Source organism: Pistacia vera, unplaced genomic scaffold (genome assembly GCF_008641045.1).
Source record: "Pistacia vera cultivar Batoury unplaced genomic scaffold, PisVer_v2 Contig1426, whole genome shotgun sequence".
Taxonomy (NCBI): Eukaryota; Viridiplantae; Streptophyta; class Magnoliopsida; order Sapindales; family Anacardiaceae; genus Pistacia; species Pistacia vera.
The window spans coordinates 52,197-124,285 of record NW_022195496.1 but is presented as its reverse complement, the minus strand read 5'-3'; the positions used below and the strand labels follow the sequence as shown (position 1 = coordinate 124,285).

Below are 72,089 nucleotides of genomic sequence, written 5' to 3'. Positions count from 1 at the left end.
CCCAACTGTAAGTCTATCTAACCCTTTCAATTAATGCATTTACATCAAGCAAAAGGCTTGGTATATAAATATTAACAATATCTTAGTTGCAGATTTAGCACGTTGTATCTGAACCGTCACCTGTGATCTACGTATCCGCTATCAGAATTTATCACATGCACCTAGCATCCTCATCCATGTGACTATGCACCAAATTCCATCAGACCATTTAAGACAACGACACTGAACACCTCTCCCACAAATTTAGAAAATTCTTAAAATTATTCTTTTATATTTGAACTTTCGTCACTTTTGTCCCCTAATAGGCGTTTAGTTCAAAAAAAAAAAAAAAAAAACATGTGCCAAAAAATACGATGTTAAATGTTTGCCCTTTTATGTCATAATAAGTCAAACACTCAACACCATGGCTAACAAGCTCCCCTGCATCTTGCTTTTCTTCCTCTCACTCTCGTTTCTCTCCATCACCACCGTCCTTTCCCGATCCCTTTCTAAATCTATGCCGTTTGGTATACTCTCCGACGGGGTCAGACATCACCGCAACCCCCAGCACATTGTTCTTAATCCTTTATCACTAGTAGTTGATGCAGAGCTTCCTCCGTGTAAACAGACGTACGGTTTCATGCCCTGCTCCACTACTGCGTTGGGGAACTTGTTTTTGATCGTTGTTTATGGGTACCTCTTTTTCATGGCCGCCAAGTATTTGACAAATGGGAGTGAGCTGTTGGAGCTTCTTGGCCCCGGTATTCTTGGAAATATTGTTCTTCCGAAGCTGGGCGGGCTTCCCAGCGCAATGCTTATTCTTGGTAAGAACTTTTGTTTGGTTATCGAGAAAGTTTGGGAAAAGGGTGCTTGGATTTTGAGATTGGGAGTCAGATTTGTGAAACGGTATCCTCTGTTCTAGTGAGTTTTATGGTGCCGGGAAAGCCGTGGTCAGCCTCCGGAGGGAGACTTTGACCGGGTTTTTTTTCTAAAAATGTTTTTGTTTAAATTAATAAATAATTAACATCATTATATATAACTTAACAGAAATAATATTATAAATATATATTTTCATTGTAACATTAGCTTAACTTTCATACTTATTTGTCATTAGGAAAAATATCACAACATGCACGTGTTTTAAGTTTAATTGACTTAAGTTTAATTGACTTACATTAAATCGAATATGGTCAAATTCTGAAAATATGTTTGATAAAATATCAAAAAATTATATTAGAGTTGGATAAAATACTAGAATAGTTGTTTGGTATAATTTTTTTTTTTTAGTTTTTAAGACAGAATAATTGTTTGATGCATTTTCTAAAAATATTTATTATGATTTTTTTTTAATCTCCTACATTTGTTAATTTAGCTAAACACTTCCACAATAAAAGTTTAAAAATTAACTAAAGCATTTGAGCCACCCAAGAAAAAACAACCGGTCGCTGGCCGCTGGCACTAGACGACAGTCGGTAGTTGTCAGAACGACATATAACCAATCGGATCTGGCTGGTTTTGCATCGATATGTCCGTTTTCGACCAGATCTGTAACTAGAGATCTAGTCGTTGACGGCCAGATAGCCAGATAGATCTGATCATTTTGACTAGATCAGCACATGATTGGTCAGATCCGATCGGTCTTGCACCGTTCTGACCACGTTAGTCGGCGGTGGTTGCTAGCAGGCAGTGGTGGTCTTGGGTGGATTAATTTTCAAATTGGAATGAGAGAAAAAATGTGAAGAAGAGAAAGAAAAAAAAAAATGTTTTGAGTTTAATAGAGCTGGATAGAAAAATGTTTTGAGTTGAATAGAGTTAGATAATCTAAAAGCAAGTCCTCCCTCTTTTCATTTTTAGACAAAAAAATATTATTTGATTTGGATTAATTTTCAGAATAATGATAATAATAAGTAAACAAATAAATATTATATTTTTTAATCCAAATAGGATAATAGAATAATGTAACCAGTAGCGGATTCAGAAATTTCTGTTAGGGTGAGCCAAAGTAAAAATTAATTATACATTAATACTTTTGTTCATTAATATTTTTGTTAGGGTATGCCAAAATATATAAATTATACATATTAATATTTTTAAAAAAGAAAAATTGAGGGTGGACCATGCCAAAAAGTGGCTGGATCCGCCCTGAGTGTAACAAACAAGGATAATAATCTTTGATTTGCTTCTATTAACATTTTTATTTTTTTTGGAAATATTCTACATTACTATAGATAAGGTTCACGTTATTTAACTTCAACAACGATACATTACAACTTATGAAATAAAAAAATTAATTTTAATAATAATAATGAAATTTTAATCTAAAGATTTCATAAGATAATTTAAAGCCAAAGATATTTTTTTTCTGAATATTCTATAGTAATTCCATTACATTAATAATTTCGTGTTATTTCAAATATCCTATAGTAATCATCATTTTATTTCAAATATTGCGATTCGTGATCATCATTCTGCTCCCTTATTTTTTATTCTATTTGAATTTCATATTTCCACTTTTCCAGCCCGTTCCAAACAAAACGGCTATATGGTTTTAATATTTCTTTATGCTTTTTTTTTTTTCTTTATTGAATTATAATATATATATATATATATACAGCGTCAGGACTTTCTGAAAGAAAGGAAATTGCTCAAGGTCAGATCTCAATAGGAATGGGATTACTTGCTGGCTCGAGTATCTTGCTTACTACTCTAGTATGGGGATCCTGTGTTGTCATCGGCAAGTGTGACATTGATAAGGGTTCAAAAACTAGAAATGGTTGTCAAAACAAGAAAGGATTTAGTTTAACCGGTATGTAATTTTGACATTCTTAAAATTCTTTGAATATATATTCCATGGATGGATGAATTTTCTAATCCAAAAGGTTCTTTTAAATCGCAGAAATTGGTGTTACTACTCATATCTGGACTTGCTATACTGCAAGGGTTATGGTTATATCAGTCATCCCATTTATTGTTGTTCAAACAACGCAAATTTTCACTTCAACTTCAGGAAAACATTTGACAGTCTTGATTGCACTAATTGTATCTGTCTTGATATTCATTGCTTATTCCATTTATCAGGTAAATCATACACTGTTCAATAATAATAGACGTATTTCATTACGTTATCTAAATTAACCACTATTGAATATGTGACGACTCTTTTGTTGAAATAAAATGTTTTTATAATATTTTATTTGGTTGTCGTAGTAATAGACCATTGGAAAAGGTTAAACTAAACCTGTGATTTGAATCTTAGAAGTCCAAATAAAATAAACCAGCTGTGATTTATATAAATTGGTGCTAGTATATTGTGATTGTGCATATGTCACTGTCATAATATAATTTGCTTTGAATAAATCAATAAAGTAGCTAATATATAGTCACCTCTGACTCTTGATCAAGGACGAACGAATTCCAAGGACAAACGAATTCCAAGGACAAACCAGTCATTTGGGCTAATTTGTGGGGGCTGCTTAGAATGGGTGGTCTTGAGAAGGGGCAAGGAGATCTCAGTGGATGGGGTGGGGCGGCCACGGTGTGCTAGGTGGTGGGGATTTTGTCTTTGAATTAATTAGTAATTAAAAAGGTAAAGACAAAGAAGTTAAGTGACAGGTTAATAGGGAATATTACTAAAAAAAAAAAAACCTGTGGGTTAATAACGTAAAATTTCTTCGAGGTTAAGTTTTTTTTAGTTTTTTTTTTTTTTTATTAATAAGTTTAGCGCTAATTTTACTTTTATGCCCTTGAATTGTTTAGTTTAACAGAGATTATGCAATTGCAGTCTGACAATAGGGCAAAAATGTTATTTCCGAAACGTCAGGGACATTTACTATTGACTCAAATATCAGGGTTTTTTTGGTAATATTCCCTTCTTTTGAAAGGAAAAAGAAAAAATAAAAAGGTTGAACATAACTAGTGCCCCGATGAGCCACCCACAGGTTCCGCCATTGCTTTAATTTTATTCTTTTTTCTGTTTTACTAGTTACAGTTTTAGGAAATCTGTTATGTATATGGCGATACTTGACTTCAATTCCCTTTCATCATGTCGTGTAGGTCTTTCACCCTTGGATTAAGGAGAAGCGGCTTGCTCTATGCCAAGCACAGGATGTGATATCAGGATTTTTGAAACATCTGAGAAACCATGCTTTGGGAAAGCTCCTGAATGATAGAGGAGAACCTGACAAAGATGTTATAAAAAAGTCAGTTTTTATTATTCAGTACTGTGCCCCTCACCCATTCCCCCTTCTCCCCCTAAATTAGAATAAGATCATGTTTTTCAATTAATAAATTCCTGCCACTCATAGATATACTTATAGCACTGACTTCTATGACAGATTGTTTGACTGGATGATGAGATAAAGATGGAGAACTTTCACGCGGTGAATTAAAAGCAAGATCGTAGGAATTAAGTTTGATGAGATAAACTTGGATAAGGATGAGCTGCAGACAAATTACTGAAAGATTTTGATTCTTTCGTGTAATCAAATTAATTCTGATGAGTTCTAAGGTATATCGAAATGGGTCAATGAAGTAAATCGAGGAAAGAGATCTGGTGATCCTGGTTCTCAGGCAGAAAAACTTCTGGGTGACTTTCATGAGGTAAGTTGCACAATGATGACTCGCATCTTTATCTAGGATTGCTTATTGCTATGAGGTTGTGACATCTTGCAAATAATGAGCAGCAAACAAAGAGGGAGCATGATTCGTGGGAGCTGACGAACAAATTGACGAGGTTGTTGAAAACCCCAAGTGGACCTCCTTAAAAGCATATTCGATGCTGGTGATTGGAACAATTATTTCTACTGCAGTTGCTAATCCTCTTAAAGATACTGTTATTAACTTGTCAAATGCAACAACTATTCCTTGTTCTTCATCTCATTTGTTGCACTGCCTTTGGCACTAAGTTAAGTGATGTGATACCAATAATCATTTATGCCAGCCGTAAAAGTATGAAAAGCGCTTCATTAACATTTATCGAGGTTTGTTTAATTATAAAATCTGTCTTTTATTTCCATATGCAATTTTCCTTTAAGCTAGCGCTAGTGCTTAGTGCATGTTGTATAAGGCAGTTATATTGATACTCAATTCTGATGTTTCTCTGCTTCAGTTATACAGCACTGTATCGGTGAATAATGTCATTCATCTATCAGTTTTTAGCTGTCGTCTACATCAGAGGATTAAGATGGGAGTTCTCGTCGGAAATGTTGGTTATCTTATTGTTTGCATTGTGATGGGTGGCTTTGCCAGTTTCCGTACCACCTTCCCCCTCTGGACATCCTAGTTGCTTACATCCTTTATCCCTTCTCCTTGGCACTGATTTATGTTCTTGATTATGACTTTGGTTGGCCATAGATCATGTATTGTTGAGCCAGGATTTTGTTTATGTAGAGACAACTTGTATTTGTATAATATGGGGTGCTTTTTGTAATAATTAGAAGCGGGTGTGTCTTTTGATATCAATATGGGGTGTCTTTTGTAAAGTTTGAAAACTAGAACACCAAAACCTGCGTTTTGTTTAACGGCTTAGTATAAATTAGTCATTTCTTTGTAACTGTTTCAGTTAAGAATACAACTACTTTTTAGCTTTTCTCTGTTTTTCTCTTTCACTCTTAAATCGTTCATGGTATCAAAGCCTAGACCAACGTCTATGGTAATTTTGATCCTTGACTTACTGTTTCAGCTCTTAGAACAATGGAAATGGATACTGGTTTAACTAATTCAAGCAATTCGAACATTCCTCTACCTTACCATCAATTTCTGTAAAATTGCTGGAGGAATTATACCTTCTGATGATCACAAATTTTACCAGCCCTACCTTCACATGGATTTGATGGCTTCATGACTAGAGAGAAGAGGTGCCCTCACAGTTTTGATCCAAAAGGCAGAAGTTCAGATAAATTAGTGAAGAAATCAAACCCTAGCTACTTCACTTGGAAAAAGGTTAACCAATTTCGGTAAGCTGGCTTTACTACTATTTCAGAATCCATGTTTCGGCATGTAGCTAAGTACAATACGTTTATGAAATATGGAATCTATTAGAGTACATTTTCAGTCTCTATCAAAAGCTAGAACCTTACATTTGAGGAACATGTTACAAAGTTCTAAGAAAGACTCTACTAGTATAAGTGAATATGTGCTAAAGATGAAGGAGCTAGGAGATGAGTTGACTTCGAGTGGTGTACATATATAAGTGATGAAGACTTTGTTGTACATATTGGTGGATTGAGGTCTGAATACGTGCAATTGTGGCCATCTTGTTGCAAACAATAGTCAAGCGACACTGCAAAAAGCACAATTTCTGCTACAGCATGAAATAAGATTGGAAAGACAAAATAATTCCTTCACAAATTTTCATGATCGATCAGTTGGCTTCAACTCTAATGGCTGCCAAACAGAATTCAAATGAGTCTTCTTTAGCTCACAAGACAAGCCAATAGTCATACCAGACACAAATTTAAACTGATTCCTCTAAGAATTTCAACCCTCAATCTATGGCTAATTTTCACTCACAACATCAGAATTTTTCTGCTCATACACCAGATCTTAATCCAGCAAAGGCCTATTATTCCTCATACTTTGGCAATAATGTGAATTGGACTGATTTTCATTCTCAATATCAGTCTCATTTCCAACAAATACTAATAACTCTCAGTTTCTTAGCTCTGCTAATTCTGTATAATCCTCAAGGAATGAGAGGTCAAGGCAGGGGAAGAGGTTATTTCGACCAAGACTATTTGTCAAGTTTGTGGCAAATGAAGGCATTCTGTTCTTCAATGCTATCATAGGTTTGATCATGGCTTTCAAGGTTTATCAATTTTGAGACACCTAATCAACTAACACCATAAGGTTCTTTTCGGAATCAAACTAATGATGCAGCTCAAGCTTGTTGACTAGAATCATGACAGGTCAATCAATACAAAGTCTTGCCCCTATGTCTCCTAATCCTGCCTATTCTAGCTATGTTGGAACAAGTCAATCTCAACAAAAAATAGGCTTATCATCATAGATTTCATGTCAACTCTACCTTTGCCCCAACTCAACTCAAGTTCATGGAGGGGGATACTCATCTTCAGCAGTAAACTTCAAAACATACCGATTGTCACTCCTCAAGTCCTTACTAATCAGACCTGGTATGTGGACTCAAGGGCCACCAATCATATGACTGTGATGCAACCATTGAGTGCTTAAGGACAACTATCAAGGAGGTTCTACAGTGCGAGTTAGGAATGGTCAGAGTGTGTCTGTCGCTCACACAGTGAGTCTTTACTGCTTTCTACCACATGTCCTATGTTATTGCATCTTAAGAAATAATGGGTGTTCCATATGCAAAAAAAAAAAAAAAAAAAAAAAAAAAAAAAAAAAAAAAAAAAATTTACTAAGATTTTTCTCAGATAACTAGGGATAATGATGTAATTGTGGAATTTCATTGTACATTGTCTTATAAAGGATAAGTCACTAAGAATTTGTTACTCCGAGAATCTCCAAAAGATGGATTAATTAGTTACAAGCATCATTTCCTACTGTTGGTTCTACCTTTATCTCACCTCTAATCAGTAAGTTGTCTTTGCACCGCTGTTTCTACTGCCTCCTTTGACTCTACATCATCTCTTCACAGTACAATAAGCCTAATATTCTACTATGTTTCTTCTAGCATCAATAAAGTTTCTACAATAATGGTGATAATCCTGCAGCACTAGTTAGTACAGCTACATGTATAGCTCCTAATGATTCTAATGTAAAATTAGGCTTACTAGCTTGTGGCATGCCAGATTGGGTCATCCACATGAAAAGAATTTGAAATATGTAATGAACAAAGTACATGTAGCCGTTCTTTTTGAAATAAATGTCTTTTCATGAAGCCTATCAATTTGGCAAAATGCAACAAGCCCTTTTTCCTTGTCATGATCTAACACTAAAGGTCCTCTTGAATGGTGTATTATGATTTGTGGGGTCCTACACCAATTTGTTCGTCCGAAGGTTTTAAATATTATATGTTTTTTGTAGATATCAGTCGATGACATGTGGATTTATCCTAAAGCTGAAATCTGAGGCTTCTATATTTTTGTTTTCATAATTTGGTTAAGAGACAGTTTGATTTAAATTGAAGAGTCTACAAACTGATTAGGGTTTACCGGTTATTTGCAAGATCATGGGATTGTTTTAGACATCCTTGTCCTTATCTCCATCAACAAAATGGAAAGGTAGAGAGAAAACATAGAAAGTTACTAAATTGGATTACCTCTCCTAGCTCATGTTGCCATGCCTCTTTGTTTTGTGGCAAGCTTTTTGTACAGCAGCTATATTATTAACAGATTACCTTCTGCTTCTATTGAAGATTCTTCCTAAAGGAGCCCATTTATAGTGATTTTAAGGTTTGGATGTTGTTGTTACCCTACATTGACCCTATCAAAGACATAAATTTTCCTATCACACTAAAGCATGTGTGTTTCTAAGTTATAACTCCTCTCATAAAGGTACAGTGCTTATCTTCTTCAAGAAAGTTATACATTGTCAAACAAAACAATTCAATGAGTTTGAATTTCTTTTAGGAATGGTTTTAACTGCCATTTGTTTAAGGAAGTGATCTTGCAGGGCTGTCTTCAACACTTAAACCAAGAGAAACTTCTTCATCTTCGACTCTGCTATCTCTTGATCATGAGTTACCACTGGTGATGTTCTTTTAGACTCAGATGTTTTTCCTATCTCAAACCTTCATTATTTCTCCTGCCTCAATCCTTCTGTAGCAAATCTGACCAAGAGTTTACAGATCTACTTGTAGTCCGCACCTCTAGTTTGCAGATTGTTTAATAGCACTTCTAGCAGCTCTGCTAGTCCATTTACACATCACAAAAGCCTAGTTCAGAACCTCAATTTTTTCTAATGTGGATTCTTCAGGCACTCTTTACCTGATGATTTTCCTGAAATATTCATTTAGAATTTGTCTTGCCTCTCACCAAACCTCAGCATTCCTCTTATACAGTAATAGTCCACCTATGATCATGCTCCTAAGAGTCCGTATTAGCACACTACATGCTAGGCTCTACTTCTACCTGCCAAATTTTATCTAAACCAAAGAATCCCTCTGAAGCATTGAAAGTTCCAGAGTGAGGGTAGCTATGAATAATGAATTTCAACGCCTTTTGAGAAATAGAACCTAGGATTTAGTCCTCTTCATCCGAAATGAACATAGTAGGCTGCAAAGGGTTTTTAAAACCAAACTCAAGTTTGATGGGACCCTACAGAAGTACAAAGCAAGGCTAGTTGCCAAGGGTTTTCAACAACCCCAAGCCTAGATTATCTTGACATTTTTTCTCCTATCACTAGCCTTACACCATTAAATAATATTATCTTTGGTTGTTCACATTAGTGGGATATACAACAAAATGACATTAATAATGCTTTCCTAAATGGTGATCTCAAAAAAACAATCTTCATGATCAGCCCGAAGGTTTTTCTGATGTTGCTTATCTTAAACATGTTGGCAAGTTCAACAAACCGTATAGGCCAAACAAGCTCTAGAGCTTGGTTTGAAAAATTCAAAATAGCTTTAGTTGCCAGGGATTCATCAATTAAGTTTTAGACACTAGTCTTTTCTTCTTCAAACAATCAGGTCATCTATCTATGGTGTATATGGATGATATACTCCCACAGTATTGATTTACACTCATGGCTCAAATAATTAAAGACTAAACAGCAATTGCTCTTAGCATCTCATATCTACAATATTTTTTGGCTTGAGGTTCAGAGAATGTTTCAGCTTGTACTTACTCGCCTAAGTTGCTTGGATTTTCTAATCAGAGCTAGTATGTTTGATTGTAAACCTTGTAATACAACGACCACAAGTGAAAATTAGGCAAAGAAGATGTGCCTTTTTTTAAGACCCTTCTCTCTACAGAAGTGTTGTAGGAGGCTAGCAAAATCGCAATCCTTCCAGACATTTAGCCTTCTCTATCAATCGGTTGAGTCAATTTCTTCAAGCTCCTATCACTGCCCACTGGACTGCCTACAAAAAGTTCTTCGGTATATCAAGGGCACTTTGCAACATGGGTTGCTATTTAAAAGGAACTCAAATTTTATACTTGAAGGGTATGTTGATGCTGATTGGGCCAGTGATGTGAGTGATAGACGATGTACAAGTGGTTATGGCATCTTTCTCAAGGGCAACTTAGTGCAGTGGAGTTCTAGAAAGCAAAAGATGGTTTCCTTGTCTTCCACAAAAGTTGAATACAGAGCTCTTAGTCAAACAACTACTAAATTAGGTTAGATTAAATATTTATTTCAAGAACTTAGTGTAGCCATAAACAAAACCCCTATCTTGTGGTGTAATAATATGAGTGTTAGAGCTCTTTCATCCAACCCTCTGTTCCATACAAGAACAAAGCACATTGAGATAAATATGCATTATGTGAGAGAGTTAGCTATTGAGAAGAGGTTGGTAGTCCAGTATGTTCGCACAAAATATCAAATTGCAGATATTCTAACCAAGGCACTACTTGGGAATAGATTTCAGTTTCTGAAAGATAAACTAAATGTTACTTCTGAGGTGGACTGTAATTTCAGCTTGATCAATAAGGGAGCAGAAGATTTTGTTCATATCAAATCTAGCACTGAAGCAGTCCATAAGCATTTACAAATTAATGAAGTTGCTACTGCTTGCTGATTGGTATGCTAATGCTTGCTTATTAAAGTTGCTAAGTTCTTACAAATTGATGAAGTTGCTAAGTTTTTACAAATTGATGAAGTTGCTAATGCTTGCTAATTGGTATGCTAATGCTTGCTAATTGGTATGCTAATGCTTGCTGATTGGTATGCTAATGCTTGTTGTTTAGTATGCTCACTGGTGATTGGTATGCTCAGTTTCTTTGACAATGTTGAGTGAAATCTTGAGCAGTACTAGACATTGTTGGTCATCTCATATTGCTGCTATAGTGAGCTGTTATGAGGTCCAATTTGCGGGCAAATGTTAGTTTAAAGATCTAGTACATGGTCCAGTTTAAGGGAGCATATTAGTATAGTGAGGTGTTTCTGTGATAATGGTCTACTATACAGTCCAGTTTAAGGGGGAATATTCATATAATGGGGTGTTTTTTGTAATAATTAGAAGTGTGTTGTGTCCTTTGTAATATGAATATGGGTGTCTTTTGTAAATTTTAAAAACTAGAACACCAAAACTTTGCGTTTTTGTATAACGGCATAGTATAAATTAGTCGTTCTCTTTATAACTGTATCAGTTAAGAATACAACTGCTTTTTCAGCTTTTCTCTGTTTTCTCTCTTCCACTCTTAAATCGTTCAACTTGAAACAATAAAAAATAATTATAGGTTCAAAACATCAACCTTATATGATGATTCCTATTTGATATCTCATGGATGACTGAGGGATGACTGAGACCTTTACATAATTGAAAGAGGCCAACTACTTTGTATTATTCTCAAAAGCCTTGAAAATTACCTCCTCAAAATCATTTCAACTTTGAACAAGGGAATTACGACAACTAATTTTATTGTTTACATCCTTTATCCGCTCTCCTTGCCACTGGTTATTAAGAATACTATTTCTACCAAAACAAGATTCACACACAAATCAGAATGATAAAGAAACAAGACAAGCACCTTTACCATGGTTCGGGTGTAACAAACCATAGGCTCCACTCGAAACCAGTGTTTAAATAACCAACCTGGGCTAAAACCCAACAAAGTGGCCGAGTCCCAAGTTGACCGGTTTAACCGATTTGATCGGTGAGTCACACCGGTGTCCAAAAGTTTAAAATCCAACAAAAACACCCTTAAAACTTTATAAGTCCTTACAAGTTGGAAACCTTGCAAAAAAACCCCAAACACCACCGCAAGCATTGACAAACTAGGGAAAATAGGGTCTGTTTCTAGCGACGGAAACACTCTCCATCACCACGAAAACACTCCCCTCAGCCTCTTGACCAAAACTCATCTTACCTTTCCCTCAATTGCCTCACCAATCGCCAGCAAATAGCCCACTATTGCCACTGATTTAGTTTTGCGATTTCCGATCATTCCTCTTAACCTCTAATAATAATAATTTGATGAGTTGAACACCTTGATTAAAAGCTTCCATATGAGATATTTATCTATATCAATTTTATCAAACTTTAATAGCTTTAATAATCTTGATGTCATGATACAAACAATTAACCTATAAAGTTTAGTGTTTTCAAGATACCTAACGTACGAAACTTGAGTTTCCAAACAATCCAAAGATTAAAAATATTCTAGTATTAGTTTACTAGAAATTTGTAGACAATGTGGAAAAGACAGTTTTCAAAACTTCAACTCAAAATAATATAGACAAATTATTTCTAGCCATCAATATTTCACATACTCTTACAAGTGCGACTTTGTCTCTCAGCCATCTTATTCTGATTAAGTTTACAAGGCATATCAAAACTTTTCTTGAACAAACACTAAGGAAGCCAAGGAAGAAATATTAAACTATATGTAGTGCATCAAGGAATGAGATAAACAAATTAAGCACTACAAAATAATAAAAGGTGAAAATAATTTTCTTGTAACCTTCCTTCAAACAAAAATGTACACATTTTTATCAAGGGATTTCAATTTCAACATATTACCCTTATTCTCATTACAAGCAGATTAAGTATTTAAAAAACTAAATAAGACAAGACTAATAAGGATATTTGCACTTTTATCTTTAACAAATTCTCTCCCCCTTGAAGACAAATACAAAGATTAATCTATTGAATCTCATTTGTCTATTTAAGTGTTAAAGGTAATCTTTAACAAATCAACTGTATGGGGAAAGTTGTATGGTAAGATGAACAAGAAATAATTCAAAAGGAATATCAATTCTTTATTTCCATCTCATACAAACATACATAGTTAGATCATATCAATGTTCAAGATTAACTTTATATTGTGAAATATATACAAAACCATATATATAAACAACATCACAATATATAATACTTTATTTAATATATCTGAGCATAAATAAAACAAGAATAACTCATAAAATATCCTCATCACATTATTCTCATGAGATCTCCAGTTGTAATATTGCGAACTCACATTTGGGTGGAGAATGCAACAAGCAACTAAATCTCATAACAAACCAATCAAAAATAACACCCAACTTTCGGATAATTAATCTCCTTTGGTATGAAAAACTACTTAGGCAGTACGTTATTGTTGAATTATCCATGGTTCCACTATAAAAATATATAAGAACCTCTTTTGGGTAAGATACAGATAAGAAATAAATTTTCCAAATAATAAATGAACTACTTTGGCAATTACCATTTATCTCACCCATAAATCCTTCAAACATGAAATTCATATATATAACAACATGCCTATAAATTTACTTTAATCATATTCACACATATGTACAAGTATTCATGTATATATAAAATAATTATATAATAAATTATAAATTATTTGAATGATTGAAACATGAAATTTTCTTATCAATAACATAATTTGTTGTACATTCTCAGGCCAAACTCAATATCATGTTTCCATCTCTTAAAATTGCTCCCAGTCAGAATCTCAATCATGGCATTATTGTTGTTCACAGCAAAGGAGACATTCAAAATATAATGCAACAAAGTAATGTTATAGGCAAGAGTCAAAACAGCTTTAAAACCTCATGTGCTATTGCTTATAGGGATTCCTGGTGCATCATCATTAGCTCCCCTTTGGGTAGAGAAAATGACATGCTATTAGAGTTCAAACACAAAGTTATAGGTAATAAATAATCAAAGTAGCTTTAAAACCTCATAAGCTACTCGTTATAGGGATTCTTGGTGCATCACTATTAACTCCCCTTTGGGCAAAGAAAATGGCATGCAATTAGGATCCCACACATAAGGTTATGAAAATTACTAATGGGAACATATGATATTCAAAAGACTATCCCCTTTGAGCAGATAGACTTTCTAGGCCATTGTCAGGACTAGTGTTTTTCCACTTAATAGGAAAACACATGTCAAACGAAAAATCAAACACTTTTGAGTGTATTGGATTTTTCAGGACTAGTGTTTTTCCAAAAATTAACCTTATGCCATCATCAATTTTTATACGAATAATAAGCACCTTTGGGCAGGAAATTATATGCATCAAAATGGAAGAATGTATCATTTACCAAATGAATAATTTTGCAAGCTTCAATGAATGCACCACTTTGACGATTAAACATTCTGACAACTTACAAAATTGTTTTAATGATACTAAATAATATTATCATAATTAGCATTTCATGAGATACTTAATGAACTTAGACAACCTTAGTTTAACAACAGTTGCATTTTAATTTTCATAATTAAGATTTCATCAGATATAATACTCAATTATCTCGGACAATCTTAATTTAATCATGTTGCATTTTAATTTCCATGATTAAAATTTCATGAGATATAACGCACAATTATTTCGGACAATCTTAATTTAATCGCGTTGCAATTTAATAGTCATAATTAAGATTTAATTAGACATAATACCCAATTATCTCGAACAATGTTAATTTAATCTTATTGCATTTTTAATTGTCATAATTAAGATTTCATGAGATATAATACCCAAGTATCTCGGACAATCTTAATTTAATTGTTTTGCATTTTAATCTAGTGAACAATAATTTTTTCCCGCGGTTTACACTCCAACTATGTACATAATTAACCACATATGACAAAGTTGAGAGTATAAGATATAAAACATGGTATAGGGAGAGTACAACATGCCACAATATTCAACCAATAGTGAAATAATTTTCACAAAAATTTCCCAAAATTTTCCAAGCAATATTCCTCATAAAAAAATATTAAATATACCAACCATTACAAATAAACAATTTATTTAATATTTTTCCACAATCCAAAAAAATAATTAAATTGCTCCAATAATTCTAAATTAATATTAGAAAAATTCTTAAAAATTTATCGCTCAAAAAACAGCCCTGCAGGCACATCAAGCTCCCACAAGTGCCACCATGCGCATGTGGGGTTCGGCTGGAACGTCCAGCCGGGTCTACAGGTTAGTGGACTCGGGTCTAGGCCTGTTTGACTTGGTTTTGACCTGGTTTGACCATATTTGACTCGGTTCAATCATGTTTGACTTGCTTTGACCAGGTCGGGTTGACCATGTTGAGCGGATTGACTTGGCCCACTTTTACAAGGTCGGGTTTGCCCATTTTATGCCATTTGGCACAATTTCAACCTTTTTTGGTAATGATATCCCGTAACCCCCTCATTTTTGGTAATTTTTAGCACCTAAAAATTAAAATATGACAATTACACCCCTATGATCTAGAAAATCCAGATCGCGATTCTGCGAACCCAACAGCCAAAATTCAGTCGCTCCTCTTCTCAAACGGCTGGAAAAGTATCCTTAATGGCAGGAAAAGCCTATTATGGGTTCAATTGCGTGAGCCATGTGCTCACACGACGGCGGCCGAAGCCATGCCGCAGCATGGAATGGTGTCGTGAGCGCAGCATGAAGAGAATCACCGCCACCAACAGCGAAACAGGTCTGATAAGGTCGAAAAACAACAAAATTGAACACTAGAACTTTCAATTTTGCAATAATGGTTTTCAATTCAAAAACCCCAAAATAATGGTTTTCAATTCAAAAACCCCAAATTGGAATTTATGGATTTTAAAACAAAATCCCCAATTTTAACAAGATCCCTAATTTCCAATGTGAACCCTAATATTTGAAATTGAAAAAACATGATCTTATTCTTATTTGAGGGGAGAACATCAGGGCATAATCTTCCTTATCAGGTTGCCTCTGAAGAATAGTTAGCCGCCATTCCTGCTAAACGCAACATAGTCTTTCATAGACCTAGCAAACGGGCGGGTGTACCCGCGGGTCAACGGGTATCCGTATCCAACGGGCGGATACGGGTAACACATACTTCGACTTGTGAGAATCTGACCCGTATCCGGCCCGCCCGTGACTTTTGTGGATGGATCAGGTACTACCCGCATACCCGCAAATTTGAAATTTAAAATAAAAAAAAAAAAAAAAGTCTTACTCTCAAACGTCAAACTCTAATCTAAACCAAAACTTATCAGTGAAAAAAACAAAAAAGTTAAAAAACGCAGCAGCTCATTCTCTTCTCTCACAGGCCACAGCAGCTTCACGACCACTCCTCAATCCTCTCACAGCAGCTCCACTCTCTCACTCTCTCACTCTCACAGCAGCTCCACTCTCCCTCATTCTCTGACTTTTGTCACGACAGCACCAGCACGGCAGCAGCAGATCTCCTCTCATGGCAGCACGACAGCAGCAGGGCAGCAGTCAGCATTAGGAAAAATATAAATAAGCCAAATTGATATTTTCTTAGTAATTCAATAAAAAAAATTATAAAGAATGGTTTAGTTTAATATTTCATAAAAATATGGTCAACCTTTAAAAAACAAATTGGTTAGATAAAGAAGTTGATCAACATGGATAACGTTTAATACTTTATAAAAATTATAATTTTTATTTTTTACTATCATAATATTTAATTTATTATGTTGAAATTTTAAGTTTTACACACTAAATTGTTTTATGTTACAAATTTAAAGTTAAGTGCAACATTATATTACAATGTTTGGAATCCTGAAAAAAAATATATATATTTTCACATTGATATAAATTATTTATTTATTTTTCAATCAGATAATAGCTGTTACTGTAATTTAAATATAATATTAACCGTTATAAACCATAATATTGTACATATTATGTTTATATATTTCGATTTGCATCACATATAATATTGCTTTAAAATAAATAGCATGGGTTAAACAATTCTAATATAAAAAAGGGGTAGAAATAATTGTTTTTAATTTTAGTAAAATAACTTTTAAGTCAATAAATTATATCATTTCATAAATTACATTTTCTATTATAAATTTATATAAAATAGAATTCTAGTTTGGAGAAGGTGGTGGATTTGACAGGTTTCACTTTCAACTATTTTCGTAGGCCAAACGCAAGGGCAAGGCAGGTGGCAGTCAACAGCGTGTCAACTTGGACAGAGATGTTGCCACGTCAGAATATGGTAAATTATTGTGATATTTTATGACGTGGCAAGATCTGGATGGAGTATGTTTTGCTCTAACTGTGTTGGTAATGGTGAGCATTAATTAAAGCGTAGGTGAAAACATTGAATTGTTTCATAGTTCATGCAAGTTGTGTGGCTGTAAAGCTGAAAGTTGCAGGCGTAGGTGAAAATATGAAAAATGTAAAAGGCTGCTTCCATTTTCACGGGTGATCTGTAGGTGACCCGTATCCGTATGAGATGGGTACGGATCATAAAAATATCGATCTGTGAGAATTTTTCACCCGTTTCACCCGTGACCCATTATTATCAGGACCATACCTGTCTAACCCGCCCGTTTGCCAAGCCTAGTACTCTTTCATCATCTTAATTATGGTAAATATCATTAAGATCCATAAGAATTAAGAATCCTAAAAGTAGAAGGTTTATGGTATTAAATAAAATATTGAGGGCTTACAAAAATTAACCAAAATGTACAACATGTCTCATATGAAGATGACACATCGTTCAATAATGGAATGACGTCATTATAAGGTAAACGTTTAATCTAACGACATGTCAATGGAAACGGAATTTACAATGGAAAACAATCAATCATTGTAGAGTATCACTACCAATGACATATCATTCATATACTTTAAAAACATCTCTGGCAATAAATAATTTAGGTCCATAAGAATCATAAAAGGAGAGGGTTATATGATATACAAATAAATATAGAGCTGTTAAATAATATTAGCTAAATTGGTGTCACCACATCGTTTCATCTAAAGCAAAACATTGTCATTCCAGTAAAAGGATATCATTTAAGCCTTCAGTTAAACGACATTGTTTTCTAAACCTAAACAATATCATCAATGTCCAAGACGGCATCATTACTTTTTAGCGAAAATAATGTCGTTATTTGATTTAAGACACAATCGGTTACGGGTGAAACGACAAGTCAAATGTTGAATGACATATAACCCCCTATACCTTTACAAATATCATAAAAGACCCTATATTTAGGATTGTTAATTTCTTATGGATCGAATTGATATTTACCATAAAGAATTTACATGGTGCAATAGGCTCCGCCCACGCCGAAAATTTGTTATGTGGAGAAGCAGAGTGAGTTAATGAAGTATATCATCTCAATTTCTACCTGCTCTTCTTTACCAACACGAGAACTGAACTGTTATCCACATTAATGCCACCAATTACGTCATTCACATCGTTGTCTATGAGCATTTCCTTTAATATGATAATGGTTGTCCCCTTTTTACCGGAAATATTAATGACAACAACACCAAGAAAGAGACATATTGATATATGTCAGATCTAGACACATGATAGATAGGTTCCTAAAAGTATTGTTTACATTGGATTCTAAGAATTGCACGGTTTATTTGAAATAGACACCTCTAGGTGTTGAGAGTATCATTATGTTATATAAGCGATCAAGACCCTCATCTCCTAATCAATGTGAGACTTTGACACTAACACTGTGAGGGTGTCTTTGTGCTATATAACAACCAGGGCTCTTGTCCCCTAACCGATATGGGAATTTAGTACCAACATAGCCCCTCAGGGGGTGAAGGACTCAGAGTGGCCTAGGCCCTCATTCTAGCACCTAATGTTGATGTATGCCAAATCCAGAAAAATGGTAGGTAGATTCTCAGAGGTATTGTCCGTTTTGGACTCTGAGGCCTGAACAATTTTGTCTTAAAAAAATGCCTCTAGGCGGTGAGGGTGTTCGTGTACTATATACCAAGGTCTTCGTCTCCTAACCGACGTAGAACTTTGGCACCAATAAGAAGATACGGAGAATATTCATTATTTGCACAAACACCAGAGAAACTCATCTTTTATCTTGTTTTTACTTTTACAGGTAAATGAATGTTGTATCTTTTCGGTCCAACATGCATGGTTTTGCCTTGCTTTAATTCATATTTCGTCATAGTCAAGCTTATTATTTTAGACAAAACAAAAATTTTAGTTAATAAAATCTTAAACTTTATTTAATATACGTTAACTACAGTTTGATTATGAAAGAAAAGTGCTATAGCTAGATAAAACAAGGTTTTCATGGAAAGCTATGTGCTGTTGAGCTATTAGGGTATAATTAACGATCAAACTCTATTTAATTAGTTGATTAAATACCTAAATTTTCTTGCTTTCTTCCTCTCCTTCTCTTCTCTCCAACAGCACCCTCCATTCTCAAAAGAAGGAATTGCATTTCAAACCAAGAAGCTTCTGCGATTTTGCCCAACAGCTTCAGGTTGAGTGCAATTAAGAATTAACAAAGACATATTATTACATTCATTATCATCTTCAATAATTTTGTCGTATAAAATTATTTTCTCTATTTTAATTACAACATTTATACTTAATCATCTAAGCTCATGGAACATTAGAAGGACTTTCAATATCACTAATTTTTCTGCAGAACCACTTCTTCTGCTGTCCCCAAGGTGCAATTACAGCCGACATAAGTCTCCAAATGATTTGGTTTCCGAAAATTGGTTCCTCAAGTTTCGAATACAAATGAGCAACATAAACTGCAAGAGCAACTGTTGATGTGAATCCTGTTAACGTGAAGAGTACCCAATAACTAGTCACACTAATACTGGAAAAATCTTCTTCTGATTCCATCTCCTCACAATTCTGAGTTGCAAGCATCTTCTTCTCCAATTCTCGTGCCTTCCCACTTTCGGATACTTTCAGAAGCGCTTTGTTCATCTCAGGAACCAATGGAGAACCCTTAGGAAAAGCCTGTGAAACCATGTAGAAGTTTCATTAATCATATATAATAAACTAATTTGATTACCATTTATCAGAAATTGAAAGAGGAATTAACTTACGAATCCGAATCCTCCAGTTTTGTAGGTCGGTCCAGCTGCAATAAACTCCTTGGAGTACTTTGCAGTAAATATTTTGGCTATGGGAACATCAAGAAAGATGGCTTCTATTTCTTTGCTTCTAAGTGCCTGAACATAGTCTTCCGAGAAAGAATAATACTTTTTTAAGTTATTGGGGTTGAATTTTAGAACTTGGACCAGATATGTTTCAAGGCAAGATACCCTGCAATATCCGATCATTGCATTACTTCTCTGCAGTGACTCAATATCTGTAGCAGTGGGTTCAAGCCTCTGCACTGTGAGTATGCTGGTGAGATTAGCTGTGTAAGTTTGCGTGATGACTAGTGCCACAAACAACCAAACCACCATCGCCATCCTGGATAGACTGCTGTGTAATTTTTCAGCTTCAAAACAAGACAGGAATTACAAGTAATTAGAAACAATCTTGAAATTCTTTTTATTGGAATTCAAATTGAGGGAAGATCGATTGTGTTACCATGTAAAGAGAAGAGTGTTGAGAAGGACAACCAAATCAAGGTGGTGATTTGATTGAGAACTGAACCTTTTAGTTCGGAGCAATGATTCCGCTCAATTAACCACACCACAAACCCATTGTAAAGAGTTATAGCTACTGTGAAACCCCACATCGCTTTTGTAAAAGGCTTCATGAATAGCCATGCTTTACTGCTGGCTCGTGATCGCACCGGAACCACCATCACCAATCCTGGCACCGTGTAGGGATGTGTGAATTCTGCATACTGGAGTCGGCTGGACAGAATTGTTACATCACCAACTACAGCATCCAATGTCTACACACAGAAAATTGGATTTTAATTTTCTCCTTCTATCCGGAAACATAAAACTGAAAAACAAGATTTTAAATTTGTAAAGACCTCACCTGATCATGAATTTGCTGCACTAAAGCATCATAGTTGCCGTCAATGGGGATAAATTTGTAAGCAAGGTGATATCGTAAATTGCTAACTGTTTCTTCGAAGAGATCAATAGCATATCCTCCAAATGTGTAATTGTTCTCTTCAGGATTCCGGACCACGGTCAAAAATTCCTTGAAAGTTGTTCCATTGGGCACACCGATTCTCAGAGACTTTGCGTTGGTTGGAATAGCCCATCCTCTTGGAGTTGACCTAGGTTCGCCTGGCCAAATCACACGTTTCAAACTCTTCATTGAATGATTAAATGTAGCTCTTTCATCTAATGTCCGAGAGAATCCGTTGTCTGACTCTGACCAGAAACCAAGTGTTCTGTAACTCTTTCCAAGCACATTGATGATCCGAAATATTTTCCCTGGAGCTAATTTTTTCTCTTCGAATTGAATCAGTCCACTTAATCCATTGAATTTACTATACAGAATTGTATCCAACAATTTTTGTCCCCCGGCCTTGCTGTTCTTAAACATTGCTTGACACACTGTCCATACAGCATCATATGCCTGTACTGCATAAATACCAGCTTCGCGTCTGTCCTCTTCTGGATACTCCGAGCTAAACCTTGTGCGGAATCTCATATGAAACTCCTTATGGAGATCATTATTACTGGGGAAGTAGCTCTGGACTCCTATAATTCCTTGCATTGAGGAAATGCTTGTGGCATTAATAGAATCGACAAGGCTTGTAAAGGCGTCTGTAGCGATCCATACGTAATCCTTTTCCATCATCTCCATCTCCTTGGCCTTTTCGAATAGACGTGTGGCTGATGGAAATGATAAATCAACTACAATGACTCTACATTGCCCTCTTTTGATCATCTCAAGCTGTTCAGACAATGAAGAAGAATCAAGAGGTGGGAAAGCTACAAGATTTGTGATTTCAACATCTGCTTCTCGGAAGGCGTCATAGAGATGAGGCACCACTACTGCAGCGGTTGAAGATAATCCAGTTTCTTCATATATAACAGTGACCTGATGCCATTCCCATGACTGAACAATGGCTGCTATGGCTTTCGTTTGTTTGCACTGGCTAGGCGCGGCTTGAACAAGAAAGGGCCATCGCTCTGATGCCCACCGTGGACTTGATTCAGCTAAAGAAAGAATCGGAATATGAGCTTGGCTACCAATATTTGCAACCATTACTGTTTCTTCCCAAGTGTGTGGTCCTAGTATGGCCTGAACTTCTTGTGTATCAATTAGATTTTTGGCTGCAATTAAAGTAATTATATCTAAGTTAGTAACAATCTAAATGATAAGTTATTAGTAGAGGACAGGAGTTTAATCATATCACAAGCACCTGCAAAAGCGGCTTGAACGGGATCGTTTTGAGAATTTACTATGTGGACATGAAAACGTTGATTCGTCTTCTCATAGAAATCCTTGATAGCCATCTCCATGGCTATTTTTGCTTCTTTACCAATGCGAGAATCCTGATCGACAATTGCACCTACAACGCCAGCAACTGGGCCCTTCTCCGTTGCGCTTCCATTAGCTGTTGCTTCTACTGAAAGCAACAAAAGTAAGGGAAATAAAAACAAGAGAAGAGAACAAGTGACCATTGTAAATGCATAGAAGTTTATTAAAGCAATCAATTCTTCCTCGCTTTATAGTTGTAGTTGGGTGTTTGTCAAAGCTCATCAGAGACCTGGACTAAAGAGGGTTGGATTTAGACTAATCAGAGTCATGCAGCAAATAATGCCGTTTCTTTCTTTCGTATCCATGCAATTTCCGAAGGGTGGACTTTGAAAGATTTGCTGAAATTATATTCCAACAAAGAACTAATTAATAATTAATATTCTGTCAATCCTTAGCTAGCGAAACTGATGATTGTTCCTTTCAATTTCATCCATAGGCAAGTATCCAAAATATAGAGATCAGAAAAATTCAAAATTAATTTACACAAGATTCAGCCATTCAGCGGATTTATTCAAACTAGGAGAAACGACAAATTTTATACACGACAATTGACCTTCTATTGTGCCCGTATTTTTGGTTCAGAAATTGAATTTTCTTCTTGTTTTAATTGGTCTCAGAATCTAGAAAGACTTGGTCTCAGAATCTAGAAAGACTTGGTCATTGCTTCAATGAAGAGAATTTTATACTTAAAATAAATGTATAATTTATATTAAATAGCAAATTTTTAGATTATAATCATCATAATCAAGACAGTGACGAACCAGAAAAATTGATGAGTGGAAGCAACTCTAAATAAATCTTCGAAATATGAGTAAGAATATAATATTATTCAATGATTCGGTTTTTAAGATTGTTGAATTTGAAGAAAATATATGCTGATCAATTAATTCGAAAGAGCAAACGTAGACTTGTTCAAGCAAACAGACCTACATATCCACATGTTCTCATGCATGAAATAGAAATAGAAAGCCTAGACTTGTTCAGAGTAGTCTGTAGACGAAGAATATGCCTTAATTAAGGTGGTGAAAATTATTGAGGAGCAAGAAGTGACGGACCAATCTTTTACTCTAGACAATTATTGAAAATAAGTAAATATCAAATTAAGTTCTTCCTCTTTCCTAGTCCTTAAACACTTTGATCAATGAACAATAGTACTGAAATATTATAAAAGAAAAATTACAGGAAATAGAGACGTTAACTGTAACATAATTAATAGTACCACAAGGAGGGACATGAAGTGTTGAAAAGTTTTTAGTATAACTATCTTTGGGTGATCGAGTGATTCAATAAAAACTCTTGTGTGTATTACTCAAAAAAACATAAATTTAAATATTTCATCAGATGCTAATAAGGGCAACTAATGTAGTTTTTATTGGACCGATTAAAGTTTTTAGTAATTAGCTAAAGTACGCGTAAAACCACTAAAATTCTTATACGACCGATAAGATCTCAGTCATAAAAAATAAAAAAAAAATTGTGCTGAAAAGTTTTCTAATTAAGAAAAATTAAAATGAATGAATGTCGAAAAACGAAAACGAATAAAATAAAAGTGCGCACCCACTCCTTGTGCCAGCTGAGCTAAGCCATAATACGTCAATTCTTTTCAATAATCCCACATGGCCACATAATTTAAAATAATTTTGACAGCCCTTTCTGATATTTATTTTGATACATAAACATTAACCAAATGCACCGAATCTCATTTTATCAAATATAAAAAATCAACTAAAAATTACCAAACCCCACTTATCTTAGTCAAACAAGTAAGCATGACTTAAATAATCCTATATAATTGGCCCAAAACCTCAAATAATACTCAGAGACCATAATCATGAATATTTTCAAACCTGTGTATCTCATTTTTCTTCTTCTTTTTCTGACAGTTGTTGAGGTTGCAGGCCGACCGACGCCATACAGCTCTGCAGAACCGGTTTCAGATGGGATCAATGGTGCTGATGATCATGAAGTCACACACCAAGCTTCTTATTTACTTAATGTTAAAGGATTGGATTCTGATGAGAATCAGGAATGTGAGCAAATGTATGGTTTCTTGCCGTGTTCGAATAATATTTTCGGGCATCTTTTTCTGATATTGGTGTATGAATATCTACTGTTTCATGGAGAATCATATTTGGCTGCCGGAGGGGAGCAAATTTTTAAGATTCTTGGCCCTGGTGTGTTTGGTGCAAGCGCATTTCATGTCATCGGTGCCCTTCCCGAGGCCTTGTTACTTCTTGGTATGACATTTACAATTACTTAATTTCCTTCTTTCCATCAATATATATAAGCAACTATGACTCATATAGGACAATACTATTGGATAAACGCTCTACAAATTATATTCACCTCATTTATGATCTTGATCGTATGTACTTGGAGAATCTTGAATCGTTTATAAATGTTACTGAATATCAATTTAAGAGAGCATTGATGATAATTTAATTAAAATATTTGAGTGAAATTAGTCAGACAGACTATTGGCTTGTTGCAAAGTTAATATAATAATATCTAAATTTTGCTTGCACGTATCAATTACTTGCAACTAATTAATTAAGTATGATATTTAATGTTGCTAATTTCCTGCTAATCGGAAGAGTTTAAAAAAAAAAAAAAAAAACTAGAATTCTGATCCCCTAAAGTTTGAAAATCTGGTGACACATATATGCATTTTAACTCTGTATTATTAATATCTCTTTGATCTTTTCATTGAAGTTTGTTAAGGGGAAAGTATAAGTATAGACATAAAAAATATATGTATTCAAATTCAATCAATATGCTTAGTTTCAGTATAAAAATTCTAAGGTTAAACCTATCTTGTGATAAGCACAAGAAAATTAGTAATACAAGAAACATTGTTAAATGTAAGTCAATGTTGCAGAGGTTCTACAAATTTGTCAAAACTGAGGATGCAAGCAACTTAATATCAGTGGACCATATAAATTATAATCTATTCAAAAGAATTTTAGAAATTTATCTTCTGAATTTTTTAACTGACTGATTATGACCTTTGATTAAATTTCAATCTAATTTGTTCTCATAAGCTTCTCTCTTTAAGATATGTATTTAATTATGTGGATCAACATTGTGTATATATCTAAGTTTTTCATTTTATTTTGCAATTGTGGAAATAATCTGTAGTTTTGTGTAGCTCTTACAATAATTTATCTTTTAATAAGCTCTTAAATAATCAAGCTAGACAAATAATATTAATACTATTTATGAGGTTGTAACTTTAGCATAATTTTATGAATTTTTTTTTACAGCGTCTGAACTCTTCAACAGTAAAGAGGTAGCTGAAGAATATGTTTACACTGGAGTTGGGCTGTTGGCTGGATCTTCAATTTTGCAGCTCACTGTAATTTGGGGAACTTGTGTATTACTTGGCAGTCAAGTCCTTCACAGTGGTAATTCAGAGACTAATTATACCCCTCTCTCTAATGGAACAACTTCTGAAAATTTTTCTTTTGACAGACTCTCGTCAAAATTCACTGGTAATTAATCTTCTCTCTTTTCCTTCGTTCATTCAAGTTATGAACTTCCACATCCATTTTCCAGTCTAAGAAAGAAAGACTAATGTTCAACAATTATAACTATGATATTATCGAACCTCTTGAAAGATAGTTTAATTTTAAGTGCAGCCACGATTTTTTTAAATATATTACATGACCCGCAATTTTTTTTTTTTTTTTTTTTTAATTTTGTCATTATTAAAATTGCAGGTTCTGGTATAACTACTGATATGGAGACCAGCTACATTGCGAGGATTATGTTTTCCTCGGTGACACCATTTCTGATCATTCAACTCCTGAAAGTCGTCTCATCATCTTCTGGGCAACAAGCAGTGATGTTGATTGCTCTTTCTGTTACTATTGTGTTCTTATTCTTGTACTTCTTCTATCAGGTACTAAACTCTTTACTCTCTTTTCGTTTTCAAAATTTTCTTAGGTTAAATTCTCTTCTCATGGTGTAATGTATTGGTCTCATAAAACTTTTGTAGTGACAAATCATCTGCAGATTTTCCAGCCCTGGATTCAACAAAGAAGATTGGAGTATGTGAAACATGAGCATTTAGTTTTAAGAATTTTAAGACATGTGCAAAAGCAGGCATTAGGACAAATCCTCACCGATGATGGCGCTCCGAACGTAGCTGCTATACGAAGGTAATTAAACCAGGATCCTCCCACAAATTTTTTTTTTTTTTTTTTTTTTTCTGAAGTTAATTCCTTGTGTAGCAAGTAACTAGAAGTTGCTGAAATGCAGGCTGTTTGAAGAAATAGATCATGATGGAGATGATATCATATCACCTTCAGAGCTAAGGGAGGTTCTTCTTGAAGTCAAGTTTAAAGGAATGCATATCGACAAGGAGAAAGCAGTGGCACAAGTAATCAAAGAATTTGACGTTGATGGAAATCAAAAAATAACCAAAGATGAGTTTGTAAATGGATTTACAAGATGGCTTGATGAGGCAAAGAATGCAATGGATAAGAATTATTATTCCCAGAAATCCTTAAGAGACATATACAAAGTAATAACATTAATCAGCTTATGATATAAATGGATATTTACTTCCATTAATTATCTTGAAGTACTTAATTTGTTCTTGAATGTTTGACAGGTTTTCCAGCCCTGGATTCAAAACAAAAGGAAAGAACGGGAAATGAAGAAAAATCTGATATCAGAATTGTTACAACATGTTGAAAACAATGCAATAGAAAGTCTACTTACAGAAGATGGCACGCCTGATGAATCTACAATTACAAGGTTAATTAGACTTATATTCAGCTTCAATTTTCTTATTCTTTTAATTAGACATAACAATTGTATATGCAAAATGAATGACAGGTTGTTTGAAAAAATTGATCATGACGGAAAAAACTTCATTTCTCAACACGAATTGAAAGAACTAATAGTCAATATCAAGTTTGGTGAAGCTCCTTTAAATGTGGATGAAGCTGTAGCCAAAGTTATTGAAGAACTTGACACAAGTAGGGACGGCGTGATACATGAGGAGGAATTCGTCTCAGGAATCGCAAAATTGTTCAAAGCTACCACCTCTCTTAATGAAGCTCCTTCAAAACCTGAGACTGAAGATGATATCTACCAAGTAAGTATCCATTCTTTGTCGCTCTCGAACCTCCACTAACTTGGAAGATCAATTACCAGAAAGATGATTAAAATGTTCGTGCAGAAAACTTGGGAAGAAACAGACAAGCTGGTGGATAATGAAAAGAAAAATGGAGAAGTTGAAGAGAAGTCAATATGGGCATGGTTTAAAGCTATAATGTACATGGTGATTGGAATTGTTATGTTATCAGTTCTGGCAGAGCCTCTAATTTACAGTGTTGAAAATTTCTCCAATTCTGCAAACATTCCATCCTTCTTCATCTCCTTCATTTTAGTCCCAATAGCCACCAATTGTAGAGCAGCAACTTCTGCAATCTCCGCCGCATATCGCAAGAAACCAAGGACTACTTCCTTGGCATTCTCCGAGGTTTGTGTTATGCCCTTCTAACCATTTTACTTTGCACTTCAATTAAATCCTGAAACACTGCATAATCATTGGTGTGGTAATGCAGATTTATGGCGGGGTGTTCATGAACAATGTGCTCGGATTCACCGTTCTGTTATCGCTAATTTATTTCCGAGGAATCACCTGGGAATTTTCTGCTGAATTACTGGTTGTAGTAATCGTTTGTACTGTGATGGGTGTCATTGCGAGCTTTCGCTCCACCTTCCCTTTGTGGATATCAGTCATGGCGATTCTGCTATACCCTTTATCTCTGTTCCTTGTTTATCTTTTCAATGATGTTCTGAATTATGATTAACAGAAAATGAGCAAGCTTGGAGAATGCAGTTCGAGAATTTTGTTGCAGGTTTTTTTGCTTTGCTTATTGTATTTATTTGGCCAACTTGTACAGGATGGGCGGAGTCATGTTAAGGCCTGAGGTGGCCATGGCCACCCAAGCTTTTGAAAAAATTTTAAGTTTTTTGTAGATGATCTGCATGATATATGTAAAATGGATTAAATTATGGGTTATGGCCACCCAAAATTTTTGCAACAGTATAAATATATAGGGGTGCGTTTGGTTTATTATTTTAGATAAGATTTTAGGGATAGTATTAGGTTGTTGGATAGGGGAGTATTATAATGTAAACTTTAAAAATTTATGAAAAAGCCCTTATGTTTACTAATTTAATTAAATACCCTAATATCTAAAATGACAAAAACACCCCCACCACCTGTAGTGCCAGATTCTGGCCACCATCGCCGGAATCTAGCAGGAAAATTTCGTTACGACACAGACCGGTCGGATCTGTGCCGTAGCGTGTCGTTATGGCCTTTTCTGGCCAGATCTACGAATTGTTGTGACTGCGACGGCCAGAAATGGCTGAAACGACGGCCAAAGATATGGCCGTCGTTAACGGCAGATCTGGCCTTTTCCGGCCAGATCCATTGTGGATGTGATCGGAAAAGGCTAGATCTGGCTATTACTAGCAATTTTCGGTGGCTGTGTGACTATTGTGATAGATTTCAGCTACCATCGGTGGTTGTTGTCGGAATCTGGTAGGTATTGGTGGATGGAGGTGTTTTTGTTAGTTTTTAAACTTTTTTTTAGGGGGTATTTAATGAAATTAATAAACTTATAAAGTCTCAACATAATTAAAAAATAGACTAATATTTTGAGAATAACATGCCAAATTGTCTTTTAGATGAAGTGGCCCATTTTATCTTCATTTTTTATTTCTTATAACAATCAAGTCTTATTTAATAGGGGAGAGATTGAGAGAAGACAAAACTCTCCCACTTATTTTGAATTATAATATTAACTATTTTATATTATTTTAATTTCTCTAACTTTTTTTCATCGTTTCTCTAATTCTATTATCTGTGCTCTGCTGACTTGGAGTTGAAGAACAGGACTTAGAGGTGGGCAAGGCGCCCAGCCGGTCCCAGGTCGAGGCACTCAGGGGTCGGTCCCAAATTGGTTAGGACCGGCCTTGAGCCCATGACTTTTGTTAGAGCTGGGGACCGGTTCTTAGGTTTGGAAAATTTTAATGTAGTCCCCTAATTTTTTATATATTTCTAAATAAATATTTATGTGAGGTTTATGTAATTTATCAAAGGTAATTTGAAAATTATTAATTAATTAGTAAATAAATATAAATGAATGGTTATAAATTATAATAGTTTTAATTTAAAGAGATAATTTAATTTTAGTTTTGTAATGTGAAAAATTAATTTAAAATAGATAAAATAATAAATAATTAAAATGGATGAAATTGAATAATAAATAAATAAAAATAATAAATTGTACAATAGATAAAATTGAATAATGAATAAATATAAATAATAAATTGAATAATAGATGAAATTGAAGAGAGTTTGAGAATTAAAGTAGAGAGAATGAGAGTTGCAAGGAAAATTGGTGACCAATTAGGCATTATTATAGGTTAGGCTGACCGTTGAGCAATGGTCAATTTTTTTTTTTTTTTTTTTTTTTTTTGTTTTTTGTAAAAGTATAATTTAACTCTTAAATTTATTATGTATTTCTATATTATAAGGGGGTTTAGATGAGGATTTGGGTAAGGGGTGTTTGAAATTAACGGGGCCCGAGCAGGGACCAGCTGGGCCGGACCCTCTCCCTTGGGCTTGGTCGGTCCCGGACCAGTCCTATACGGATCGATCCTGAGACTGTTTTCGGGCCCAGGCCCACTTTTTGCGCAGCTCTAGAACAGGCAGTTTTGTCTTCTTCAATTCCTGTGCTGTGTCCTTTTTTTTTTTTTATGATTTTTTTGCAGTGTTTCTGTGTTTATTATGTGCTTAGCACCGGCTTTTTTTTTTTTAGTAGGCTGTTATAAAGGATTTACTCCTTGCCTCTTTTGTTTTTTTGCGGCTCTATCCCTGGTTCTTCCTAGGGTAAGGTGGGGAGTTTTTCCTTTTTAGTTGTTTCTTTATTTTTCATATAATACCAATTACCAAACAAAAAAAAAATATATTGTAATTATAATTTCTTTCTTTGCTCTTATATAGGTTAAGTTATAACACAAATTTTTGACATAATTTTACACAAAAATTTATATCCGTTGATTTAAGCCAATCCAATGGACTTAAAATGAAAGGTAACTCATAACTTTCTTTTACAATATCTAACTCTTAACTTTTTAGCCACTCAATTATAACAAATCGAAAGTTAATAATTTGTGTTAAATATTATGTTAAAATTTATGTGACAACAATAACCCATTATAATTTTTTTCCTTTTCCTATAATATTAAATTCTCACATTATTTTCTTAACTTATTTACCTCAGGGCTCACAGCACTTTTTTCAATTTCGATTAGTTGCATATGCAAACACTAATTTAAAGCTTCTTTCCTAACTTTTCAACTCTGATATCTACAAAGACAAGAACAAAATTAAATTTGGTATAATTTATTTTATATATTTAATTCTTTTTTGAATTCAAAATTATATTGTTATTTAATCCGGCCACCCAATGTTAAAATCCTGCTCCGTCCCTGAATTGTTACATATCTGCTGGCTGTTATGAAAAGCAAAGAAGAGAACATGTCGTATTGAATATTCTAAATTATTCCAAATAGTTTTCATAATGTTTTTGTTTTTTTAATGAATTACACATAGTGAAATTAAATAAGAGAATTCCTTCCAAGTATAATATAAGAGACTAATTATTGGAGAGAAATATATATATATATATATTATCTTTGTTGTTCTGTCTATTATGGTTTTGGTCTTACAGTTTCAAATACTAAAAATTACTTGGTGATTTTAACAGATGTCAATCAAAATTGTGAACTAAAATTGAAATGATAAAAATACCTCTAAATAGTATTTAAATATATAACTATTTAATTAAATCATTAAATAAATAATTTACTTAAATACAATTAATGAAATAAATGATTTCATAAATACAGGATTAAAAGAAAAATGAGCAATTAAATATTTGAAATTTTAATACTTCAATTATTAAATTATGTAAAAATTTAAAAAAAATAGTTTATTAGATATTTAACTAAGTAATTACAAATAATTATTTCAATATAACACGATACCATACAGTACTACTTAGGGGTGTTTTTGTCTTTTAAGTTTTAACTAACAGATTTTAAATTCTTAAATTAGTTTTAAGGGAGAGTTTCTTAATACAATAAATATTGGCTCACAAGTTATAACCCGATTTTACAAACTCTTTCTCACAATTCTGATGTGGCAGTTTGTAATCGGTCAGACAGAAAATTTATTAGAAACCAATTGTGACTATTATATTGGGGTTGTAAGAAAAAATTTATGAGATTGGACTGTAAATCTAGTATTGTCCTTCTTAATATTTGAAATAGCATAATTTAAACTCTGGCGGAAATAGATTTAATTCCTAATTATTGGGGATAATGAATAGCCACGTGTGGGTTAATTTGGGGTTTCTCTTCAGACCAAGGCCTAATGAACAACAGCAGTTAAAAAAGGGCCAGCCCACTGAAATCTCTCGTTATCTTAAAAGAAGTTACATGAAGAATCAAGAGAAAGGAGAGTGGCAATTATCTTAATAATAATCATGTTGAAGAGACATTTCACCATTCAGAAAATTACTTGGTACTTACTCCACCAACTGACGGGACATGCATAATTTTTTTAAAAAATATGCAATAAGATGACGATTTAATAAATATTTATATACTCATAATAGTGTATATTCTAACGGTTCACTTATAGTCTACTAATAATAGAGACATTTTTATTACTTCCAAAACTTCAAGAAGAGTTTTTGTTATTGCCGTAAACCTTACGGGGATGTTTGGTTCAGGAATATTAAATTATTAAGAATATTAGATTATGAGAAAGATAGATTACCTAAAAAGATTACTAGGAATCTTTAAGAAAATATATTTGATTAATTGGTAGGTATGTTTTACTAATATGTTTGGTTATGGGGAATAAATTAGTGGGCATATTATTTAAATTACTAAATTGTCCTCTTTTAAATATTAATATAATATTATTTTTATTATTAATTTTTGAATAATTTTTTTAACCCCCAATATTTCAAATTTAGCTAAAACACCCCACTTATATAAAACTTTAATTTATGACGAAATCACCCTCACCTATTGCCACCATCGCAAACCACCGTCGGAAGTCTCCAAAAGTCCATGTGAATACCTCACCGTGACCAAGAGGCTCTGATATGACCGTTTCTGGTCATATTGATGGTAAAAAATGGCCATATCAGACCAGATCTGGCCGTTAACGACCCTGGACCTAGCTGTTAACGGTCAGATCTATTCCGGCTAGATCTCGCCCAGACCTGGCCTGATATGGCCAAAAAGGGTCATATCGAAGCCTCCCGGAGTCTCCCATCAAATCTCGTTTTTTTTAGGGACTCTGGTGATTTTTCGATGGCGGCCCATGGTGGTTCGCCCGCTGTTGGCAATGGTGGCAGTGGTGGTGGTGGTTGGGTGGCAATGGTGATCTATAAATTATTTTAAATATAAAGATATTATTGTCCAAAAATTTAATTAAACAAGGATAAAATTAAAATAAAATATTAATATAAATTTGTTTTAAAGTATGAATATTATTGTCTAAAATTTTTATTAATAAGAAATAAAATTGAGTGGATTCAATTGAACCCATAAGTACGAGTGTGGTTATGTCCGTGTCTAAAGGGGTCTTATGCCGTCTAAAAGGTGGTCTTAGGCCGCATGGCGCGCATAGATTGAGAAGGCCCACAAGTCATAAACTTATTTTCTCGGGCAAAAAAAAAAAAAAAAAAAGCAATGATAGTATTTAAGGAATAAATGTCGGCTAACTTTGTGGTAATAGGTATGCTAATATAAAAGATGAAAGTGATGTCCAAAATGATTAAGCTTAAAATATTAGTAGGTAACTTTTAAATTGAATCCTCAAATTTCAAGAGTCAACTCTGAATAGGCAAATCGGAAATTGTAGAGATTTGAAATGACACCAACGAGAACATTATGCGGTTCCCGTATTGACACCGAAACTCTTTTAATTCCATTCAATCCGAGGTTTTCCACAATTTTATTTCGTTTATTTTCCTAGAAGCCAAGTGGTCCAATTTGAAGTAGATCAGATTGGACCATAAATAAATATCCTTTGAAAACTAGTCTTACCTGTACGTGGCACTGGCTTTCAACACAAGTTTATGGAGGGCTGCCACACTGCCACAACGCCACCAACTCCCAAATATTTAATCAATCTATTTAAATAATTGGGACATTAAATTAAATTAAGTTCCAAAATGGTATTAATTTTGGCCTATCTTCATCAATTCTGGCTGTTTCTAGGGGGTCAGACTTCAACTTAATGGCCTAATTTGTTGACTCAAGATCACATTAAATGTTATAAATCAGTTTATAGGCTCTCTCCCTTTCTCAACTCAATTGTCCCATTTGCAACTTGTTTACTTGGTTTTCAAATGATATTATTAAACTAAGATGGAGATTTCTATTTTTCTATGTCAAATATTTGAATTGTTTTTTTTTTTTTTATCTCAAAAACATTTTCATTTTAACTATGACTTTCCATTTTTTTTACTTCTTAAATTAATCACCGGCTTTTAGTTTCTATTTAAAATATTAAAATGTTCGTATTTGAGAATGACTTATGAAACTGATTAAATATATCAATGGGTCGTTGAAGGACAAAAGGCTTTTAGTTTCTATTTAAAATATTAAAATGTTCGTATTTGAGAATGACTTATGAAACTGATTAAATATATCAATGGGTCGTTGAAGGACAAAATTTTAATTTCATTTGATTATTTTTTGAGACATTGAAAAATACTTGTTAGTTTAAGGCGTTAAGTGTAGTTGACGATGTGATGGGACTAAATAACAAAAAGTGAAAGGTTGGTTGAAAGCTTGAAAAATAGTTTTGGTCTAGCAAGGAGAAAGGGTATTTCTTTATCTAACCAAAGTTGGCCTTTAATTACAAGCCTTTGTCCCCACGGGCGGATACAGCATTAGATGAGGTTGGCCCTCAAATTTTTTTTTTTTTAAATTCTAATAGGTATAATTTTTGAATTTTAGTCCACCATAAAAAAAATATTAATGGATAAAAATGTTAACGTATAATTAGACTTTCATCAAACAAGTTAAGGGCTTAGTTGATCGGTAAATAATATGGTGTACTCGTAAAAAATTACAGAGTTAGATGAAGATTTTAGTTTTAAACTCACGTTTGCGAAAGTTAAGAGGATTTCTTGATTATTAGGAAGAAAAAAGAGGTTAGTAGAAACATCGATCCATTGAATCTTGAATGTTAAATGTCAATATATGAGCATTTTTTACGCTAAAACATTGTCTTAAATAAATGAAATATAATGTAAGAAATAATATTTTTGGTATGAATAAGCCATTAACTTTGTTTAAAACATTTTCATTACCCTCAAGCTGAATTTGTTAAAATCAAATCTATATTTAGTAATTATAAATTTATAATGTTTACAATCCAATTTAAAAATAAAATAAGTAAAGTTTAAGGTATTTTAAATTAGAGTTTTCCTAAAATATAATACTAATGATAGATATTAAACCTAAAAAAAATTTGATTGAAAATTAGTGATATCTGATAAAAAAAAAAAAAAAAATACTGGTGGATAAGATAAGGATGGGCAATATCAATAGGATACATTAGTAATTAATTTATTAACTGGCCGCGTGAAACTGTATGGCCCACACGGTTTGTTTGGTTATCACCTGTACATGTGTCAGTATCATGGTATCCACTTTGAATATGAGGAGATGATCCCAAATCATGTCGGCATCGTTGATTTCGTTACGTGTCGTTTTGGAATAGGAAGAATCTCCAAATCCAATATCCAAATTCCAAATTCCTATAATTGACCTATCAAAATTACTAGTGCGCCCTTTCCCTTTCATGGTTACGTATACAAGAAGGATGTCCAATAATCTTTACCTTAGATTTAGCGATATCAAACAAACTATCCTTACTATTGATATTGTAAATTTGTAATCTAATATCATGAAGAATAATTTTGATAATATCTAAATGATTTAGTCATAACAGTGTAAATTAAATAACTCAAAACTTTGATTAAATAATAAAATATTCTTCTAAGGTTCTAAAAAAAAAAAAAAAATTATTATTGTTTAATTTTAGATGTTAAAACAAATTACAGTAAAACAATTAGCTGATAAATTAAGTAAACAAAGTCACGAATACATTATAAAGTGTCATAATTTATAACGTGAAAGTGAAGCCAACTTTTAATAAAATAAAATAAATCTGATTTTTTAGCATTTTGATGTAAGATGGGGTATAATAATTTAAATTGGTAATTCAAATCTTAGATTATATTTAATCAAAATTTAATTACTTTCATGTGAGTCCACATGGCATCAGGGCAGATGGAATGATGCAAGGATCAGTACTTTTGGACAGTCATGCTTTAATTATTTTAAAATGTCTTTTAAAATACCAAAAAAATAAAGAAAAGAAATTATCCTACAATACACAGTAAGTAATATGTTTTATATTCTAAAATCTAAATACCCAAATACGAAAAAAGGAAAGGACGGTATTAAATTGACATTATAGTATATGATATTTGGGCAAGGTCTAAGCTGTAATGGGAGTACTATCATATTTAATAACATAAGATCTGTGGGCAACAAAATGCTCCCAAGGTCCCATCTTACTTTTAATGTTTCTGCTGCCCAAGTTGCTGAGTATGACCGTATATGATGTATCTTTTGAAACAAATCTTTTCCTCTTATAGAAAATACTAAACAACTATATACTCATTTATAACAAGAGTAAACGACTTTTCCCCGGCCAAGATTTGCCTTAACAACACTTTCCACCCAAAAAGTTTCAAAATACTATTTTCTCACCTAAAGTTCAAATTTTGTTACTACCCAAAACCAATTCTGACGGCAAAAATTTTCTCCGTCACGACCATTTAAATTTTCAGTCTCCTCTCTACAAAACCCCTCTCACTCTAGCACCTGATTTCTCATCGATTGACGATCATCGTAAAGCTAGGGTTTCATGTTTTTAGCTGATTTTTGGTTGATTTCGATGACAAATATTCAATCAATCACCACCATTCGATCCACCAATCTGCACTCTACAAAACGCCTCTTACCCTTGTTCCTGGTAACTCACCAAACGTCGACTGAGAAAATGAAGTGTATTTTGAGTATTAACGAAATATAAACTTTGGATGAGAAAGTGGTATGTTGAAACTGTTTGGACGTAAAAGTGTGGTTAAGACAAACCTTAAGTGAGAAAAGTTGTTTACTCTTTATAATTATAATTTGAAAAAATAATTTTTTTTTTTTTTTTAAATATATAGTTGGATGTGGTCAAGTTAGTCCGACACCCGAAACAAACTGCAATCTTTGTGATCGTGTAATCAGAAATGGTCAACCTAATTTTTAATTTTCTCCTTAAAGATTAGGACCTACCCACGAAAAGAACGTCAACAAAATTACAGGATACTTAATTTTGTAAAGATGCTATCAGTATTGAATATGCCGACTTGGTAATAGTAATTTGATGTTTCATTTCATGTACTTTTTAGGCCAATTGGCATTTACCTTGTACAAGGAAAGAGCTTTCCATAGTAGCGTATTTATTACTTTACTGTTTTTAAAATGTACTATTTAAGGTATGTAATTTCAAAAGATTGATTAAGTTACCAACCCAGCGAGGCTACCAACCCTTTGGTAATGCACACTTTCTCGTTCCAAATATGATTAGTGGCCATTAATGAAGGAGTAAACGATTGTTTCCACCCTGGGTTTGGCCTACATACACTTTCTCATCCAAAAAGTTTCAAAAAGATGCTATACCACCCTGCCACGGTTAACTTTAACTGAAGAATGATATAATGATAAATTCAAAGAACAGTTAAAAAGTAATTACGTCATTTTACCCCTTATATATAAACTTAAGAAAAATTAAATCCTAAATCAAACCCTATATATAATCGGATTGGCTGAATCGCACTAGGCCGATTGCAATTCCAGCCAATTATTGAGCCTAGGGCCAAAATGGGTTGAAGAAAGTGTAATAACTCATGATGGTGGTGGGAAGATGGCCAATGGGTGCATGGTGGAGGTGGGGTGCAGTTTGGTTGAGGTGATGGGGATACGATGAGGTAGGGTGATATGGAGGTGATGTGCAGTGGTGGTTGTGGGATAGGGTTGGGTATAGGCAGCGAGTGGATTGCTGTGAAGTGGGCTATGGGTGTTGGAAGCTATTTGCTTTGTGTGGTTGATGTGATGATGGTTTAAGGGTGGGTTGTGGTGTGAGTGCGATGGAGATGGGTTGGGATCGGGTGTGGCCAATGGATGCATGGTGGAGGTAGGGTGTAGGTTGGGTAACAACAGTGTTGCGGAAGAGGTAGAGATCGTTGAGATAGTCAGAGATTTTGTGTGTTGATTTGTGTGAGAAGATTGATGGTGGGATGATAATGGAGGCATAGTTGGGATTGGTTGGGATCAAAGTGTGGTGGTAGTGGGATGGTGGCTGATGGGTGCATGGTAGAGGTGGGATGCGGTTTGGTTAAGGTGATGAGGTTTGGGTTTGGGTTTCGGTATAGATTTGGATTCAAATAGTAAAATGTATTTTCATATTTACACTGATTATACCATGTTAGTTAACAGGTTTTACTAACGGATCTTAGCTGTGGATGGAAAAGTGTCGTTTTGAAACTTTTCGAATAAGAAAGTGTCTTTAGGCCAAACATTGGGTGGGAAAATTTGTTTACTCTTAATCAAGACAACTAATTACCGTAATATCATTAGCTCTAAGAAGACGGTGGTTGTTAAATGTTAATAATAGTTTAACGGTTTTAATCCTACGGTTCACCTGCCATATGCTTCAAAATATTAAAAGACTTCATCACTAACCTCATCCATCTACTCATGCACCTACTTATCCATTACACTATTTTTGATTATCTCTACCCTCCCCTAAACTTTCAGGCTTGGTACGAAACACCCTTTACGAACTAAAATATTGGAGGAAAAAATGTGACGTTACATGTTGATCCTTCTATGCATGTTCAAAATATTAAATTCATGCCATTTGTCCCTCATAAATTTCCATGTGACAACGAAGAAAACGTAATGTATTTGGTGACGATTTTTGGTTAGTAGTACTATTGGGGGATCATCCACATTTGATGTGCCGACAATAAATGAATAGGGATAAAAAAGACAAAAAATTATAAACAATATCTTCTTTTCTTTTATCCTGAACTCATCCAGTTACTGGGCTTTAAACAGTTAAGTGTTAACTAATTCTGCGCGCGGGGCCTGGGGGTGTTAGAGATAAATCTGAAACCTCATGGACCGCTTAATCATTGTGAATTATCAAAGCTAAATAATAATAGCCAGTTAGCCACCACCTTTTAATTTTTGTAACAGTCGGTTGTTTTTAGCATTTCAAATCATCTCCTTCTTCACGCTTCCTCCCTCTCTCTCTCTCTCTGTGAATCACCGCGGCCACCACACGGCCTGGACGCTTCATCTCCCCGTCCTCCTTTAACGCTCACTGACTCAAAATTACATATAAGTTAATGTCATAACAATTTCTCTCTCACTCACTGACTCAAACAATCCACCATGGATCACAAGCTTAAACTATTGCTTTTCTTCGTCTCACTATCTCTTCTCTCCATCACCGCCGTTCATTCACGATCCGTTCCCAATTCTACGACCTCTGATCTACTCTCAGATGGGTTTAACCCTCACAGCGACCCCCAGTACCTCTTTCTTAATCCTCTGTCTTCGTCACTCAAGGCAGAGTCCACGTGTGAGCAGACATACGGCTTCATGCCTTGCACCACGACTATATGGGGGAACTTGTTTTTGATCCTCGCTTATGGGTACCTCATGTTCATTGCCGCCACGTATTTGTCTAATGGGAGTGAGATGTTGTTGGAGATTCTTGGCCCCGGTGTTATTGGAGGCCTCTTTCTTCCTATCCTCGGCGCGCTTCCCGACGCAATGCTTATTCTTGGTAAGGACTTTGTTTTGTTACTGAGAAAGTATGGGGAAAATGGTGTTTTTGATTTGGGATTGCGATTTGGGTATTAGATTCATGAAATGGTGTGCTTTGTTTTTGTTTTAGCTTATAGTGGACGAAATGAAACTTGATTGTGATCGGTGTTTATGATTGAGCGGAGGAGGATAGATTTTGAAGTTTAGAGATTTGTCTTTGTTTTCTTTCTGATAAAAATGGAGATCCGTGACTATTATTATATGTTTAATTTTTGTTCCTTTATTTTGTTTCTAAGAAAGATGAGGAAAAAGAACTAAAGGAAATATTGAATTTGACGTTGTAATGGTCTGTTTGATTTTTGAGAAACGTAAAAACTATCACAAGTCATAGCAATCGCACATTGATTCTACTCTTTTTTTTTTTTTTTTTTTTCCCTGTTTTTTGTAAATAATGAAAATGATTTTTACTCCTTTGAACTTTAGGTTGAGATATGGCTTTGCATCTTTGAGCTTTATTTTTTTAATTCCTTCAATATTAATCTTTGCATCTTTTTGTCTCCAACTTTTGTCTCAGATGTATTATGGGTACCCTTTTAAAGTATTTGCCATTGATTGGTCTTGATAGATGCTTTCTCTAAATTGAATAATCATGGGTTATCTTGTAATAAAAAAATTTATAATGTTTATACTGAAAATTTTAGTAGTTGAATTATTTTATGCTATTGATGTGGATAGATGTGTATAGTACATACTTTACTTCATTGTGAAGCAACTCTTTTAAGGCAATCTTAAAATGAATCTTATCAAAAATTACATTTCTTACCTTTTGGTTAATGTTGTGATTGCATCTCTGATTAATGATCTTCTTTTTTACAGTGTCTGGACTTTCTGGAACTAAGGAAACTGCTCAAAGTCAGGTCTCAGTGGGAATGGGATTGCTAGCTGGATCAACTGTCATGCTTATTACTGTAATATGGGGATCCTGTGTTCTCGTTGGCAAGTGTGACATTCAGGGTTCAGTTGCTAAAGATGGTCAAAATACGAAAGGATTTAGCTTAACTGGTATGTAACTCTACTCAGTATCATTATTTACTAGTCTTCTCACATGGATTGAAGAACTTTTAGTTTGCCAAGGCAGTAGAATCTTTGAATTTTTTTTCCTCATTTGTGAAAATTTTATCTCAAAATTTGGACAACTCTAAATGGATATATTAAAGTCTTAGAAACCCTTTATGTTATGGAAGCTATGAGCCAGCAGTAGCTGCAGAGTGGAAGAGAAGGATGGAGGGGAAATAGAGTTGAAATTTAAGACTTAAACCAGTGTGTTATAGTTGTTTATGAGAGCTTGGGAAGCTGCTGATGGACTTGTACCTAGAAAACATAAATGATTTTGGAATTTGAATGGTATCTATATAGGAAAAGCCATATCTATTTTTAACAGAGAGGTGGGTAAATGTGAATTTGAATTTAATAATAATTTCTTAAACTTAATCCAATCTTCATGAGGGAGAGGGATCCTAGATACATGCATCTTGGACTAATACATTACACTTATTATATATTCTTGTAAATTTGATTGTAAGCAATAAGAAAGTGATAGTTATTTTTACTAGGAAAGAGACAAGGTCCAGATAAATGTAGAAACCTCTTACTGTATATAGCTTCAGAGAGTTGGGGCTGGAGAAGTTGAGGGCTGGTAATGGTGGTCATGGTGCTTCTGGTAGGTTAGTTTCAATTTTCATGGGAAATCATACTTGATGTAACTAACTAACTATGCCTGCTGCTTTATTTTGAGTGTGGAAATCTTTTATTAAATTCCATTGACAATTTTCTAATAAAAAATAAAAATTCTCTATGATTGCAGAAACTGGTGTTAGTACTGATATTTGGACTTGCTATGCTGCAAGGATAATGGCTATATCTATCATCCCATTTCTTGTTGTTCAAATACCACAGCTTCTCAATTCAACTTCAGGAAGACACTTAGCAGTCTTGATTGCGCTAATTGTATCTGTATTGATGTTGATTGCTTACTGCCTTTATCAGGTAACCATTTCTTTTAAGCAACAATTGTAGCATCCTGCAACTCTGTGATACTTGCAGCAATTCCATGACTCCATCTTAACTAAGCAGTGATGAAATTGAGGCACACCAATCTTTTTGTCTACATACTGAAAATTCTGTGATGAAAATATATTTAGTTTTTGTAATAAACTGTTAGAAAGATAAAATTCAACAAGTGAATAATATCTTAGAAGGCCATATAAGTAAAACTTTTTTCCATGGTATAAAGAAAAATCTTGGGAACTGAACGGTTGCTTGCTTGATTTGGTGGAAGGTTGAATTTGGTTTGGACTTTTAATATGAGGGACATGAACTAAATGTTAATGGCCCATTATGTATACTCTTGAAAGATGCTGCAACATTGTTTAAAGATTTGGTTAGTTGCCTACTGTTTATGTAAGTTGCAGGCATTTGTAACTGCCACTATGTCATGATAAAAATATTATTAATAATATAGTCACCTATTATTCTTGATTTGGACAAATGAGTTCTGAAGGCATCAACATGTTGATATTTTTTTCTTTCATTGCCTTATCAATAGGTGTTCCTTTTTAAACCCTATTTAGCAGCATTGTTTATGAAGTTAGTGTTAAATGCTAATGTTTTGAATGCTATATTGAGAAAGAAAGATTATTGGTTTGATATCTTCTATATATTTAGCTAGTAAGATCTTTCCTCTTTCTTTAAACTTTTTTCTGTTTTACTCGTTACAGTTTTTAGGAAACTTTGTATGTATACAGCAATGTTTGACTTCCCTTTCATTCATGTCATGTAGGTCTTTCAGCCTTGGATTCAGAGGCGTCGGCTTGCTTATGCAAAGCACAAGCATGTGATATCAGGATTTTTGAAACATCTGAGAAAGCATGCTTTGGGAAGGCTCCTGAATGATAGAGGAGAACCTGACAAAGATGTTATAAAAAAGTCGGTTATTATTTATTCAAACTGTGCCCCTCACCCATTCCCCCTTCTCCCCTCAAATTAGAATAAGATCATGGTTTTTCAATTAATAAATTCCTCCCACTCATAAGATATTCTTATTAGCACTGACTTCTTATGACAGATTGTTTGACTGGATTGATGAGAATAAAGATGGAGAACTTTCACGCGGTGAATTAAAAGCACTGATCATAGGAATTAAGTTTGATGAGATAAACTTGGATAAGGATGATGCTGCAGACAAATTACTGGAAGATTTTGATTCTTCTCATGATAATCAAATTAATTTTGATGAGTTCTATCAAGGTATATCAAAATGGCTCAATGAAGTAAATCGAGGAAAGAGATCTGGTGATCCTGGTTCTCGGACAGAAAAACTTCTAGGTGACTTTCATGAGGTAAGTTGCACAATGATGACTCACATCTTTATCTAGGATTGCTTATTGCTATGAGATTGTGACATCTTGCAAATAATGAGCAGCAAACAAAGAGGGAGCATGATTTGTTGGGAGCTGACGAACAAAGTGACGAGGTTGTTGAGGCTGTTGAAAACCCCAAGTGGACCTCCATTAAAGCAGCGCTGATGCTTTTGGTTGGAACCATTATTGCTGCTGCATTTGCTGACCCTCTAGTAGATGCCGTTGATAACTTTTCAGATGCAACAAGTATACCTACATTCTTCATCTCGTTTATTGCATTGCCTTTGGCAACCAACTCAAGTGAATCAGTGTCAGCAATCATTTTTGCCAGTCGTAAGAAGACCAGAACTGCCTCATTAACATTTTCCGAGGTTTGTTTCTCGTTTCTCTCAATTTCCACATGCCATTTCTGTACATACTTGTTAATTAGACATAAAGCAATACCCCTTCAGCAATTGCAAGAGCTTCAGCCCTTAGATGATTTAACTTGTTCATGTAGAAATTAGCTTTGTATTTTTCTCATTTCTGAGTTTTTACTGTGCAGTTATATGGAGCAGTGACAATGAATAACGTCCTTTGCCTATCAGTTTTCTTAGCTCTTGTCTATGTCAGAGGATTGACATGGGATTTCTCAGCCGAAGTGCTGGTTATTCTTATTGTTTGCGTTGTGATGGGCGCTTTTGGTAGTTTCCGCACAACCTTCCCTCTCTGGACTTGCTCAATTGCATACCTCCTTTACCCCTTCTCCTTGGCACTGGTTTATGTCCTAGATTATGTTTTGGGCTGGTCATAGTTCATGACGTTCATAAACTGTAGTTCTCCCCTTTTGTACTTCTTCAGATTGGGGTTTGTTTGATGTCTAATGAGACCTCAGGATTATTATTAGTCGGATTATTGGGGTTTTGATATTCCTTTTTGAGCTACTTTATGATCATGAACTTCCTCTGGAAATCGTGTTTCGAAACACAAAGTAGATTTCAGAAGTCATGTTAAAATAATGGTTAATTATATCACTCATCTTTATATATGATAATTGATAGAACAAAGGATTGAGTGTCTTAACCTAAAATGACTTGAAATTTACTTGAGAACTTTATCTCTAACTTAATTTGTTCATCTATACCACAAATATGAACTAAATGATAAACCCTTTCGAAATTTATATTAAAATCTCAAATTGAGTTCTAAGAGAGATGAGATTTGCAGTTTTGCACTCTCAAGTTGCGTTTTGTTGAAGACCTCTTGTTATGATATTGCATTGATAACTAGGGATTTGGTTTAAAGGTGAAAATAACACAAAAATTGCATGATTTCATAGTCATTCAACAGGAGTTCTGTGACCCAAACAAACATTTTTTTTTTTTTTTTTTTTTAATGAGAAACTCTCTCTTATCTTCTCTTATTCAATGTGGGGCATAACCATAGTGAAGGGTCAGATTTAGAGACCCCACCAAAACAAAGAGAAGACAAAAGCATAATTAAACATCTTTACAAGTTTGTTACCAATCAAGTGCCTGCCTCACTGACTCATTCACCAACCAAAACCAACACCAAAAATAATAACATACCTACTTTGCATAACCAACCAAACTTTGCTTTCATCAAATTTCAACATCAAAACAAACCAATCTAATCTCACTATCTTTCTCTTCTCTCTGCCCTCACATGGCCAAGATTTGGTTTTTCCCTTTCACACTCAAGCTTGCATAAGCAAATTTATAAAATTCCCCACTTGTTAAATCGTTTTAGAGAAAAAGGAAAATAAGTCTTGCTTTGTATGGTCTCATACAGATAAACAAGTGGCCTACCAAAGAAAATGGGTACAAGTTATAAACATTTATAACTTCAAATTTAGATCAACACTTTCACCTACTTCACCATTGTTACAATTATTCACTCTGCCTGTGGCTTGGTCTGTTTGTGCCACTGCTTGTGGAAAGAAGCTATAGTAAGGTTGCTGGTGACTTGGACCGCCGGGTTCCGGCCGAGGAATTGGTTCTTCAACATTTACCTTTTCACAAATGATATAAAGAAATAAGAAAAGATGTGACATTAATAAAATGTAAATGGGTTATCGGTTTTAAATTAGACTCACTTGATAAGGTAGAGATTCAAAATCCGGGAATTTGGTGCCATGGAAGACTAGATAAGGTTGAGGGTGCCTTAATTTTGAACCTTGAGACATTGCATTTACTGTGGGAGGAGCTAATGTGAGAAAACCTCCATTTTCTTTGATGCTTTTCTTTGAATTATTGGGCTCCAACATGAAAGTTGAGCATGAAGAGCCTTCTCTGGCAAGTTTGGAAACAACAACTACATAAGTAATCAACATTTATTACCACAAAAACATAAGGGACCACTATAGAAACATAGACAAGCTAACCTGTAAAGTGTGCCAACAGGTTCGAAATTGAGTGTGTGACCACTGCCACATGCAGCTGAGTCATCCGATCTGCTGATTCTGGGATGAACAATTGGAGGAAATTTGCAGTGGAAAGATGAAATGCCAGGTGGATTGTCTAGAGGAAAGGGATATGACCTCTTCATGCCAACCATCTATACTAAAATTTAACCAAATTAAAACAATCTACAGATTAGATGTCTCAATCTAAGAAGAATAAACATAAATTTCAGGCTAAAGTTTATAGAACTCATTACAAAAATTTCAGGTTACTCAGGTACAAGAAGTAATTTATTTAGAAACAAGGTGGAAGCAAAAATCTGAACAAACCTTTTCCTCCTCTGGCCACATAGGTATATAATTGCCATAATAGCTTTGGTTTGAAGGGGGCTCCATCTGAAATTTTAGTACAGATGATGACGAAGTTGCTGATGATTCATTCACCTATACAAGTTCCATGTATCAAGAAAACAACAACACATAACAAAAATTCAGAACAAACTCAGTAAAGATCGACTTAAAAATAAAGAAAATTATGTAGATGGGATACCATTGAAGAAGGATGATGCTGGAATTGAGGTGCTCTTTGCATCAAACTAGAGAGAGGCAACATGGGGATTGATTCATGAGAGAAATGATTCAAATTCGAGCAAAAGGCCGAACGGGGATCCACCCCAGAACTCTCCTTTTCGAGGTTATACTCACAAGAACTCCACAATTTGTGAGCATTTTCACGGCCTTGAAGTGAAACAGTTGACCACCCTACAGGGTTTGTCAATGGAACAGTGTTGGGATTCAAAGTTTTAATATTTTGGAGTGATGAAGAAGAAGGCCTAAACACCAAATTTGGAGATGAAATAGCAGCTGGAGATGGAATTGCAGAAGGTGAAGAAGATAGATTTGAAGGATGAAAATTTGGAGTTGTAAGTGAGAGAGATGAGGAATTGGTTGGTGAAATTGTAGTAGATGATGAAGCAATAGCTGCATCTTTCTTTTGTTGTTCAATTCTAATTCTTTCAAGTTGAGCCACACCAAGTCCTCTTTGTGGGACTTTTTTAGGCTTTTGTTTCTTGGAAGATCTAACAAAATTGCCGCCGCCGCCGCCGCCGCCACAAGTACCACTGCTACTATTGCTACACTTTTGATCTTCCTGAGCCATTTTTATTCTCGTCCATCTAATAATTATTTACACAGTAGCTATAAAAAACCTTTGAAGTCAGTCTGAATATAAAAGATTCAATTTTGATCAAAACTCAAATCTTTTTCTCATGCATCCCACTACACCTTTGTTTCTGCTCTTCCAAAGTTTTGATCTTCACTCTACCATAGCTACACATATCATTTCTCACATTTTTGTTTCAGAAACATAATTTTTGAACAAAAAAAAAAATTTATTAAAAAGAGATATCATAATCTGAAATAAAAAAAAAAAACCTGAAGATTTGTAAGACCAAAATCTAGAGGAATATCAAGAAGGCAAGATAAAAAAAGATTACCAAAAATCTCGGCAAACCCACGAAGCTAGGCAAGTTTTCAGCAGAAAAAAGATTGAAGAGAGAGAGAATCTGAGAAATTTCAGATTTTTCTCCAAACCCAGCTGCTGTTTTGTTTGTCTGAGAGACAGATCAGATGAAAATCTAGATATGTCATGTAAATTTAAAAGGAAAAACAAAAGGGTATGAAATTTCAAAAGCATGCAAATCTATTGAAAACAATAAATCTCTCAGGTTTGTCGCCCAAATCCTCGCTCCAATCGAATTTGTAAAACTAGACCGACTCTCATGAATGATGGATGAAGAGTTGTTATGTAATATTGAGTTTACAAGTTCCAAAAGTAGGTAAGGGCCAAAGTTTTTAAGTGCCATTGTCACTTGTCAGCTTAGCTTATTTCTTCCACTTCGAGGAATCTCCCTTGCTGTCTTCCTACCTTTTCTGCCCTTTCACGAGTCGCCCTCCCCCATCCATATTTCACCACCTCATTTTTCTCTATTTTTATTTCTTTACTTTTAATTTTAATTTTTAATCATTTTAGTGGGTGGGTGTTTATTGTCTTTGAAAACAATAATAATAATACCCTTCCCAAAATTTGTCTCAAGTTTTACATCCTATCTCAGGTCACATGTAAATAAAATGAGGGAGAACGACATTTTCCCACCCAAGGTTTGGCAAAACAACCTTTCTCACCCATCAAGTTTTAAAATGACACTTTCTTATCCTTCGTTAGGTTTTATTATGTTTTCCGTTAATATTTTACTAAAAAAACGAAAATACTCTTAAATATTTTACTTTAAAAAAAATTTATTATTTTTTTATTAGCCAAAAAGTCAAATATTAAAAATTCAAAAAAGACAAAATAGTTAATCCCACCTAAAAAGTTAAGAATAATGTTATAAAATTATTTAAAATTAAATAATTTTAATATTTATTTATAATGTCATCAATATCATATCACTATTATTTATAATGTTTTTTCATTTTTACTAATGAACAAAAAAAAAATCAATATTCCTAATTAATTAAATAAACAAAGAAAAAAATGTTTCGTTATACTTGGACTAATAAATAATCGAATAAAAACTTTGAATTAACTAAATTTTAATTTATAATCAATTAATTAAGAAATAAAATATTTAAGGGTATTTTCATCTTTTCAATCAAATATTAACAGAAAACACTTACAGAACCTAACAAACGGGTGAGAAAGTATCATTTTGAAACTTGACGGGTGGAAAAGTGTCCTTTCATCAAACCTTGGGTGGAAAAATGTCATTCTCCCATAAAATGATAATATATTAAAATTATATGACAGTTTTACATATAGTGATATATCATTTGGAGTGTGAAATTTGGAAAATACTTTGGAATGAATAGTATTACTCTTTTAAAAATCTTTGTAACAAGTGAGATTTTATATTCAATGAATGTTTGCTTTCTTTATTAATTTATTGGGTTCAAACCATTTTGGGGTCATCTACCACAAACATTAGGCTTGTAAAGTGTTCAATAGACTCTGTGAATTAGTTGAAATACACGCAAGCTGGTCCAAACACCTCCGTCACTAAAAAAAAAAAAAAAAAAGAGAGAGAAAGTGAATGTATTAATCTAGACTAGAGTGTACGGAAATTAGAACTTAGAAGAAATTAAGGACATGAATTATATTTGTTTTAAGTTCATCACCACAAATTTACCACCATATATGATTATAACAATATATGAACTAAAGGGTTAATTTAATACGGTGTTTCCTCTCAAATGTTGTTAAGAATTTTATTTAAATACCAATTGTCAAGGTATATATATATATATAGGGGTTTCTTTTAAAATTTTAAAGGTTTTTAAATATTTCAAGTGAATAATTTATAATTTTAAAAAAATCAGTGAGACGCATTAATTTAGTATTTTCATTGATTGAAATTAACCTTAAACTAGAGGGTATATTGACATGAATTATATTTTTATTTTAACCTAACGTTTAATCTGATAAATATGAGAATATATGTTATTAGTACTAGTTAATAAGACATTAAATTTACCAATTAATTTTCGGGTTTTATGGCATCGCTTAATATAAGGATACCCATAACCCAATCTTTTTGAAAATTATCAAAAACCCTCCCTATAATTAATAAATACGCCCTTATCTCAAAAAAGTCTAGATGTGCTTAAGACTAAACAATTCTGCAATGGGGGTGGGGTGTAAGAAATAAACCCTATAATTAATTATCCATGGTGATTTGGGTGACACGACCATGAGTCCATGACCATAAGTTGATAACAAAAGATAAGTTATAAGATAATATTATGGGCTATTGGTCAAATATGGCAGCTAAAGAAGGCTGAAAAAAAAAAAAAAAAATTGATAATAGGATTATTATTTAATAATAACTGATAATTTATATTCACAACATGAAGTAATTAGAGTAATATTAGATGTACAAACAAATCTTATAAATATTTATATACAAAACGGTTTGACCTCTTTCTATGTGGTCGGATGACAAATTCTTCCGCCATGAGGGTTAACTATACTCAAGGGGTCTCTTGCTTAAGTTGCAGGAGAGGTACTTACCATATTTGTGGAATTATCTTGGTCCATTGGACTCATAGAGTGTTCTATAACATTAAGAATTAGACAAACTTTAATATGGACTTAGATAACTCATATACTTAAAAAAAAAAAAAAGTGATAGAAAATAAATGAAATAGTGAATATGATGAGTTTGACTTTTTGTATTCACTTTTTTATTTATTTTGTATCATATCAGTTTGTATATAAATCTTTGTAAGATTTGTTAATACGTTAACATTATTGGAGTAGTAATAAGGCAATTGGCCAATAAGGAAAATTTAGATTAAATGAAGAAAAAGGCAAAGGAAAGTAAATAAATAATAAAGAAGTTGAGATGTGAATAGAGATTGCAATCAAACAAAGAGAAATCCTATCACTACCTTTACTAAATTGGACCACCTTACCCACCACAACAAAACTATCTTTTTGACTTGTCAAACAATTTTTGTCTTCAATAAACCCACTCTCATTTGGCCCATTGTGGAGCTCTATCAGAGTTTACACCTCCACATAATATCCCAACACTTTTGTTAGATATGCAAAATATAAGGACACCCATCTTCTTCTCCTTTTCAGCAAGATTCTATTTCAATCAATGATACACACTCATAAAATATAATTATAATAAAAAAAAATATTATTTATGTTCTCCTTCCATATTTTTATTTAAAAGCTTTATATACATAGTTATAAAAAATTAAAAATATCAATCAGTATTAACAATCAAGTAATCAATTCTAAATCTCATCCTGACAGAAGAAAAATCAGGTTTTATTATTAATTCTTATTGATTTCAATTTACTTTTAATTTTGATAAGTGCAAATATAACTTTGAAACTCCAAGGGGTTGGTTGGATAGTTAAGGAGATTTGCTCATTTCTTTGAGTTTTTAGGTTCAAATCTTCAAGCTACCTATCACAATAACATTATGACTTATTTAACCATTTTGGTCTGTAGGGTGTTCAATGGACCTCGAGGATTAATTGAGGTTCTAGCAAACTGACCCAAACACCTTGGTTACTCAAAAAGAAAAAGAAAAAAATTTAGAACATTGAAATAAAAGCATAGAAGAAGAAGAATATTTTTTTGTTTAATCATATATTTCCATTAGGCCCATCAACTTTAATGTCATCTTCACAAGCTTGGGCTAGAGATAACATCAACAAAAATCTCTTACAGCTCAACAATTAAACAACACATAAAACGGGTGAGACCAAGCCGAAACAAAAAAAAAAAAAAAAACATCTTCATGTCAGTTTATAGCAATGTTTTGAAAACCGGACCGGATTATGACCCGTTCAAGGGTTCGATTTCTGGTTGGATCGGTCGGTTGGACCGTATTCTATAAAATTGTTTTAGTCCCTAAATGTTTGATATTCATCAAAACACCCCTATAATACTCCCTTAAGGTTTGAAATCTGTCCAAAACACCCTTGTCACGGGAAGAGACTGGTGACTGGTGGCGGCAGCGACGATTGACGGCCAATCGAAGTTTGGAATCATGGGGCTTTTGATGTATAGGTGCCAGCGAATCTGATGGTGGTGTTAGGGAGTTCCATCGGCGATGGAACTTGCCGGAATCAAGAAAGAGGTCCGACGGTCGCGTGAACTATAGGTGGACGGCGAGTGAAGAAGGCTGGACGACAACCACTGAAAATGGATGGGTTTTGTCATGGAGATGCCATCGAGTCTAATGGTGGTGTTTTCTCCCTTGAACGATGCTGGAATCCAGCAGGATTGGACAGCGAATCGACACTATTCTGGCGGTCCAATTGCGGCTCAATCCGGTTTGATTGAAAATACCAGTTTTCAGAGGATACCGGACCGGAGATGTCGTCGGCTCTCGGTCGAACCGGTCTGATTTTCAGAACAATGGTTTATAGCACCTAACAGTCAAGTCAACACATACACACCATTGTACCTAAATTGTAACAAAAATTTAATTTGAATTTCCTATCATAAGGAAAGAGAAACTCCACCTCTCATACAATAATGCTACATAGGAAAGGTACCCAATACTAAATGAGTGATTTAGATGTGCTACTTTTAATGAATCTTGCAAGCTAAGTTAAAACCCATAATTTAATTTAAGTCAGGTATTTTGGCCGTAATATATAATATTGAATAATTAGATGTATAAACCCTTACATATAAATTGATTTATTATAAAAGTTAAATGGAAGAATGTATATAAAAAGTTAATTTATTAAATGCTTAATATATATAAATGATAACGTGCGAATGAAAAAATAATGACACATTAGTTTGTATATAATATCAGTTATGTAACACTATATTTCTTAGACGAAGCACTTTACTTGGATAATTTACTTCTTATTATACCATCAATAACACTAGGGGTACCGAAAAAGTTGCACCGAAATTCTATACCGGCCTATATGTAACGCGCGTCTGAATTTTTTTACAATTTTTTTCTAGTGAACGGCCGTCCATCAAATTTGGACGGCCTTTCACTCACATGGACGCCTGTCCATATTATATGGACGGGCATCCATATACAAGGGATGGACGTCCCTATTTAAAGGACGGCCGTCCATAAATAAAATACAATAAAAAAATTTGTAAAACATAATAGACAGCCGTTCATAGGTTGTGGACGACCGTTCCTTAATTTTGGACGGGTGTCCGCAAATACGGGATGCCCGTCCAAACTTAATTTGTTTTAAAAAATTTGGACGCCCGTCCACAAATTGTGGAGGGGTGTCCCTTAAGTTTGGACGGGCGCCCACATAATGGACGCCCGTCCTTGACCCAAATATGAAAAAAAAAAAAACTTTGGGGACGGGCGTCCATTCGTCCATATTTCTAATAAAAAAAAAAAAATTCTAAACAAAAACCCATTCTTCTTCTTCTTCGTCTTCATTCCTCCTCTCTTTTTCTTCATCTCAAGTTGCCATGCTGATGCAAACGAGAAATCCAAGTGCCCAGACAACTAATTGACGGTCTGTGAAAATTACAAATATAAATCAGTAAATGCTTTAATTTCTATTTGCAGGATCTAGATATACATGCACCAGTAGACACCAAGTCATTTTTTTTAATCAGCTTCCAGAAAAATAAATGAAAAAAGGAAGGGAAAGAGATATATGGACAACAGTATAGATAATTACCTTTCCAGTGTTAGAATCCACCAACATACCCTCTGGGTTGTCTCCAACAATTATCAGACGTTTACCATCAGGACTCAGCGAAGTATGCTGCAAAAGCACAAAATAAAAAAAAAATAAAAAATTCAATTGAAAGCTTTAGCCTGCAAGTGCTTCATATATTGCCCAGAAAATGAAGCACAAAACCCTCCATGTCAACAAAGGCATCACATACTATACGGATAGATGGACTGTTGAATGTAACTAACTTACATTCACTCGCCAAGGAAAATGGAAATGCTTAGAGAGTTGATACTTTTCCATATCAAAATCTCTGACACCACAGTCATTATTTGAGGCAGTGAAATGGACTGCACCACTGGCAATGAAGACGAAGAAAAAGAGAGACACCACAGTCATTGTTTGAGGCAGTGAAATGGACTGCACCACTGGCAATGAAGATGAAGAAAAAGATAAGAGATGGGGAATGAAGACGAAGATGTTTTGCAACAGGAGAATGGGTTTTTGTTTAGTTTTTTTTTTTTTTTTTATTAAAAGTATGGACTGGCGTTCATTAGACCCGTTTCCTTTGTATGAGAATGGGTTTTTGTTTTTTTTTTTTTTTTTTTTTATTAAAAGTATGGCTGGCGTCCATAGGCCTGTCCCTTACATAAGGGACAGGCGTCCATCCTAATGGATGCCCATCCAACAGTTAGGGACAGCTGTCCAAAATTTATGGATGGCCGTGCCCAAGTTTTTTTTTTTTTTTTTTTTCATATTGGGTCAAGGACGGGCGTCCAAACTTAAGGGACCCCCGTCCACAATTTATGGACGGCGTCCAAATTTTTATTTTATTTTTTAAAACAAATTAAGTTTGGACGGGCATCCATAAGACGTCTCGTATTTGTGGACGCCCGTTCAAATTAAGGGACGGCGTGTCCATAATGTTTTACAAATTTTTTTATTGTATTTTATTTATGGACGGACGTCCTTTAAATGGGGACGTCTGTCCTTGTATATGGACGCCCGTCCATATAATATGGACGGGCGTCTATGTGAGTGAACGGCCGTCCAATTTGATGGACGGCCATTTACTAGAAAAAAAATGTAAAAAAAATTCAACATATGGACGGGCGACTATGTGAGTGAACGGCCGTCCAAAATTTGATGGACGGCCATTTACTAAAAAAAATTGTAAAAAAATTGTAAAAAAATTCGAACGCGCGTTACGTAGGCGGTATAAACAACTTTTTCAGTGTCCGTACTGTATTGTTTATATATAAGTTATCTTACTTGTAATCTTGGGGAATTATCATATTATATAGTTCTAAAAAACATGTAACCTTTGACCTTATCTTATCTTCAATTTTAATATATTTTCTAATGTCTTTCACCATCTTCACACAAAAAGTTTAAGAAAACTGAAGAAAAGCAATGTATGTATTATTAATAGATAAAATTTTCAAAAACTTACGTTGCGTGGTCCCGTAGCTCAGTTGGTTAGAGCGTTGGTCTTATGAGCCGAGGGCGCGGGTTCGAGCCCCGCCGGGACCATGTTCAATTTAAATTTTTCAATTTTTTTAATCTGTCTGTATTGATACACTAGCTGATTGATACACTAGGTCTGTATTAAATGTTCGTGGCAATATAGGTATCGATACGAGAGACATACATAAGTCAGAACTGGACAGAAATAATTTTTCTTTTCCATTACAACTGACCCATTTTGGAAAAAAGCCATATCCAAACTATGCTAATGAAATAATCAGCCTCAGATCCAGACCATCTGGACATGATGAGAACCTGCCATATGGACATTTGTGTGTAATCTCAGTTTTCATCGTTCTTTAAACTTGTGTTGTTGATTGTTCATCTTCCAAAAGATCAAACTCAAGCTTCACTTTAGTTCAAATGTCATTTTTTTGCATAATATAGTGAAACACAACCATGCAGGCAACTTTCTCTCTCTCTCTGGCTTTTCTTACAATCTAGTTAACTTCTTTATCTACACACCCCATCTTCCCAAAACATCCCCCAACCAACTGCATCTCCCACTTTATCTTCTGTGTGTTTCATCATTTCCTCCATTTCTTTGTTTCTTGTCAAGGTTTCTTTTGTCTAATGTGTCTTTGATCAATTGCTTCAAAAGGGTAGTGCTTACAAAATCTAATTAGAATTGAATTTTGTCAGCTCAATAAGAATGGGTTCAGGGGACTGGCTTAGGTTATTAGTTTGCGCAAAACGATTGAACCAAAACAAGGAAAGGTAATACTAATTATTTTTACTTATAATTTATGTTTTACTGATCTTTTTTTTTTATAAATCTGTGTTTGTTTAATCATCTATTTGATTTGCAGGTGCATTCAGCTTTGAAAAATCTAATGGAGATTCTCAGACTCCAAGTGAATCGAACAGTAATGCCAATGGAGGTTCACATAGCAATCCTGGATTACCCAGAAAATCAGTTGAAGATAAAGCTGCAACCCGGATTCAGAAAGCTTCCGGGCATATAGGGTAACCCAGTCACATTATTTAGTATTTCTATTATTATGTCAGAACATTTTTGATATTAGAAATATGAGATAGAAGATAGATCTTTTAATTATGTAATTCTAAAATATTTTTGAATCACAAATAAATATATTCTAACATCATTTAATTAATATCTCAAAGATGATATAAATGCATTCGAAAAAGCCGAATTCCAAAAAAAAAAAAAATTTTAAGGTTAAATTGGTTTAATTTTTGCAGGCAAGAAAGTCGATTCGCCGGATTAGGGGCACCGGGAGATTTAACATCTTGATTCAGGACCAAACTGTTCAAAAGCAAACGTCAAATGCATTAAGCTACATTCATTCATGGTGCAACATCCAGGCACAAATAAGAACCGCAGACTTTGCATGGTGGTGGAAGGTCGGCTGGCAAAAGAAGCTAGAAAATCGTTGAACTAGAGGCTAAACTTCATGAGTTAGAGGTACTACTCAACTATCATTCTTACTTCCATTTAAGTTGTAGCTTTCAGACCCTAACTATAACTGGAACTTTGAGCCCTGCCAACTTTTACAGCTTTGATAACAAGTAACGGTCACAGAGCACCATGTAATTAATGAAAAAGTAATTGTCCTATAGTGTGGTTACTGTGGTAGACCATTAGGCTGTAGCCGACTTGTGTTAGCAATCAGCTAAGCTTTTTGCATTTAAGCCATTGATTTCAAACTGATACGCTTACATATCAAAAAGATCTTCTCCTGCCTGCAATTTTAATCACTATTCTTAATTGCTCCAAAACTATTTCAAGAGTTGTTTTACTTTCTCAATAGGTTGAATGGCATAATGGCTCTGAAACAATGGAGGAAATTCTTTCCAGGATACAACAGAGAGAAGAAGCTGCGGTTAAGCGTGAGCGAGCCATGGCGTATGCATTTTCTCACCAGGTCGATCTGCCTGCTATGGAAAACATTGCCATTGACATCTCCATCTGATACTTATAGATTGTGTAAAATTTTATCTATGTTTTGCAGTGGAGAGCAAACCCTACCCAGTATCTGGGGCAGGCTTATTACAGTATTTGCAAAGAGAACTGGGGTTGGAGCTGGATGGAGCGATGGGTTGCTGCACGACCCTGGGAAGTCAGGGTTAATGCCAAACCCATCAACACGAAGAAAATCAAGACCAAGCAGGTGAGCAATGGAGATAATGTCACCAACCAGACAGAGTTGAAGCTAACAGTAGTGTCAACTAAACCTGCCTCATCAAATGGGAATAAAACTACAAAAGCAAAGAAATCACCCAACCAAATTGCTGAAAACCAAGCTGCCCAAGAGACTCAATAGTAACTTGGCAAATGAGTGACAAAAATTCATAGGCACCTTTTTGGATTTGTGTTTTCCTTTTGCTCAGCTGGATTGGTGTGAATTTCTTTTTCCATGTAGTGTGTGAAATAAGAGAAAAAATCTTATAATATCTTGGATTGTTTTGTCTACAACGTAAATATATAAAATATATAGAATGCATTGTGTAATTTATTGCCTATAAAAACTCATGCCTGTAACTTATTGAATGTTGTGCATGTCGTCTAGCCGATGATGGAAAATGCTGAATCTCCATGGTTTGGATTCTTCAATGAGGACAAGTTTTTGTTGTACTTTCAAGAAGGATCCAAACAGTAAATGAGATAAAGAGTCAAAAACAGTTGGCTACGTGTGGCAGAACCATTAGCAACAAAATTTTATATTTCATCTCACTGTTTTAATCTTATCTTAGTCTTTGTTAAAGAACATTGAACACATACTGATCCTACTCATTTGTCCATTATATTATGTTTTAATTATCATACAATATATGATTCCATTTCAATCTTCTTGGTAACATCAAGTACATCCCAACAAGAATCTCGTCTCTTTTCAACCCTAAGAAACTGCAATTTTTTTTTTCTTCATGAGATACTTCTTTAAAAAACACATATTCTTCTCATCCAGACCGGTTTCTCTGCCAAATCCCAATTTTATATTTTGCTTTCATTGAAGAAACAAGGAATACATTGTGCAACTAATGATTGGCCCTCTGGTTGATAGAGGTGTTGTACAATTTCCTCAGTATCATTCAGCAAAAAAATCTTCTGTATTGTTTATGTCAACCTATAAGGCCTTTGGAGTAATACTCTTCAACTAACTATAAAGAAGTACCTCTTCAACTAACTATAAAGAAGTACCAGCCACCATAAAGCAAATGTCAAAATCACTGTATAAGCAAGCTTGGGAATTTATTTTTCCCCCTCCCTTCATTGTTTTTTCTCCTACAAAAAATAAAAGTTTCCAGCTAGACTTGGATAGATTTTTATTAGGCACTGAGATTTACAGGGTATGGGACCATTTACAGATGGACAAATATCATATTAGTGGTGGTATCCATCTGTGTATTCTTTCCATAATTAAACTTGTTGCGTTCATCCCATTCCCCTTTCATGGTTCCTCCGGCAGATGTACTCCACTTAGCCCCACTTGGTCTTCCTTCTAAATTAATCTTTAACTTGCTCATTCATTACAAGACCATGACCTTAGATTCCTCCAGAATGTGGTTTTAAAGTTCAAAAATATAACATTTATGTATCTGTAATAGTTCTATACTCTTAATTCATGGGCAAGTATGCGAGGATTCAGATTCTACGAAATTTGGTAATTGGGACTACTACCAGGATGACTACTTTGGTTGAACTACTGATAAAAAGCATATTCACTATTCAGCTTCCACTAAAGGGTGCATTGGGTTCTATTTCCAGATTAGACTCCCACTTAACATTCGTCGTGCATACTTAAGAAGCTAAGTTGCGGCGATATAGAAAGTACATGACAGTATAAAAACAATGATATCTACTGAAGTTAAGAAAATTCAATCTTTTTCAGAGAAGAAGAAATTCTGGAAGAAGTCTAATCCACTCCTCCAGCAACTTCTACTATTCACAGAAAATGACTTCTCAATGTATGCTCCCAAAAACATGAGCATGATAGAGATGTAAAAGACCAGTGTTATTTCAATTCTTTTTGCAGGTTTAAGGAAGTTGTTGAGGCATGAAAGTGTTCCATTGGAAAAGCAGTAAAGCAACAAACCAATCACAAACAGAACTCTCTCTTTCATCTAATGAGAATTGGACCATTTCTAAACAAAGGAAAAGACCTTAATTTGATTCTCTCATTTTGTTACCAGATCAAAAATAACATATGACTGAACTGAGTAAAAACACTATTGAATTTTCTATATCAGTTGATTTGTGGCTACTATTATTTCATTAGAATTATAGAAACAGTGCCAGATTCTGCGGATCGCGTTTGTTCCAATTGGGCAACATATCAAATCAACACTATAACAAACCAAATCTGTTTCTTAATAGCAAACTACCAATAAAAGGAAAAACACAAACAACCATAACATAAAAAACTCCGGCAACATGAACACATAGCAAACCAACAGAAAACAAACACAGTTGAGCTCTAAGAGCTCACCCGAAACCAGGATACAAACGTAATCAACTAAATTATAGAAGCTAAACAATCGAGGAATGAAAAACCTGAAATCCATCCAGATTTCTTCTTCCACGGTTAAGGCCATTGAACTAAAAATGATCCCAAATCTCCCCTCTTAACTAGTCTTCAATCAATCATATCAGCTCCCACATCAATCTCTTTGCAAAGATTCAAGAAGACCTGAAAAATGATTAAAATCAAAAGCTATTGTAAAAATTGGTAATAACCAGAAAAAAGAACAAATTTTTAGAAGCAGGAATTGAAGGTAGACCTGTAAGAGGGAAAGGATTAAGGTATTTGAGGTCAATCAATGGCGTGAATCAGAGGAAGCAGAGGATGGCCTGTTGTGAATGCCACCATGTTCCTCGTCTTCGCCTTGAATTCGTGCTGGAATGTGAAATCCAGAGAATTCACCAACAGAAGAGGCGAATCCAATGCCGGATATCACAGATGGATGGATGGTTTGGTGAGGAATTTGATGATGATGTTGGTGATCATTGGTGAGAGTAATTGGATGGTCTATCCAAGCACGAACTGAAGGCGTGTTGCTGGACTGAAGGGGTCCCCTCTGAGATGAAAACAACTGGTTTTGGCCGAATAACGGCTGCAGTGGTGGCTGTGTTGATAGTGAATTAAACATAAAGCCTCCACCACCACCACCAGCACTTCCACTGGCACCAGCATCAGCACCACCACTGTTATTCCAAGCAACCATTCTCTGGAACCTGGAAATTTCTGCTGAGCGGTGATGGTGATGCTGCTCCTCAGTTTCAGACCACCCAGCAGAAGAAGAATCAAACCCCAGTGGGGTTGTTCCAGAGAACAAAACCTGGACTTGCTCATCCGGATGTTGGTGTTGAGAATGAGCTTGATGATGTGGTTGATGCTGTAAAAGAATACTATTTGGCTCCTGAAATGACTGGAGCGAAAGCCTTAGATCTTGGCTGTGACTTGCAGTCCTCGAAAGCAAATCTGGTGGGTAACTCTGAAACTGAATGGATGAAGGTGTATCAGTTGTAGCACCCATTGGAAAGAAGGACTTGATTGTATCAGCAATTGAATCCGAGTCCAAAGATGGAGGTAAAAAACTCGAACTTTGGTTCGGATTTTCAACCATAAGAAGATTTTGAACATCAGAACTACCACTACCAACGCCCATTACAGCTCCTGAACTCCGGGGAAACTGAAAGTCTCTACCTAGATTTCTTGTTTCATTTTGTTGAGCGTTTCTTGTTTTAGTAGTTGTAGTAGTGGTGGTTACAGTTTCTGGATTCCATGGAGGTAACTCATCAAGTTTATCAATGGCATCTTTTGCTTTCTTGATAAGCCAATCTACGGCTTTGCTGGGGCGGTCGTAACCAAGGCGGTCTTGAACATCGTAGAACTGAATGGCTGTGTGGGCAGAGAGCCGAACACGGCGGTCTCTTGGACCTTTTGCAGTACAAACTTTACTGTGACGGTCTTTTCTTCCTGTTGAGCGAACAATGTGACCTCCTTGGACCTCAACGATCTCGCCTCCACTACTGTTTCTTATCCCCAATCTTGACGTTGTTGCTGCAGCTTGATTCTGACTCTCTCCCATTTTTCTTGCATATTGGATTTTAGAAGAAGATGGGAAGTAAGAGCGCTTTTTCTGGGGTTGTTGTTGTTCGTATTGGTGTTGTTGGAATTGTGAATCTAAGCCTAATCTTGGAATGAAATGTTGGTTTTGTTGGTGGTGTTCTGGTTCAGTTTCTTCTTCATCTGCTTCTTCTTGTTGTTGGTCTACATGGGTTGAATTGAAAAGTTGTTGGTTTGGATGAGGAGGAGGAGGTTGCTGCTGATGATGATGACGATTCCTTTGAGGATCCAGAGTCAGGCTGTGGTGATTTTCCTGTTCCAGTTTTTGATGGAGAAGTATACTTAAGCTTAATGGATGGTGGTTGTTGATGCTTCTTTACTAGTACTACTACACCTGTTGTATTGGTTTTGCTCTTGTTGCTTGTGCAACTGCCACCACGCTGAAACCTGATAACTCTGTTCCTGCTGCTCTTGTTGTTGTTGTTGCCTCTCCCAAAGGGCCCTGCCATTCAATATTTCCACTTCCATCACCCCAACACCAACACAAACCATCTAAACATAAAAAGTCACCCTAAAAAAAAAACTGAAAATAAACCTACCCACAACCCCAGGCAAACCCAACTAGCCTAACCCATCTCTTTCCTTCTCTCTGTTAGTGCTATCAGCTTTTGGTAATTGAGCCCTGTATCTAGTAACCAAACCAAACCAACAAAAACAAAACTTGGTTCTAATGATGTTGGATAAACACTAACAAACCCACTTCACCAAGAACAGCCTAAAATTCCCCTTCGGATATTTCCTGCAAGATTTTCATATTTAATAAAAAAGTTATTGCAGAGAGATGAAGTTGGAATAATAAAAGGGTATTTAGATTTAGATAGATAGGTAGAGAGAGGGAAGAGAATTGTTGGTTTTAGTATATAAGAAGGGGTTGGGTTGATGATGAAAGTGGTAAAGTGTGGCAGTGTTTCGTCAGAAAAGAGATTAAAGTACCTGTGATCTCATCGCTGCTGTTCTTTATACCCTACACTAAAAAACATCTAACCCAAAAGAAAACAGAACAAAACACTCTCCTCACATTCGTTCGTTCACTGTTTCTCTCTCTTTTACTCCTTTTTTTTTTTTTTTTCTGGTTTTTACCATTCCATTTCCTTCCCTTTCTTAGCCTTTTCATTTTCTCTTAATTAATTACTAGACGTTTAAACCTTCATACCTACCCTTTATTATTAGACGTCAACTCTAAATGCCCCATTTTATATTATTCCTACTTCAAACTCTCACATGTTTGAATTTATGATTCCTTTTTTTTTTTTTTTTAAGTTAAATTTAATATAAAGATTTGGTTCACAATCTAATTTTATAAATTTTCCTTCGTAACTCTAACGTAACAGTTCATAATTAGTTAATAATTGGATAGACAATACTCATAGTGAACAAATGAGACCTATTTACAGCTGATGAATTGTGAGCTATCATATCGAAATTATGAAAAAAAAATTATAACTCTGACGTGATAGTTCGTAATTATTTAGTAATTGGATAGACAAGACTCATAGTGAGCAAATGAGATTTATTTACGAATTGATCAATTATGAGCTGTTATATCAGAATTGTGAAGAAAAAAAATTATAACTCTGACGTGATAGCTTATAATTAGTCAATAATTGGATAGACAAAACTCATAGTGAGCAGATAAGACCTATTTACAAGCTGATTAATTATAAGTTGTTAAGTCAGAATTATGAAATTAAGTTGTAAACGTAATATTACCTAAATTTAAGTCATTTTCACATGGAAGTTAAAAAATAGTTGAAAGGAAGGCATTCAAGGAGATTGGTGCTTAAAAGAGATGAAGAGATTGGATAGATCCTTTATACGCCACCATCAGACCTTTTGACAATGACCCAATTGCAGCTTTTCTCTTTGCCTTTCTTTATTGCTTCACTTGAAATAAACAACTTCTTCTTTTTCCCTCTGTATTCCCTTTTCCCACCTCACCTTTTTCTGCCTTTCTTCCATTACCCAAGTTGGCATCTCTTTACTCCTGTCTTCATCTTTTTTTACCCTTTTTTTTTTTCATTTAAATGTAATCCCTCCCCTTTTCAATGCATTTAAATCTATTATTTAACTCTAGTATCTACCTCCTTTTGTTTATTTTTCATATTTACTTCCTCACCCTTTTACTTTTATATTAGGAAAATTCAATCCATTTTAAATTATTATTATTTTATACTCTTTAATGTAATGGATGGTACAAAAACATTTCTCATAAATCATTCACTCCAACATTCTTTACAATCTCATCAATATATTTTCACCTTTTAGGTCATGATGATTGATAAATCCCGTTCCCCTATGGCATGGCATTAAATTTATCGTGTTATTTTTTGACTTAAACCCATGCAAAGACTTTGAATTTGTCCAAAATTCTTTGCCTATTGTAAGTGTTGGATTCGTGTTTGGAGAGGAAAAAGGGGAAAATTCTGTTTTTGTTATTCATCACACAGACACCGTGCAAATACAATAAAGTCTTTGCAGACTTTTTACAGGTAAAAGAGAAATTACACAAATGCCCTTAAGCCCTTAATACATATACTTAATATACCCTCTCAAGTTGGTACATGATACAAATTAATCATGCCCAACTTGCCAAGTAAATAGTCATGTTGTTTTCGACTAAGAAGTTTGGTCAGCAAGTCAGCAACCTGCTTAGTTGTGGTGAGATGATGAATTTGGATGAGACCTTCTAAGATCCATTCTCTTGTAATATAACAATCGATCTTGATATGTTTCGTGCGCTTATGAAACACAAGATTAGCAGAGAGATGAATAACAACAGTGTAATCACAATACATATTGACAAGAGTTAATGAATCAACACCCAAATCTCTAAATAAACCAATAATCCATGTAAGCTCACAGGATAGTATTATCATGGATCGATATTCTGCTTCAGCAGAAGACTTAGACATAATCTTCTACTTTTTAGATTTCCAGGATACCAAGGAATTATCCAAAAAAACACAAAATCCTGTTGTAGATCTTCTGATACCATGTACTATTTTGCTTTTTATTTATGTTGATTAGCATATTATAATGATCATGTTAAATTCTAAAAATATGATTATAATTTTTTTTTTATTGTTTATAAAGGACAAATAGAAATATTTAAATAAATCCAACGTGGGTGATATCTCATGCCTCTCTTTCTTTATTAAAAACTCTTTATAATTTATGAATTTTAAGATATAAATTTGATATTATTTGAGTCAATCCAATGAAGAGCTCGTTATATTACATATTATATATAAATATAAAATTAATATTATGCATTTTAAGATATAAAATTAGATATTATTCGAGTTAATCCAATGAAGAGCTCGCTAAATTACATATTATATATAAATATAAAATTAATATCATGGATTTGGTAAGATTAGAAAATAAAAAATAATGTTGAAATTTGATGTGATAATAAGATTTAGGGGACATCCGTGGCCTTTGATTAAAATGAAGGATTAAGCAATAATTTAATTGAATTGGGTGATGGATTAAAGTGTTTAATTATAATTTAATTGAATAAAAAAAAGGTTATTGGGACAGACAAAGACAGAGTAATGATAGAAACAAGAGAGGAGGGTCCAACTCTTGACTGATTTCTTTTGTTTTTATGTTAATTAACCTGTGATTATTCTACTAAACAATTCTTTAATACAAAAATCATTTGTACTTTTTTAATTTAATTAATTAATTAATTTAATTAAAGATTTCTTGGACAATGACAATGGGCATTTGTGTCTTGTATTTAGGAAGCCAGTGAGGCAATTTCATCTTGGAAGTCTCATCGGAGGATTTCTTTTATGCATGTTCCCCACTTTGAAGAACAATTATTTTATTATTAAATACTTTATTTTAATTCATTATTATATCTTGAATCGCTACAAAAGTAAGATATGTTTCTAAATCTTCTAACACCCCCCCTTTTTTTTTTCACTATTTCAAGGTTGAAATTCATTCTAATATTTTATTTACAATTAAGTCATATAATCAAATAAAATTTATATAAAATAATTATTTTATCCTTTATTTTTTAATTAATTATATAACTCAATTATATGACTCAGTTATAAACATAATATGATTTATGAATTTATATGATTTAATAAAATGAGTAATATTATACATACAAAAAAATTTACAAAGATTTATTATACAAAATAATGTGATATAAGATGAATAGAGAGTGAATATAATAAGTTTGACTTTTTGTATTTATTTTTTCATTCATCTTTTGTCATATCACTTTCTACGAGAAATCTTTGTAAATTTATCTATACGCCTAACATTATTGTAATAATAAACCCATCTTCTTTATTTTCTTCTTTTATAATATATTAAAATACTGTGATTGATTCAAATCTTTAGACGGATAATAAAAACATAGAAGGAGAGTTGGTTGGTTGTGTAGCTATATATTAAATTCATATTAAAGATTAATTAATTATAATTAAGCAAAGAATCAACCTCTTTGTTTTGAAGTGCACATGATGCACATGATTTATATTTAAAGTTTAACGATGTAAGATTAGATAGAGATTTAATGAAATGAAATTAGATTATAAAATAAATAATAATAGTATAAATAAAGCCGATACGAGGTTTATTAATTATAAGGTTGCTTTTGATCATGATTTGTTTTATAATTTTTTTTTTAGAAATTATATTAACAAATTATGTCATGATTTTGGATGTTCCTTGATACATAATTAAGAATCTTAATCATTAATCATAAAATATGCTTCTAAATTAATATAATATATAATATATTAGAGAGTTTTATTAAGGGGAGTAATTATTTACTTATTTAATTAATTATATTTCTGTCTCATTTTAGGGAATTCTTTAATGCTTCTTAAAAGACAAATAAAAGCTTTCGATATTTATATGAGTTTTTTTTTTTATTTGAGTGTTCGGGTCAGTTTACTAACGTCTCAATTAATCTTCGGAGTCCATTGAACACTCTATAAGTTTAATGTTTTACATAAACCACAAATGTGATAGATGACTCTAAATTATTTTGAATTCAAGAAGTAAATGACTATAACTTCTTAACCACCAGGTCAACCCTTATGGTTTATACTTTATACGTGTGTTTTTTATGTTTATAGGGTTTTTTTTTATGGTATTTTGGTAGATTATTCAATACTTTTGGCTTAGGGGCCAATATAATGGACTAATATGATTTACGTTGAAACTAAAAACGAAGAGACAATAAAATATTATTGTGGAGGACATTCACTCTATGTGGTGGACACTTCATCAAAGCCCCTCTCTCTCTCTCTCTCTTACATGAGACAAAAAGGTAGGAGTTTTGTGATTGTCTCTGTCTTGTCTCTTTCAAGTCAAGCATTCATTTTTTCACACGCTCAATTTATTTTTTTCTCTTATCAATATATCTTCATTTTTATTTTAATAACATTTTAAAATTTAAGCAATTGAATATTTGTTGATGATTAAGATTCATTCAAACTAAAATAATATAATTTTTTTTTTATCATCAAAGGTGTTTGAGTCAGTTTGCATCACCTCAACTAATCGCTCCAATCTTTGAAATTATCGGATTAGAGTTTCAATAACTATCCCTATTAAAATATTTGAACTCAAGAACTTATAAAATATCTTTTTATTCTGTTACTATCAAACCACTCAATGGTGGTTAACGACACACTATATTTCATGTATCAAAATACTAAAATCTTTTTCTAAGACATCTGTTAAAACTTAAGACAACCTCTTGTATGTTATTCTAAATAGTTTTACCCTAATATAAATTATGAGATACAATTTAATATTTCTTGTTGGTTATTAAAAATAATTACATCTAAGAAATAAAATTTTATTGGTCAATAACATTATTAGGGTTCATCATGGGATCTCTGTTAGGATAAATCAATTTTGAAAAGATTAATAGTTATCGTAACAATCTCTCTATTGTCAAAGATATTGTGGTATTGTCCGTTTTGGACACAAAATATTTTACGGTTTTCTAAACAGGTCATCTAACTAGTCTTCACATTTTCTTCGGAACAATTAAATAAATAATTGAAATGTAATAATATTTTTTAAATTGAAAATTGGGCGGTAAATATTAATGAATATTGATGATTGTGTTGAGGTGATGTTAACTCATTCTGAGTGGTCAAGTCAACATCCAGTGAGTTTGTTAAAAAAAGAAAAAAATAAAAAGAAAAAAAAGAAGGCATTGTTTCTACTTTATATAGAGTGGGAATAACGGTAAAAACAATCTTGCGTATGACCTGTGTACTGAAAGGACATGTGGCAGTTGATACCACGTGGTTGTTGATTACGTGGGGTCGTCAACTGAGGTGGGTCATGTGTATTAGATGCGCATCGTCTGGGTTCCTGACCATGTGACCTTGGGCCCACTAGAATTATTGGCCACCCTTCTCCTTTCCAAATTTTCGCTACTTCTATTTTACATGCTTTTTTCTTTTGCAATGTTTATGTTTACTATTAATAGGTATAAAAAAAAAAATATATACTTTTTAGTATTAAATCTATTATTTTTGAATAAAATATTATAAATCTTTAGATGCAATTCAAAATTTGAATCATATTTCAGTTTTTAAAAATTATTTTAGATTATAAATTAAAAAGACCCTAATAATTTTTTTCTTACCCTAAAATTAATCAATATATAAGATATGATATTACGTGTCAATTTTCTTTTTTTGATAACTAGCATGTTCAGGTCAGCTTGCATATATCTCAACTAATCCCTATGTCTTATTGAACACTCTACAAACCTAATGTTCCAGGTAAACTACAATGTGACAGATAGTCCCAACGTGGTTTGAACCTAGAAAATCAATAATGTGAGCAAACATTTTTAACTAGTAGACCAATTTTAGGAAAATTAAGGTTTTAGGAAAATAAAATATTTGTACACCATAATATGCATTGGTTTGGGAAAATATCATGTTTAAATCTGAACATATACATTCTAATAAGTATCTAATATTAAGACTGAAATTGATTTAGATTTCTTATCCTCTAGCCCGTAATAAGACTGAAATTCGTAACAATCTTTGTAATCCATAGAAATATCGTCTTAATGATAAGAGTAGTACTATTATTATATATTCACAAGAAGATAAACATTTTCATTGTATCATTCTATTATATTTACATAATGATAAAAAAATAAAAAAAAAAATTCACATTTAAGAAGAATATTAATCTTAATTATAATGGACTTCATGGAGTTCGTAATCCAGCTCATAAGATTTTGACATTGAGTGAATGGTACATTCGTATCCTAGAATTGATTATGCCAGAAGGAATCGTCAAATCAAATTAATATCTCGTTTTCATCTTCATATATTAATTTCATCAAAGTAGATAAGCAGTTTTTTTCTCACTTTTGTCATTTGATTCAAGTTGAAAAAGGGTTCTTCCCTTTTTCTCTTTCGAATAAAAATGGTCTAGAAACTAAGGTATGTGATGTAACTCTCAAGACTCGGTTGTGCAATGAAAGTTAAAGCTGCAAAAGCTGATGAATCGGCCTTTCTTCTTCAATCAGCAGGCACGCAGAGTGAGCAGGCCAGTTCGTGATCCAAGAAGATTTAATTAGTTAGTACGAACAAGAAGAAAAGAAAAGAAAAAATGAAAATGATCCAATCTTTTTTAACTGCTACAAATTCTTCTTACCCGTACAATTACAGCATTATTTTGAAGAGTATATACACACATACATTCTTTGTAATTTCCAAAAGATAAGACAAATTTTTTTCCGTAGAATGATGATGAGAAATATGAACGTGAAGATGATGAGGTTGACATTTCTTATTTTAAATTTTCATAACCTGAACAAGACAGTAAAATTTCATCAGTTTATTGTTGTTTCAATCTTACCAGAACATCCATAATCTCTTTCGTTTGTCCTGTATGAAAAAAGCTAGAGCTTTGCAACGTTACTGCTGTGTAAATTCTGCATGGCTACCATTAATTTTAGGTTTTACATTAATATTCTTTTTCGAAGAGAAATAAATAAAACCCTTCTAGACCATGTATCACCATTTACACAGTGTCAACGGCGCATTTTGTCTTCTTGTAACAAATATAGAATGCCACAATTTTATGGCGTAACGATGCATTCATAGGGTTTAGGGTTTAGAACGTTGATATAAATTAGTTTTCTAATAGTGATAATAAAATTAAAGTATGTGACTTTAATGGAAGAAAAAGATGTAGTAGTTAGCATTTAAATTGTGGTTTACAAGGAATTGGAAAAATCTGCGTTTGTTTTTATGCATGCAAAATAAAAAAAACATAAAAAAAACTTGTTCAACTCTTTCTTGATTGGTTGTCACAAATTGATTAGGGAAGTCATTGTCTGAGGAGACAAATTGTTGGAGCTATATAGCAAGCATTCAAAACATATCTTTGGGAATGTGTTTTTCTTTTCTTTCTTTTTTTCTCATTGAAATAATTTTCTCGAGAAAGCTAGCTGGTTGGGTTTGGCCACAACTTTGTAATTGAAAATTCACGCGTTTGAATGATTGTGATGGTGCAATGAAAGCAGTCTTTGTCGATAGGAATTGAACAGTTGGCGTAGCGTGCAAATGGAGCATAAACTTTATCTGATTTTTCAACTTGTTTCTATCCATTTATTTGTAACTTTCTGGGTTTACATTTTGCTTTCAAAATCAAAAGTATTTAACAGGTGTCCTGTTGCAATTTTATTAAAGACTACGGTACGTTCCTGTTCATACACACACTCATATTCAAGAATTTGGTAATACTTTTCGAGATTAAAGTTGATTTTTTTTTTTTCCTGAATATATGGCTATCTTGTGCTAAATCAACATCAAAACCATCATATATGTACTTTTTATTAAAGCATATATATAACCAAGATCCATTTTTCTTTAAAAACAATATTATTTGACTTTAACCATCATCGGATGACTTGATGATAAATAAGTAAAAGAAATTCTATGAGCTTTTGAGTTCGAGTCCCCTCACCTACTAATAGGGGTGGTCACTAAGACTTTTACTTGATGGATAGTACGTACCAAGACCTTTAGGGATTAATTAAGGTGCATATTTTTTACAGTTTTCAATATACGAAAAACCTTGTTAAAAATTTTGTCTTTTAATCTTTCTTTACAACAAGATTTTAAAAAAAATTAATTTTTTGTTTAGAGGACTTTAGAAAGATAACGTTTTCTTTAACCGAAAAGGGTTTAGGGTTCAGTTTAAACTTGTTTTCAAAAGCAAAAAGACACTTTGAAAAAAAAATTCTGTGAATCATTAGATAAGAAAATAATAGAAAGTGGTTAGGGCGTGTCAAAAAAGAGAATGCCATTGGAATAGTAATACTCAAACCAAAGTGGTTGGTCGATTACCTTGGTGCTATAATATTGAATGTGGGACATGAATTTGGGGGAAAAATTTTCTCAGCTCTTCACGCTCATCAGTTTTAACCTAATAATAATATTTCCTTTACTCTTCTGCCTTTTGACGTTGATATATTATACCCCACTCTCACAACCTGGAATCCACAATCGCCATGCATACATAAATTTCTCTGCTCAGAAATATTTAATATCATTCACATTTTCACAACATAATTGGTTCTTCATATAGTACATGCCCTGAATGCGTACATCATGGAAATAATGTAGAGTGACTGTTAACTGTTAAACATATCGTATCATATATATAACATGTAAAATATGAAATGTGAGATACATAAATTCTAGACATGCCGACGTTACATATTTACGTTTAATATACCATGTTACAGATCTCTTTCATAGTATCAATATTCTTACTCACATTTTATGTTCTGAATTTCTGAATTCACTTTTTTGAGTTGTTGACCACTTTAGCATTAATGGGCTACAAAGACACATTTAGGAGTCCCATCTCTCGTCCGTAGACGGTTTGGACATTTTTCATGAAGAGCCGCTGAAAGATTTTTTTAAATCATTAATTCAGTATTAAGTTTGGGTTTAGGAATATAAATCTTTATAATATTAGGTTTTAGTCTTTTAAACATAATATATAAACATATTTTTTTTTTTTTTGTAATGAGTGATAGCAAATAATAGAATAAATTAATTTCATGGTAAACAAGAAAGATGAGCTCAGCTGGACGTAGCCTGTTATTTGGGTGAATCAGGGTAAAATCATAATTTATTTTTTCTTTCTCTTTACCAGTTTGTGGTTTGTATGTTTATTGTTATTTTAGTTTTCATATCTCTCCGTTCGTTGATTAACAGCTAGGCTTCTATATAAAAAAAATGACATCTCTTTGTTTTTGTCTATGCCAGTTATGGCAATAAGTAAATAATTTTACAATGAGATTGTGACACAAGCTTATTAGTGTCGGGAACCACCCTTGCTTTTGTTGTATATACTGATTTCATAAATGTGAAATATAAAGTATTAATATCTATAAGTTGGAAATTTAATCATGTTAAGTCAAGTCTCAGTTCATGACAGTTCCTTAACATAAAGTACGCTGGTAAGAGTTTTGAATTTATTTTCAATTCGTTCGTAATTAATTAATGGTTAAGTAAATGATTCCAAAAGTTACTGTTTGAAATGATATTATTTATTTCTTAATTTATGAGTAAATGCTCCTACAACGACTGAGAGGTGATTGACAGGCAAATGTTTGAAGGTGATCTATGACTATGAATGATATTAAAAATAGAGAGCAGAAGTCACGCAACAAATTTGATTAATTAATGGTGTCTTTGGCTGTTTCTTCTGTCTGTAAATGATTGTCCATGTCACCGACCATATCGATGGTGAGACGTCTAATCTAACAAGTTTAACATCCCTAAATTGCATTTCCATAATGTCACAGTCCGCCTGCATATATTACTCTAAAGATATTGACAACTAAGAAAATTCGTATGAACTTAATTAATGGGGTCTTCTTCTTAGAACAGATATTTTCTGACATGAAATGTCACATTTATAACATGTACATCACTTCAACCTCAAAAATTAAGTCTTACTCCATAAACCCGTAAGAAAACTTAATTTCTAAGATCAGGTTTGAACTTTAAATAGTTTTTTTGTGTGTATTTGGTTGCGTATTATATAGAATCAGATAGCAACAGGAAAATTCAAGCCTGAAAATGACTAGCAAATTTGTTCCTTCTGAGTTAAGAGAGCCTTTCTGGAAAGGCCCAGACACCTGGGTTCATCTTCATCATAAGATATTTTCTAGTCAAATGTATGAACTTTAGAAGAAAAAGCATTATTTGAAGTGGTGAAACACTTCTGTTCTATCACTCAAATCTTTATGGTATCCCACTCAACCTTTATGAGATCCTTCTGTAAAGTCAGTTGCGCGCCTGCATTTTACTTCATGATAAGAAGAAACAAGTTATTTTTGTAGAATTTATTCAGTGAATGCAAATATTTCAGCAGCCTGGCTAAAAAAAGAGAGCAGTGCCCAATAAATTGACCCCAGATCAGAATTCAGATGGGGAATTAAATTCAGGTCAGAACATCATAATTGTATTGAATAAATGAAGACGTTCTCGTTCTTGATATATACAAAGTAAATTCTCAATAATTAGAACAGAATGGGAAGGCTAGCTCCATTGTGTTCTATTTTGATCAGAGAGGAGGTTTCAAAGAAGAAGAGTAAATTCCTTATTCAGCTCAAGTGACAAATCGAGTAATGTACACAATTTATTACATTCAGTTAACTATAGTTAATTGGTTAACTATAGTCCAGTCAACTAACTAATTACTATAACAAACTAACTAATTCAGTCAACTAACTAACTACTCTAACAAACAAACTAATTACACTTTAACTACGTTAACAGCAGCAGTAACAATACAACTATATACAAAAAATTGAATAATCTCCTCTCTCCTCCTCCCCCCCAACCCTAAAGTTGGTGGGTGATGAATGTCAATCACTCCCAACTTGGATAGTAAATGTTGATGAACAGGGCCAGAAAGAGCCTTAGTAAACAGATCCGCAGGTTGTTCATGAGTAGGAACAATCAACCCTTCTTTTATCTTGGTACACACAATGTGGCAGTCAATATCAATATGCTTCATAAGCTCATGAAATATCGGATTGAAAGCAATATGAATGGTAGATTTATTGTCATAGCAGAGTGGAATTGGCAGCTGAAGTGGAAGAGCTAGGTCATTCAAGAGCTGTGTCAACCAAATAATTTCACAAACAGTAGTGGCCATAGC

At 33.8% G+C, this 72,089-nt stretch overlaps 5 protein-coding genes, 1 non-coding gene and 2 pseudogenes across 7 annotated transcripts; 5 read left to right on the top strand and 3 right to left on the bottom strand.

The window, feature by feature from the left end:
• The window catches only part of LOC116123502, a 5,861-nt pseudogene extending 315 nt beyond the window's left edge, over positions 1–5,546 (top strand).
• Positions 5,547–19,404: 13,858 nt separating this feature from the next.
• On the bottom strand, positions 19,405–22,367 carry LOC116123501 (glutamate receptor 2.8-like). Its single transcript, XM_031409265.1, has 5 exons — positions 22,106–22,367; positions 20,761–22,016; positions 20,359–20,671; positions 19,866–20,266; positions 19,405–19,776 (listed from the first exon to the last, which is right to left on the bottom strand). Exons 1-5 carry the CDS (start codon positions 22,365–22,367, stop codon positions 19,405–19,407), a joined length of 2,604 nt encoding a protein of 867 aa, XP_031265125.1.
• Positions 22,368–24,055: 1,688 nt separating this feature from the next.
• LOC116123500 (sodium/calcium exchanger NCL2-like) lies at positions 24,056–28,222 on the top strand. The gene is made up of 9 exons (XM_031409264.1): positions 24,056–24,461; positions 25,488–25,715; positions 25,944–26,125; positions 26,239–26,384; positions 26,485–26,749; positions 26,840–26,985; positions 27,067–27,328; positions 27,413–27,715; positions 27,801–28,222. The coding sequence occupies exons 1-9, from the start codon at positions 24,056–24,058 to the stop codon at positions 28,047–28,049; spliced, it is 2,187 nt and encodes a 728-aa protein (XP_031265124.1). The 3' UTR covers positions 28,050–28,222.
• A 10,429-nt stretch (positions 28,223–38,651) lies between these two features.
• Positions 38,652–43,616, top strand: LOC116123506 (sodium/calcium exchanger NCL). Its single transcript, XM_031409266.1, has 7 exons — positions 38,652–39,265; positions 40,123–40,308; positions 41,111–41,292; positions 42,086–42,231; positions 42,371–42,644; positions 42,728–43,036; positions 43,210–43,616. The coding sequence occupies exons 1-7, from the start codon at positions 38,869–38,871 to the stop codon at positions 43,456–43,458; spliced, it is 1,743 nt and encodes a 580-aa protein (XP_031265126.1). The 5' UTR covers positions 38,652–38,868; the 3' UTR covers positions 43,459–43,616.
• Positions 43,617–44,237: 621 nt separating this feature from the next.
• Positions 44,238–46,598, bottom strand: LOC116123507. Of its 2 annotated transcripts, XM_031409268.1 has the most exons (6): positions 46,563–46,598; positions 45,617–46,395; positions 45,397–45,510; positions 45,049–45,221; positions 44,761–44,956; positions 44,238–44,676 (listed from the first exon to the last, which is right to left on the bottom strand). In XM_031409268.1, exons 2-6 carry the CDS (start codon positions 46,223–46,225, stop codon positions 44,503–44,505), a joined length of 1,266 nt encoding a protein of 421 aa, XP_031265128.1. In that variant the 5' UTR covers positions 46,226–46,395; positions 46,563–46,598; the 3' UTR covers positions 44,238–44,502. The 2 variants fall into 2 exon arrangements, with proteins under 2 accessions (XP_031265128.1, XP_031265127.1); XM_031409267.1 differs by lacking the exon at positions 46,563–46,598 and having other exon boundaries at positions 45,617–46,485.
• A 7,125-nt stretch (positions 46,599–53,723) lies between these two features.
• On the top strand, positions 53,724–53,796 carry TRNAI-UAU. Its single transcript has one exon. It is a non-coding gene; the product is annotated as a tRNA-Ile (tRNA).
• Positions 53,797–54,442: 646 nt separating this feature from the next.
• On the top strand, positions 54,443–56,263 carry LOC116123499 (annotated as a pseudogene).
• A 1,887-nt stretch (positions 56,264–58,150) lies between these two features.
• On the bottom strand, positions 58,151–60,195 carry LOC116123508 (transcription factor TCP4-like). The gene is made up of 2 exons (XM_031409269.1): positions 58,534–60,195; positions 58,151–58,442 (listed from the first exon to the last, which is right to left on the bottom strand). Exon 1 carries the CDS (start codon positions 59,842–59,844, stop codon positions 58,570–58,572), a length of 1,275 nt encoding a protein of 424 aa, XP_031265129.1. The 5' UTR covers positions 59,845–60,195; the 3' UTR covers positions 58,151–58,442; positions 58,534–58,569.
• Positions 60,196–72,089: the final 11,894 nt, after the last annotated feature.

Excerpts from the sequence above, each read along its gene's own strand:
- LOC116123507 (XM_031409268.1), bottom strand. The coding sequence starts at position 46,225 with ATGGCTCAGGAAGATCAAAAGTGTAGCAATAGTAGCAGTGGTACTTGT. Across the intron at positions 45,511-45,616 it reads AGCATCATCCTTCTTCAATG|GTGAATGAATCATCAGCAAC; the intron begins GTATCCCATCTA and ends GAACTTGTATAG. Across the intron at positions 45,222-45,396 it reads TGTGGCCAGAGGAGGAAAAG|ATGGTTGGCATGAAGAGGTC; the intron begins GTTTGTTCAGAT and ends ATTTTAGTATAG.
- LOC116123508 (XM_031409269.1), bottom strand. The coding sequence starts at position 59,844 with ATGGGAGAGAGTCAGAATCAAGCTGCAGCAACAACGTCAAGATTGGGG.
- LOC116123506 (XM_031409266.1), top strand. The coding sequence starts at position 38,869 with ATGGATCACAAGCTTAAACTATTGCTTTTCTTCGTCTCACTATCTCTT. Across the intron at positions 39,266-40,122 it reads CGACGCAATGCTTATTCTTG|TGTCTGGACTTTCTGGAACT; the intron begins GTAAGGACTTTG and ends TCTTTTTTACAG. Across the intron at positions 41,293-42,085 it reads TTGCTTACTGCCTTTATCAG|GTCTTTCAGCCTTGGATTCA; the intron begins GTAACCATTTCT and ends CATGTCATGTAG.
- LOC116123501 (XM_031409265.1), bottom strand. The coding sequence starts at position 22,367 with ATGGTCACTTGTTCTCTTCTCTTGTTTTTATTTCCCTTACTTTTGTTG. Across the intron at positions 22,017-22,105 it reads CGTTCAAGCCGCTTTTGCAG|CCAAAAATCTAATTGATACA; the intron begins GTGCTTGTGATA and ends CTTTAATTGCAG. Across the intron at positions 20,267-20,358 it reads AACACTCTTCTCTTTACATG|CTGAAAAATTACACAGCAGT; the intron begins GTAACACAATCG and ends CTTGTTTTGAAG.
- LOC116123500 (XM_031409264.1), top strand. The coding sequence starts at position 24,056 with ATGAATATTTTCAAACCTGTGTATCTCATTTTTCTTCTTCTTTTTCTG. Across the intron at positions 26,385-26,484 it reads AACGTAGCTGCTATACGAAG|GCTGTTTGAAGAAATAGATC; the intron begins GTAATTAAACCA and ends GCTGAAATGCAG. Across the intron at positions 26,986-27,066 it reads GATGAATCTACAATTACAAG|GTTGTTTGAAAAAATTGATC; the intron begins GTTAATTAGACT and ends AATGAATGACAG.